At 38.5% G+C, this 72,089-nt stretch overlaps 1 protein-coding gene and 1 long non-coding RNA gene across 4 annotated transcripts; one reads left to right on the top strand and one right to left on the bottom strand.

The window, feature by feature from the left end:
• Window positions 1–41,132: 41,132 nt before the first annotated feature.
• THBS2 (thrombospondin 2) lies at window positions 41,133–71,430 on the bottom strand. 3 transcript variants are annotated; one of them, XM_068185139.1, is made up of 22 exons: window positions 71,292–71,430; window positions 70,141–70,215; window positions 68,659–69,215; window positions 67,078–67,162; window positions 62,881–63,074; window positions 61,968–62,108; window positions 61,644–61,740; window positions 60,757–60,927; window positions 59,737–59,913; window positions 58,821–58,994; window positions 58,250–58,377; window positions 57,999–58,151; window positions 56,729–56,947; window positions 53,540–53,647; window positions 51,602–51,761; window positions 50,055–50,173; window positions 49,381–49,615; window positions 46,325–46,552; window positions 45,568–45,839; window positions 44,484–44,581; window positions 42,105–42,244; window positions 41,133–41,432 (listed from the first exon to the last, which is right to left on the bottom strand). In XM_068185139.1, the coding sequence occupies exons 1-22, from the start codon at window positions 71,296–71,298 to the stop codon at window positions 41,425–41,427; spliced, it is 3,546 nt and encodes a 1,181-aa protein (XP_068041240.1). In that variant the 5' UTR covers window positions 71,299–71,430; the 3' UTR covers window positions 41,133–41,424. The 3 variants fall into 3 exon arrangements, with proteins under 3 accessions (XP_068041240.1, XP_068041239.1, XP_068041238.1); XM_068185138.1 differs by having other exon boundaries at window positions 70,141–70,212; window positions 71,292–71,357; XM_068185137.1 differs by lacking the exon at window positions 71,292–71,430 and adding an exon at window positions 70,995–71,016.
• On the top strand, window positions 44,762–48,710 carry LOC137471113 (uncharacterized). Its single transcript, XR_010997411.1, has 2 exons — window positions 44,762–45,041; window positions 48,562–48,710. It is a non-coding gene; the product is annotated as an uncharacterized lncRNA (long non-coding RNA).
• Window positions 71,431–72,089: the final 659 nt, after the last annotated feature.

The following is a 72,089-nucleotide window of genomic DNA, read 5'->3' as shown; positions in this document are numbered from 1 at the left end:
GGAACTGCTCATGATTAGAAAACAGGTTTCACCTTAAGAAAATTACTGACACATCTGAAAAACATCTCATAAAGACACTGGAGAAGAAGTTCCTATTTACATTAGGAGAAACAACACATCAAAGTCTCATATGGATAAAAGCCATTAACCACAGACTCTCAGAGAGCAAAGCAGGAAAAGGTGGGGAGATGCTAGGACTACTACACAGGCAGACAACTAAATATTGAAAATTTATATTAAGCAAGTGTCTGAATTAATTATATCAGGTATTCTATTATTTTTGGTTACTTAAAAGAAATTTCCATCTGAATTTCACTCTTTCTAACTGCTTTTGGTGCACATTGTTTTACTAAAACATTTTGAGATGGAAAATTAGAACATTTTGCTTATAAAAGGTCAAAATTTTCTGGCAACTTGAAATATAAGCTGATTATCAAAATTAACTTTTCTGCATATTTCTGTTTCAACTAATTTGTATTTTCTCCAGTCAAAAGCTATTTCATCAAAATATATGAGATAAATTTAAGGATTCTGAATATGAGCAATATTTGCCCAGCTGGTGACATTCCTGTGGTGGATAACAGAGAAAAACTAAATCCCAATCTGATGCTGCCAAATGTCTTAATAATGTAGAAAATACATCTGGATGGGTGGTACAGGCCACCAGTCCTTCAGGCACTTTCCCAGAGGACATTCTCTGGGGAAGGTGACAGGGGCTTCCCAGGCATCCCATTGTCGCTGTAGAGCAGGACGGGAACGAAAATTACTCCAAATCAAAGGCTAGAGAATGGACTGATTTATTTCAAATGTGCCACTCTATTTATAGAGAACATCGTGCAGACTAATTTCATTGGTCCTAGAGTAAAAACATCTCACACCATTGGTGTGCAGTGAATGACGCACTGTGGCAGAACATATCTATAAACAATGTGAACAACAAGATAGATTAGAGAATTATTTACATTCCTTTCCCAACTGTCTCCCAGGCTCTTGCCTTGTTAGAAAACCTTCTCTTTTTCTCTCTGACTGAACTGAGAATATCTACATCCCATGGCATCCCATTTGCACTGACTTTATCCTGGTGTGGTGAGCTGTACCCATGCCAGGTAAAAACAGGAAAAGCATGTTTCAAGTGTCTCAGGTTGTCAGACAGCAAAGTGCAGCCCCTGCCAGGTGCACATCTCTTTCTGGGTAGGGGGAAAATCAGGCCCCTGACTCTTACCCCTGTGTGGGCTTGGGCGAATCGCCAGCCAGCTCATGACTGGACTACAGGACTGTCTTGTCACCAAATGGGCATATTTCACAAAGACTTTTGTTGATTTATATTATCTGTCTTTTTATTCTTGTAGAAAAGGTGCCACAGAATACTAGTAAAAAGGTAATGCCCTTTGCTGTTTGTCACATGTGCTATAACCGAGTGTGCCTGTTCAGTGTGTTTATCATCACTGCAAAATTATAAAATTGGCTTTCCACAGAATGTAGCACATCTTTGAAAACAGCCAGCCCTGCAGATCTAGACAGAGATTAGGTGCATGTTTTGAGTCCACTGCAGAAAAAAAGTTGAGCCTGCACTACCTATATACATGTGTATATAATACGTTCCTAATTATTTTTACATTTATAGGTATTTTATATACAAAACCCCACAAGTCTGAAAGAGATGAAACCTGAAAAAAACACTAGGGGTCCCTCTTGGCAACGAAGCATTCAGCAGCGTTCAAAAGAACAGAGCCAATTCCTGAGACAAATTTAGCTTTTACTGGAAATGCCTTCTCTTGAGAAGGGGGAAAGAATGGAAAAAAAAGGAAAGATAATTTATGGCTTTCTGTTCAAAACCCTCCTGCACCAAATTCAGTTTTGCACTTTTTGTCACCTTCCAGCTCTGAAATGGAGACTGGCCTAAGCAGTGTAAGGGCTCATCTATCCTCTCCTGAACTTCCCTGCTGAATTTGAAGGCATCAGCACAAAATAACCCAAATATGGCTTTAACCTGGACCTCAGAGGGGGGTGGGGACCTGCCAAGACTGAACTCAGTGCTCAAGCTTCAATAACCCTGTAAGAATGCGGTTGAAAAAGGGAAAGGAGATTCATTTCTAATGAATGCAGCTTGAAATATATATTTCAAGATTTAAATGAATAGGTTTTTAGTTACAGTGTGGTGCAGAGAAGAGTAGATGTGGAACAACTGCTTACACAGACACAAAACAGCCTCTCATTCTCTCACACTCTCTGGGTCCCTTAGGATGCGATTGGACAGATGGATGCAAAAAATGCCTAGAAAGACAGACAGAGAAAAAAATCTTATGTAAAATAAATGTAATTAAATCCTCTGGCAATGAGGCCAAGAGCTTGTAATTGCATATTTGCTGGGCATGCTATTTACACCAGTTGCAGGTTTCCTGCTTTGAAAATATACCAAGGACATCTTTCTAGTTTTATTCTTACAGGGGCTAGTATTAACATCATTTTTATATAAAACAAGCTGGGCAAAAAATTGTCAAGTTTTTAAATTCATTTTAAATGCAGTAAATCTCATTGTTTGCAACAGATTGTTTTCAATGAAAACATTTGGCAGCTGATACTGTTGTGACAATTTTTTCCAGTACCCTTACTATTGCACTGTATCTGTTGTATCTTATGTTTCCCATATATTTTTTGTGACAAAGGAAACAACAAACAGCTCAGAAATCCAATACTGGATGGTTTTTACAGTCTATATTCATACCTGTACAGTGAAATCATAGAGTGTTTGCAAACATGACATGTATAGAAGACTATACAAAGTTACAAAGAATTTTCAAGAGTTCTTCATAGCATCACAGAATGGTTTGCGTTAGAAGAGAGCTTAATGGTCCTCTAGTTCCAAACCCCCTGCCATGGGCAGGGACACCTTCCACTAAACAAAGTTCCTCTAAGAACCATCCAGCATGGCCTGGAACACCTCTAGGGATGTGACAGCCTCAGCTTCTTTAGGAAACCTGTTCCACTTCTTCACCATCCTCACAGATAAGAATTTCTTCCTAACATCTAATCTAAACTTGCCCTCTTGTCCTATCACTTGAGGTAAATTAGATGCTTGCCATTTCCCACTGGATTTCAATGAGAATTGTGGACCTGGTTCTTTTCAGTATTTTAGGAAATCTCATTTGAGAGATGGCAGCCTACATTGAGATGATTTATGAGTTCCATTGCTGTTGCACTGTATCTAATTAAGCTTCCTAACGAGCACAAGGTCAGTGAAGTACCATATGTTTTGCTTAAGGTCTCTGAAATTTCACTAAATCCCAACTAAAAGACCCAGACTGCAAACTGTCAGCATTATCTCAAGTCTCCTGACCAATCTGGTATCTTTCTTTACTGTGACTGACACAGTCATAGATTGAGTGAAGCAAAGACACCTGAACTCCCTATGTGGCAGTATCAAAGGCTTGCATTTAGCACGGGTCTACCTAGAAAAGCACCTCATGGGAAAAAAAGAAAACTGAAATTGACAAATTTGGCCTTTCACCTGGGAATAGCAAACATCCAGCTGCCCAGCCTATAGCACTCATGCAGAGAACCTGTTTGTAGGACATCTCAAACTAGTCTCACGTGTGCTCTGTGTGGACACACCTTTCTATACATATGCAGCTTATGTAAGGAATTTGTACCCTATGCATCTGCTCAGTGGATGCACACAGTCCTTGTTCCTCCTTGGTACATTATGGATTATTCTAATAATTTGCCAGTAGATAAGAATGAACTCCCATGTCCATATCTATTTCTTGGCTCTATTCAATTTATGGTGAAGACTAAATGCACATACTTCTGTCCTGGAAATACCTAGAAATTGACAGATAATAAAGATGAATTAACAGCAATAGCAAACCCAAATGATCTCTAAAGTCACAAGGTAGGGCAGCAGGTAAACTAAGAAATACCAGCTGCAGAAGTAAGATCCCAGTCTCCTTTTTAAATCAGTAGGTCACACAACCCTTTACCTTGCCCTGTTTCCTTGGGTGAATGTGAAAATCATCCAGATTAATTTCCATCTCTTGTTATTCAAAGGTACAGTAACTAAGAAGGAGACCAGATAATCCTGTGCAATATTTGCCTGAACCTAGTTTCTTAAATGCCTTTCAAATTAAAAAAAAAAAAAAAAAAAAAAAAAAAAAAAAAAAAAAAAAAGAAAAAAAAAGTATACAGAAAAGAGTGGATATTCAAAAAAGTATTCCTTGGTGTCCTTCTATTCAGCTTCAAAATAGTTCCAGTGGGCTACAACATAGGAAATGACACATCATTAAACACATTATTTTGGAAAATAAGAGAAAGCCACTAAATTTGTCCTTCTGAAAGTAGCTCTTGGAACCAGAAGTACAGGTAGATGAATGTCTAATAACGAAACTGTGGATATGTTTCCACTTCAAGTAAAAACCGTTGAAAACATCCTCCAAGTGAATCTTGTGAAGTCAGGTGTACACATATAAACTGCTCCCAAGTACAAGAAACATTGTGAAATATAGAGGTGTTTATAAAACTGAAGTTCTCTGTGGTCCATTGGAATTGTTTATAAACAGCCTTAAAATTGGTAACATCTACAATGAAAATCCACTTGTTTATTAATATTTATTTAATTAAGATGAGGATTATTCACTGTCTGCCTGTACCTGGTGAATTTTTGTTTTAGTAGGCCTGAGTGAACACACTTGGATCCAGGAGTTGACTCATCAATGAAGATACAAGCTATGCCCAAAATATGGAGAAGCCCAGCTGGATATCAGCTACTGCATGGTCTGCCTGTCTTCCTTGGGTCTACCCTAAACAGTGTTATGGCTGGTGGGAGAAGTTTGGGATTAACACTTTTTGGAGCACTTTAAAGGACTCAAGCCCATATAAAACCAGATTTTGTTAACCCTGTTACTCACAGAGCAACATCTCAAGGTATGATTTTTTTTTCCTACAAGTAATTTCCAAGCACCTGACAGGCCACACAGCTGACTTGCTGGTGTCAGTGGGTGCTGCTAGATGACACTGAACACCACTAGCTGATACCCAGGCTGCAAGTTCATGAGACACAATAGGCCTGTGACCTGAGGCAGCCACTGAGTTGGTGTGTGGGTCATAGCCTGACAGAAATGGATACAATCTGCCTCACTCAGGAAAGGAGCAGCACTTTGGCACAACTGCTTTGATGACAGAGTCTATACCCTGGCTTTCACTTGGAGAAAAGTGTCAGGACCTGGCAGGGAGAAAAGTTGTCCCAGTACTTGTCTTAGGAAGCTGAACCTTGAACAACATGCTACACTCAAGCCCACCCTTTGTCTTGCCCAAGCAGATAATTTTTGGTTTTTTCCTAGTCAACACAGAGCAGAACCTCACAGCATGGGACATAACTTTATCTGGAAGTTTTTGAGGCTGCAGTCATGATCATGAGATACCATTTATCAAATGAGTCAACATCCGGAGTTATCACTTGGGCTCTGAGAAAACTTTAGCATTAAAAAGATTTATGCCAGAGAACATATGATTTGGTTTACCATATGCTGTTTTATCTGATAAAGATAAGTGCAGAACAGTTGCCAAAAGAAGAAAAGCAAAGAGAAAAAGCAATGCAACAAAACTGTTTTCATTTAGTTCACCTTTAAGAAGTTGGCTAAATATCTAGAAAGAATTCCCAGATATATTTATCCCAAGCCCTTTCTCATCACTACAGAGCCTTTGCAGGATTTGCCCAGGGTTCTTAGAGAACCTTTCCTCCATGTATATGTCAGGATTTCAAGTACTTCTAAACAGTTTCAAATTCTAAACAATTATTTGAATGATGAAGTAGTCTCCAATCTCATTTGTTCAAGGTCTAACTCATACAAAAAAAGAGTAAAATACAGCGAGATTTATAAACCAAGTTCTATGGGATATCACAGAGAAGATTTGGGAAGAAAAAGGTTAAAAATTAGATTTAGTTCAAGAGAACTTTCTAGAAAGATATAATTTTTTAAACAAACAGTAGATTGCAACTTCATTTAATGAAAAATTATGCCTGTACTACGTGTGTTCTGGTGAAACACAACTGAAAGGAGAAGCAATGCTCTCTTAGGACGGAAAAGCTATCATGGTTTCAGCAGAGGGTTTCCAAACTAAGAACAGCTGAACTGAGACTGCCTGTGCAAAGCCAGGACTGTAGCAATTAGTGAGCACTACAGATCACGTCAACAGCTAGCAGTAATAACGCTATTCAAAGATCTTATTTACAATCCCTGCATCCAATATGGTCCAGAGTTCTCTCAACAAAGAGAAGAGTTTTTTCAAGCAGCCACACTGAAAAGTAAATTTCTATTGTAATTGATTATTTTCCTTGGTTTTTGTTTCTAGTCCATTTTCTAGAGTTTTGTTTCATTTTATCTCACAGAATATGTCCTTCTAACAAGAAAAGCCAAGAATATGTCCCTCTAACAAGAATGAGAAATTTTACTCACTTGCTGTCAGTGGCATGTCTACAGTTTACAAGGACATGTGAAAGTCTGACTCTTGAATGTGCTCTGCCAACAAAAAATTAAGGCACTGGCATAGATGTAATCTGTCTGACATTCCTAAAATTTTCTGTGTGAAATGGTTTTCCCCATTTGCACATCAAACAGTATGCGACACCTAAATTTATGGTTGTTTTTTTCCTATATTGTTTTTTTATAGGGTTTGAACTGATTAACATGGGAAACATATCCACTAACTGATGTTAGCTTTAAGAAAATTTGGTAGAATTAGTTATTACTGAAACCTTACATTACAATTAGAGATCACAAGATCTCATATAATAAAATAGGAAAGTACAATGGTCCAGTCCTGGTTTATCTCACTGTAAAGAGTCAATGAAGTTCAGATTTACTGTGGGTCTAAATTGCCACAATTACTAGGTTTCCAAATCTGGGTAACAATTTGAGCTTTTCCATTTTTCTACATTATAATTTACCATCAGAAAATTTTCTATTACATTTTCTAAGGGATTAGAAGCTATAACATGTCATTAACCTGTATTACTGTGAAAACATGAAAATTTGTTTCAATAAATAACTGAATCACCTGTTTTAAAAAGCAAGTAATGGTAATATTAGAATATCAAAAAAGTGTGCAGGGAGCTATTGCAATATGAGTGCAAAGAGAGACAAGATACATAAATGTAACTGTCTGAAAAATGGGCAGCAATGACACAAAGGAATAAGATTACACTAAAATGCTTCAGAACTCTACAGAAGACAAACTTTATGGTGAATATTCCAATTTTTATGGTGAATATTCCAATTTTTTAACCACAGAGTCAACTATGAAATTTGGAAAATAGAACAGATGATAAAAGTGTGCACAACTGACAACAAAGCAAAGAATTTTATATTTGTCCAAGCAATTTATCAAATTAAGAAGTGAACATGTTTTTATACAGGTTTGTTTTTCTCATCACATACTTTTTAATTAGTAATAGTATCTGTGCTGGTTTTAACGTAAGTAGGAAATTAAACTCCAAACAAGCCACTCCCCTTCCCTGTCCCTCCCAGAAAGGGCAGTGACAAAAAATAAGAGATTCTGACAAAAAAGGGAGAGATCATGTGTTGAGGTAACAATTTACTAAAAGCACAGAGTAGTGGAACAAAAAAAAAAAAAAAAAAAAAAACCACAAACAAACGGTGTATTATCCACAAAAAGGTATTCACCACCAGGAGCTAAAGCAAGAAAAGCAAGCTGACAGACATTCCCTGCAGGTCGGGTCTGTGTAGTTTTCCCAGACAAAGGCAATATGGTAACCATTCCCTCACAGCAACACATGGTATTTGGGAAAGAAGGCAATATGCTGTGGTTCATGTTTCCCACCCCCCAGCCCAAAATAATGAAAAGCAGCGATAAACAAACCCCCCAGAAGCTACATAATCCAAGCAGGGGTTGTAGCACCACTCTGCCAAACTCAGTCCTGCACAGGTGCTCCTGCTGCCTCTGTGAACTTTCTGCCCTGCTGCTCTCCAGAGCACTCCTGCCCAGCTCAGCCGGACTCTGCTCAGCTCAGCTGGACCCAACTGGGTCAGGGTTGTCCCCACTGCTACCAGCAGCTTCCCTGCTGGGGCTGTCATTTCAGCACTACGTTCGATCGTGTTTTGGCCTCTTTCAGCGCTAAAGGTTTGCAGTCGCACTCCAGACAGAACGGAAAGGAGGACCAGCAGGATAGCAAAGGGATCACATCCGCAGTGGCTGATGCTGACACCTTCCCAGAGTGAGGCAAAATGGCCAACTTCCAGTAAAAGGCATCAGGCTTTTCCTTAGAAAACCACGCTCTCAGAGATAATGTAGGTGGTATGGAATAACAACACGGTCACAGCCACACAGCACTAAACTCTGCCCCACTCTGTGACCAGGACAGTGTCTCAGCTGCATGATAATCAAAAAAGGAATAATTAAAGCAACTTGATTCTACAGGACTGTATTTGTTTCTAAATAATATTAATAAATCCCTCTTCCCATTTTTTGCTTCATCCCCTCTGTTGCAGTTGAAGTTTTTCTCTGGGGTTAACTGGTTCCTTCATACATCCAACAGATTTCAAATGAATCAGTTCAAGAGATTTCAATGAATCAATCCTTCATATATCCAACATATTTAAAATTAATGAAATGACAGTAGCCTAAAAAGCATTGTCCCTGGCACTGCAAGGGACCATGACAATATGTACAGACTTTGTGAAAAAGAAAGTCCCTTTAATCCACTCTCCAGTAATCTCTCTGACCATTCTTCCCCTTGCTCAATTACATTATTAGTAGAGAGTTAGTGAAGAAGAGGGACCTAGCTCAGCTTCTATGCAAAGATATACACGTACAAACATGTCTACCCTTTTATCCTTTGTTCACTTTTATATAATCCCTGTAAATCCACAATGTAGTCTGGACTAAAGGAACTTTCTGTGATCTTTTTATCAGCTGTCGCTACTTTAACACTAATATAATCCCAAAGCACTAGGAAAAGATTCGTTTACTGGGGAGCTGGATGTGCTTGCCTAGAAGTGGCTCAGCATTGCCAGGATCGAGGAGTAATAAGGCTACTGCAATAAAGTTCGTGATCACCAGGAAGAGTAAACATATTTTCCTGGAGTAGTAGAATGTATTCATAGTTCAATTACAGTTACAAGCATTTTATATAATTTTTGAAAATTTATTCCCTGTTTACTTCTCTCTGTGTTGTATTTGTTAGAGTAAGGATTTCAGACACTGTAAGAATACCATTAACATCTGAAACACTGTACATTTACTGTTACATATCTGTACATTTACTTTTGACTGAATCATACTCACAATTCACCAGAGACAGAGGTTCTCTCAATTTAATCCTGTGTTGGATCTGTCTGGGATGGCGTTAATTTTCTCTGTAGCAGCCTGTAATGTGTTGTGCTTTGAATTTGTGACTAAAATAGAGATGATATTAGAGGAGCATTTGCTCAACGGTTCTTGTACAACATTAAAGATTTAGTCTTTCTAACTCTTCACCTCAGTGAGTAAATTTGGGATGCACAAGAAGCTGTGAGATGAAGCAGCCAGAAGAGATGATACTTACTGACGGAAGGGATGTTCCATGCCATATAACATCATGCTCAGTAATAAAACAAAGTGGGGGGAATTTGGCATAGTAGCCATTTCTTGTAGACTGGCTGGGCATCAACCTACTTGGACAAGGTGATGAATGATTTGCCAATTTGTTTTGTTTTCTGTCTTCTTCCTCTTTCCTTTGCTTACTTAACTACCTATCTCTATCTCAAGCCATGAGCTTTCTTAGTTTTGCTCTTCCTAAATTTCTCCTGTCCCATTAGGGAAGGACAGAGGCAGTAAGTGTTTGAACCGTGCTCAGTTGCCTAATTATAGTTAATCTGTAGCAGATCATTAAAATGTTCATCCCCTCTTACCTCAGCTACCAAGAGCCACGGCTCAGATACCAAAGCTCATTCCCTCTATAATCTATTGTGAGGCACAGGTAAGGACAGCCAAGAGCTGATTTGCTCTTTTTCAGTCTCTCTCCTCCCATTGACTGAAGAAGGAACTTGAAATGTACCTCAGGTGCTGACAATACTGAAACCAGAGGACGAACCTTGAGCTGGCATGGACAAACTGTTAGGTATCTGCTTCACTACCTGAGCAGGCTTTGGGTACCTAGCTTTGGATTGCCTACACAGAAATCTGTACACAGTAATGCTTATATGTCTTGATACATGATCTATGTTTCTTGGACAAGAATCTGAGTCCAAAACTCCATGAAGAACTGTCCCACCCTTCTTGGAGGGTTCGTGTAAAAAAACTGCCAGATTAAATCAGGTTAAAATCAAATGCTTGGGGAAAAAAAGCCCTTTTCTAACCTAGCATATCATCTCACCATGAATCCTTCTCTCCAGCTTTGCTCTTCAGTCCAGGACTTTTCATAGCCACAGCTTTTGCAGAAATTCCCTGGGGCTCTGGGTGGGACCCGTGATGCACACTGGCCACACAACTGCCCCAAGTCACACTGTGAGCGCACTGCCTGAACTGCCTGCTGTGCCAAGCACTGGCAGCTTGGACTCCATGTGTCCTCCCTCAGCTCTGTCTTTGCTGTCAGAAAAGAAGCAATTGCCCCATTTGTCCAGTGAATTGTGCATAAGCCTCTGTCTTCTATGTTAGTCCAAGGCTGTGTCATTTTAGGGAAGTATATTATCCTAAATATAATGTGATGTGAGTGAACAAAGGGAACAACCCATCCATGAGAATCAGACCTGCTGTGCATTTTTTCCTGAGCACAAGTAATACATTTGACATGCACGGGAGGCATTTAACTTCCGCTGCATGTGCAGCCCACATGAGATGGAGACATTCAAGGGGTTCAGCCAGCACTTCCAGGACCTGTGCAGTTGCACAGTGCTGAGCTGGCTGCACATGGCAATCCACCACAGCGTGCAGGAATGGCACTTCCAAACAAGGCACACAGCAGTCTGGAATCTTGGGACATATGACAGAGAGAATGCCTAACGTCTGCAGATGTAAAGACTGAAAAAACAGTCTGCCCTTCTAAAAAAGATTCAAGGTGAAAAAAATATGCCCAGGAAATCCTGGACACTTGGTAGGCATTCCCAAGCTGGCATGTGTGGTAGCACAACTCTCTTGCCAGCACTTCCCGTGTTAGACTGTTGAAATCTTAGAGAGGTTTGTCTACATGAGGCTCAAATACAGGAGTTACTGCAGTGCAAACAGTAATTTGATAAATGTTATGACAGGAACAATAGAAAGAGGTGTCTTGCCAAGCATAGTTCTGAGTTGCAAAGGGAAGTAATGGAAACATGAGGTAAAGTATTATTTTTGGATATTGAAGAGTGCATAGTATGGAATATTTTGGAATTAATTTCTATTTGTTTGGCGGCTTGTTTGATTGGGACAGATAGCATTTGGATTTTGTTTTGTGCTTTTTCTTCTTACCACACTTTTTACCTTTTTGACATGAAATATAATGAAAGGAATTAGTAGGAAAAATTATTTCCATACTCTCAGAGCTGTGCTTTGCCTCTTAATGTCCTTTTCTTTCCTCTTAAGGCTTTGTGACACACCTGTGTTAAAAACTGAGTGCTGAACATGGTAGATAAAACAGTCTCCTCTGACTGCACAAGACTGTTTCTTAGATATCACTGCTGACTCTTTGGATTGGAAGTGTGTGAATAAAAAGAAAATAGGGGACATACTGAACCTAAAGAAAAACAAACCTTGGACAAAATTGACTGATAAGAAGAAAAAAAAATTATTTACCCTGGAGGTTGTTGCTGTGCCTCTGATGCTCATCAGTAATTTTTCAGAGGGATAATCTTAAAACCATTCCTATAAGGGGCCCAAATGCTGCAGTAAAGTGAGTTAGTAGTGCAGCAGTAAAGACGAATTAGTAGTGATAGCTGCAGATCAGTTGCTAAAATTTGAACTCAGGTTCTAAAATGGATCATCATCAAAAGAATCATCTTCCCTGAAAAATAAAAATTGTTAGTATAGGTAGCTAATATTACATGAACATATCATGCACTTCTAGCCCACTTTTCTCTTTCAAATACCCAGAAAAGTGATACCATGAGCAGCTGTCTGCTTTTTTCATATGCAGGATATAGTTGAGCCTTTCAGATATTCTTCTTACCAGAGATAATGCTGGTAATATACGTGAATTAAAAAAAAAAATCTCCCCTCAGAATTACTATATCTGGCACTGCAGAAGAATTTATTTTTTACTTAGAACATAGATTGTGACCATATGCAGTGCTGTTCTTTTAACTGTTCCTGCTGTTTTCTTTCCTTTAGACAGTTCCCATAGTGGAGAGCTCCTGGAAATAATTTTGGAGTCAGAAATTCTTTCTGTGTAAAAAATTTGAGACTTCCTGCAGCTGTGGGATATGAGCCAGCAGACAGGAGATTTGGACTTACTTTCCACCTCCTTGCACAGTGCATGGTAGAAGAAAGGTCCATAATACCATCAAAGTTTACTGTGGAGGTTTTCCACATAAGAAACAAGGCAACAATGAGTGCTAAACACTAGAACAGAAAGAGAAATAAAAGTATCATCTGGTTGTTCAGGACAGGTATGTACGTAGGTTTTTCACACTGATTTTTATGAAGAGGAAACAGTACCAGATGTGGCACCTGGCCCACTTACTCCTCTTTCTGGCATGTCTTTTCCCCTTATCCTACACATAGCCTGGACCTGGACCACACATAAGGGCTTCACCAGATTGATGGTAGCACATGAGCATCTCGAGTCCTCATTCCAGAGAGAAGGGAAAACAGTTCCCAGAATGGCTCCTCCCAGAACAAACTCAGGGGAGCATGTTCTGGTCTGGAGATGGGAAAACATGCCAGAGGAGTCATAATGGGTTATCACTTTTGTTAGCAATATAGGAAAAAAAATATACTAGTTATGAGTGAAATTTGAGCTTTAGGGAAAGTCAAGAAGAGGTTGATGTTAGCTCCAGTGGCAACAGGATTTAGCTCTGTGTCCTTATTGCCAAATTTAAAAGGTTTTTTGGGCAGATTTATTAAAAGCATTACGAACACAGTTGAAGCGCTTCAGTCAAAATAATCTCTCATAGGGGTTTCAGACCACTTACTCACAAGTTTCTAAACTATTACTTTAATGGGTGAGAAACTTTCAAATCTCTAGTAAAACCTCCATTAGATGCCAAGGACAAACTGGCAAATCAGCACCATGCTATTATTTTTCATCCGGAAATCTTAGCTGAGGTTGTTAGTAGTTCAGGAGTCTCTCTATGTCCTGATGCTTTACCCATTATAGGTTTCCCTAAGACATATATTTTAAGTATCATTTAAAATGCAAATACAAACTGGACAAAGACAAGGCCAAGGGTAGTAGTATCCAAGCTGGGAATGTATGGCAAGCAAGTGTATGAGAAGGAGAGATTTTATGATTAAGAGGTGCAAAAGTACCCAGGTAAAAGGAAATCAAATCATTATTGCTGTTGGCAGGCATTGCAGTTCCATAATGGACTTTTGACTATGAACCTCAAATGCAGGTCTGTGGTTAAGTAAATAAAGACCAAATTTCAGTGGGTGGCTTGATAGGATTGGCAGCTGGACCTTTCCTTCCCTTTAATGAGACCTGCTCCAGCCATACTGCACCACAGGTCATTCTTGCTGCTGTTATGTCCCATGTCATCTGCCAAATGCTAGGACAACAAGAAGAAGATACAAGAAGAAGATACAAGAAGATGCAAACATAAATATTTAGTCTTCGCCTCATAACAAATTTCCAGTGTCTGGTAAAGGTTAAAATGCCTAGCCATATTCTTGTTCTATGTTTCTTGTTGTAGCTTTGCTTTGCACTAAGAAATATTTTTATCTATCTTGAAATTAACAAGTGGATTTAAGGGAAGGGAGGAGACAATGACCTAATGTGCCTAATAAGGGACAAACTTCCCATTTCCTCAAAGAAGGAGAAAACACAGTGAAAATTTAAAAAAATATCTTTCATTAAAGTACAGAAGCTTATCCATTCAGGAGAGAGTCTGCTGGGCCTCAGGAGCATGAGTGAATCACAGTATTTAATATTTAGCCCTAACCTAATCACTTTCCTAATGCAAGCTGTTAGTGCAATGCTTTCTGAAGTGAGGTAGTAGCAATCAACCTATTCAGCATCCAAGAACAGACTACCAGAATGTTCCAGTTGGTAGCTGTCTAACAGTTGCTGCACCTACTTAAAAGCATGTTCTTAAAAGCATGTACTACCTAAGCTCCTTGCTGGAGCTTAGGTAGGACAGTCAATAGTGATTTAGTCTATATAACCAAGAAGGCTTTATTCTGCTGCCCCCACACAGGCTTCTTCATTGGAGATGTGCTGAGGGATACAGTCATTGGAGAGGTGGATCCAAGGGATCCACACAGATCTGACAAATATGCTACAGGACCTGCAGAGGATTAATGCTTTCCTGGTGAATAGGTGGGGTGCCCTGGGGTATTAAATCCCCATGTACAAGCAGCTGTATGGATGTTGATGAAGTCTAGAAAATTATTCTATTAACTATTGCCAAGTATCTGCCATAGGGTCAAGTTAATTATTCAATGTGGGTTCCATTAATTTTAATGACTGGCCTGTCAGTGAGTGCTCAGATTTTAGTTCATATACAGAAGCCTGAATAAAGCCAGAGCTGAATCCCACCCTCACTGAGCATAGCACAGAACAGTTTACTCAGATCTTTCTTGATCTTAATCCTGTTGTATTGCAATGGAGACATGTATCTTCTTTCCTACTTAGAGCAAGATCCCAGTTTTTTAGCTCTGTGCTTTTAATCACTTAGGTATTGATTATTTGTTATAGGTAGTGAATATTTGTTTTCAGTTTAGAATGTCTAAAATCAGACCTAGCCTTAATTCCAAAAGCCATATTCAACCTCGCTACTTGGGAATTTTCAGATCTCTAAACAGCCACATCTGCTCTGAGCCTGTGTTCACAGACGGGTTCCAGCCTCTATGCCAGCATGCCACAGGCTGGATTCCTCTGGCCAGGACACGTACCCAGGCTGTGCGTGCAAGCTCAGCACTTCCCAGCTGAGAGACCGCTGGCTGCCATGACCAAAGCTCTGCTCCATTCCCTCTTGCTGTCTGAGCTACATCCTGACATTTCCTTGTATGTAATTAACTGTCTCAACTACAGTACTATCCAGCTGCAGGATTTTTACCCGATGAGTCATTTACCCCCCTGCCAAAAAGGCTTTGTTTTTTCCTTCTTTGTTTGTTTTGCTTTGCTTTGTTTCTGTGTAACAGACAGCCAAACACGTTAGCCTTTCTTCAGGGATTCCGTATTCTGGGCAGCTGTACCATATGCAAATCTTTCTTACAAGGAATTCTCAGGACAAAGCAACCTCAATTACACACGTTTTTACTTACTGGCTATAAAAGATCAACTTCCCAGCTTCTAGTAGTCCTGATAAGGCTGTTGATCATACAAGTCATATAGAGACCCTTGCACTCCTCTGCCACAGGCAATTTCTGCACCATTGTTTGAAAATCTCCCTAGCATAGACATTGATAATGCAAAGAGTTGGAAATCAAATGCATAGCTTTACAGAGAAGCATTCAGACAGATGATTCTGTTGGCAAAGGTGTGTTAGCAGTCTTGTTTTATTTAGATTTCAGCCTTTAGTTGCCTGGGAGGAACTAATTGTTTCTAAATCCCTGAAAGTGGCATGTGTGCATGAACAAAGCAGCTTAAGGTACTTCATTTTATTCTAGTTCTTTGAATGCTGGTAAACACAAGTGAGCAGGCAGACAGGCAGTGACTTGAAGCTTGTGGTGAAAGCAGATCTGAATGATGAGGGATCCATGACCGTTGTCTCCTCCATGGCATCTTTCACACAGTACAAAACCCACAGACAAAATTTGTCCAAAATTTGTCATCTCACTCCAAACTTATGAAATGCACAGTTACCTGAAGTAGAATATATTTCAGGGCAATATATGTGTAGGTGTTGCACTTTAATATGTAAACACTTGCTATAAACTTACGCAATACAAGTAACATTTAAAATCACCATTGGCTTTAGCCATTGTCAGGGATTTGGACACATATTGCAATCCTAGACAAATAGGGAGCTCGGAAAAAAAATTACAATGGATATGACCAAATTTTTGCAGCATTGAGAAGACAGAACTTCAATTACAAATAGCATTTTTTTTAACCTACAAACCCAAACATTTTAAAAACCCACATAGTGTGTCCTTGAATGCCTCTTGTATAGGAATTGAAAACAACAAAAGGAACTACACAGCAAAATGTGGTGCATGTCTGAATGTGGAAAATGCTCTTGTGAATCGGAAATGGGTAGGTTCAGACACAGACTTCCTTAGTTCTTTCACATGGCTGGAAGTCATGAAACTGTTTTCATGGCCAGTTATTAAGCCTTTCTCTATGGCTGAAATAATTAAAAGTTTTTAGCTCTGAGAACTTCATATACATAAGGAAAGAATATTTTTCAGAGTGGGGATTGGAGTATTTTAATTTTTTTTAAGGGCTGATGCAGAGATTCTGAAACAACAGATACATTCCCACTTTGAAAGATTAAACACGATCTATTCCTTGAAGCCAGATTTTTTCCCCCTACCAAACAAAAGATGACATAACAAAGCAGGGAACACATAGGCTCAATTGGATGATTTAATGCAGCACATAAATGAGGGTATGCCTGGGCACAGTAGCACATTTTCTGTTTAAGCAGACTTGACTAGAAAAATATTTTAAATTTTTCCCTGAATTCATCTTTTACTCTGAAGTACAGCTATGCAAAATTGACACTTTTCTACTCAAGGTACCTGCTCTTTCCCTGTATCAACATCTGATCTTCTAAATTCCGTGCTTAAAAATAGTTCCTCTTCTCTATTGCAGGCCACAGTGTACATTCTTTTCAGTAGGATTTTACATGAATTGTGATTCCAGAATCTTTATTGCTAACCCTGGAGCCAGAAGGAGCTCAGACGGTCTTTTAGATTTTGATATTAATTTTTCAGAGTTTTTAGTCAATTAAGAGACAACCTTCTAGCTGTAATTTGAGCAGATTTTTCATGGAACTTCTTAAAGATAATATATACATCCACAACTTAATGACACTCTTAGACAGAATATTCAAACTGTTCCAAATTTCTGCTTAATAATAAAATTTTTAAGCTTTCTGAAATGACTCTTCTGGTCTTTCACCTTTAATATCCATGCAGAAATTTTGTCAAGACTTAAATTACAATATTTCTGGTCAAATGAATATGAAATAGGCTGAAACCAGCAATGCACTGTCATGGTTTGACACTGGCGCAATGCCAGTGCCCCCATGAAAATGCACCTTCCTAAATAATTGCTGTGAGATGTGATCAGGAACAGAGCAAAGCAGGCCCAAGCTTGATAGCAAAGAGGAAAACTTTATTAAACTACTACTACTATAAAAACCAGACACTAAATCCTGGATGAAGACCTTCCAAAACACCCCTCCTCCTCCCACCTAATTTCCAAACAAACCCAACAGTGAGACACCACCCAGGATCCTGATCAAGTTGCCACCCTTCAGATAATCAAATACTCAGTCCTTCAAGGGAGACAGGAGTCTCTCCTGTGCAACAGACCCCCCCAGGAAACACAACTGCCACCCTTGTGTCTCCATGTCACATATGGCAACCGCCCAGAGAAAATCTTCCATGGTGACACTCTCCTTTCCATGTCACAGTGTTCTCACCACCGTGCATGGACAGACTGCTCATAGGGCTCCTTTAAGGATGCTTTGCCATGGACCAAAAGAGACAACACTTCAGTTTCTCATCTTGGGACTACAGTCCCCCCCATTTTCCCCTGGGGCTGAGGGTCCAAGAACAGAGGTCTTCTTCTTCTCTTCTTCTTCTCTGAAGACCAAGGGCCTTTCCACACCCTCTTCAACTTTCCTCTGTTCTCTACATTCTTCTGTTGGTAGTCACTGAAACAGGTCTCTTGGCTCACCAACGCACCCCCCTAAGTGCAGCTTCTGTCAGGAGAATTTGGTTCAGTCTATGGCTAACAAGAAAAGTCCAGCCACAAGCCACTCCATCATGTCCTTCCAACTCAACAATTTCCTCTTCCATCATCTCGGATCCCAGACTGTCTCTCTTCTACTTCAAATCAAGGAGAAGTAATATTTTACAAAGCCTTCATTTCCCAGGAAAGGGTTAAAAGTTCAGACTCTCTGGACGGCTGAAACCTCTGCCCAGCAGCCGATTCCCAAGGCCAAGGCTGGGTGCCTTCCCCCCCTCCCTTTCTCCTTCTCCTCCACCGGCAAAGTTACAGGTGCTGTCCGGACTCTCTGTCTCTTCCCTCCTGGGGGGTGACTACCAAGACATCTCCGCTTCTTTCCACCCTTCCATCCACAGGAGCTGGCTCGGTTCCAGTCCTTCTACCCCTCGGCTCACCTCAACCAGGCCGCATGGCTTCCCCTCCCCCACCCAGCCCCATGGCTGGGCAGGGGAGGTCTGCACAGCACCCTGACCAGAACCAAAGAGAGCTCCCCTGAGAGTTCTTGCTTTTAACCCCCTGTGTTCTCAGAGGCATGTCCATGCCTTCAGTGGTCACTCCAGGTGCCAATATCCAAACCTGACCACTGATTGGTTTTACCCAACTTCCTGGAAAAAATGCACTTCCGTGTCAAACCACGACATGCACTTATCCTTCTCTTAATTACGCTTGCTATGTTAGGAAGCTACAGATCAGATTGTAATATTCATAGAATTACTCACTAATGTTAGCAGCAGTCCAGAGAGACAGAAAATGGCAAAATGCTCTTATTTGGAATATTGTTAGTGTATGTACAAACCTGGTCATCCAGATTATAGTTTATTAGAACTAAGGTAGCATATGTAAATATTTCCAAAATGGCTAGTAAGTCCCCTATTAAGACCTCCCCAGGCTTTTCTTTCAACCAGCTCTAATGTTCAAGTCCAAAATATTTTTTAAATATTCAAATGCTCTCAGTGAAATCTGCTTTTTTTTTCATTCCTTACAAGGCCTCATTTACATGGCTTCCCTGCCACAGTTGATAATTCTCCATCTTAACGAAGTGCAGAAGTGCTTCTTACTGAGAAAATATTCTCGTGATAGATCTCTTCCTGATTCTTAATCTTTTCTTTAGAACAACAATAAAGAAAAGACACGTCACTTGATTTTTTTCCTTGAGCAGGTTGCTTCTTTATATTCCTAAGGTGAAATCAGTCCTGGTAGGACGGGATATACATCAGGTCTCCACACTTCTTAGTCATGTTTAAGTACTACTTGTACTTAGGAACATAAGTTACTCTAAGTTTTTGCACATGCCTTGTGCAGCTCACCAGAAGTAAGCAATGGTTAGGGATTGTAGATTATGATCCATGTCCTAATTCAGGCAAAAATTCCCAAAGTACATCCTCAGGGTTTTTTCCATCTCCTGAAATTCATGGTTCCTCCTTATGTCTGACCCAAGTACACCACAGTATTTCATGCTTCAGACAAGCTCTTTCTTCCACCTGGCTTACAGTTTGGCCTGACTCCATCTAAACGCAGTAGGGCATTCACTGCTAGTAAAATTCATTTGGCTAATATCAACCTTGCAAGGTGAAAGCCTGCTTTAACATGAATAGAATTGGAATTTCCTCACAGCTAATCTGATCACACAACTTAGCAGCACAGACTCTATAACCAAGGTAGAATACATCACTAGAGAATTTCCACTGGGTTGCCCACTTTGCAAATTACCTTTTGTGTGGTCCAGTAAAGGTGTCAATTCTGACCAAGTTTTAAAAAGTGAAAATGACCTAATGTTTTCATGGGCTTGACCTAAGCATAAACAGAAATATTTCTAACAAACAAACTCCAGGAGTGCACCAAAAATATATCATGGGGATAAGGTTCAGCAGAAAACCAGAGCATAAACATACACACTAGAGAAAGAAATGAGTTTTTAAAAAATTGAATATGTTGAATACTTACCAGCTGAGCCCTGCCACAGGAGTAAAGACCAAATGCTTTTGGAGCAATGGGCTAAGGCTAAAATCCATTTTGCTGTTGCTACTGTTCTAGTCATGATTGTTTGAGTTTTTTTTTTACCAAATCTCCTTATGCACATGAAAAAAAAATCATTTGACTCCTTTATTAAATTGCATATTTATAGTGAAGTAGATTGATCTACAGACTCATAGAGATGCAGAGATGATGAATCATACATTTTTGTTTGCTTGTTTTTCAAGTTTTTCAAAACTTGCCTGGATTGTTTTGGTGTTGCCTTGTATGACTGAGTGAGCTTGTATTTTCCCAAGTAGTTAATACGTTTTAATGTAAAAGAGAAAGACAATGTCACTGGAGTAACCAAGACAGCAGGACAAAAAAATGTAAAATCTTGTTCCCATACAACTCAAACTCTAGAGAGGAACTTTTTTTCAGTCATGTCAGCTTGAATTTCATGACAGCTTGAATTTTTAACTATATTCCAGTGATAACTTACTCACTATTTGAAGTTTATTTAAGCTGTTTTGTTTTGGTTTTCAGCTTCACCATGCAGCTAAAGCAGAAGGATGCTGAGGGCACTATTTTATTGCCTCTGCACTCTTCCATACTTTTACTTTCATTACCTTTAAGTATCAAGCAGTAATATTGTCTTGGTGTGAGGCATGCAGATGTTTTAGCCAGTAGTAATTATGAGTAGCAGTGGACTCATCTGGACATTTCTGACCACCTGACTCATAACCCAACGTGCCCTGGAGTTAGCTCACAGCATGAAACCAAAGCAAGACTTGAGTTCAACCCCAGTAGGCCTTCAAAGAAATAACACCTCTGGTCGAAAGGTAAAGGTAAACAAAAACATGGAAGAAGGACCAACAGGTCTGCCATTTTGGGGCAGGACACATTGCTGCATTTGGTCCAAGGATGGCAGACAGCATGCTCTGGTTCTTGGCTGTCCTGTGGTCTGAAATCTCATTGGCAGCAGCAGGTCATGGGGAGGACCAGTTCATTGCTTCTGGAGCATATCTGCTGGTTTCACTTTATTCATAGGCTCCAGGTTCACACACTCCAGGATGACTCTGCAGCAAGAACGACTACATGGATAGTGAGAGAGATCAGGAGATTCCCATGGAAAGCACACAGAGCTGAGGTCACTTAAGGCACTAAAGTCAGTCTGAGTTCATTTGCTAGGATTTTCACTTACACCTTAGAAACTTCAGCAGATACAGTCAGGAGGGAATAAAGTGATTTTATAAAACAATAGTTCCTCTCTTCTTCACTCACTGAAGGTATACAGATAAGAGTAACAACAGAACTAGTCATTCTTCTACTCTTGCCCTGTAGAGATTTGTATGGTAGAGAGAAGAACTGGACTGAGGTTTGGTTCCAGCACTAAACATTTTCAGAGGCATCTTTAGGAACTGATACGGTTCTGAAAAGATACTGTCTAACTAGTTAAATTTTTCCTTCTGTTCCTTGACAAGCTTACCTATCTGGCCAGAGAACATTCATTTACCATCATCACCCACCCTACTTTCACCTAATTCTGCCTTTGATTTATCTATTTTTTCCTTTTATACCCACCATTGCTCTAGATCACATTTGATGTACTAAGATATAAATAAACTCTAGTCCAATCCACCAGTGGATAAAAACTGGAATGACTAAACAAAAAATAATTTTGAAATAACAAATTTGTAAATCATCGTGTGGGTTATGCATTTCTACCCTTTCCTGAGCCGGCTCTCTCCATTAAAGGACTTTCCAAAGAAGACTCTCTCTTACCTCCTACTGACAGAATAGGACTTAATGATCACTGGAACCTCCAAGGACCACTGCATAGCAAAAAAAAAATAAGCAAAGCAATAATGAACAAAAGAGGAGAATGTGTCTATCAGACAGAGGAATTTAGTTCTTCTATCACTATTGCATAAATTTTATCACATTTGACCTAAGTTTCTCATTTGAGTTTTCATTGCCAAGGAAGCTTTTGTAGATCATATTGACCCAGACAAAACAATTACTGAATAGTCTGAACTATAAATATTCCTCTCTCTTTCTTTAACCTTGGCTGCATTTCTTTTTCCTTGACTTAAGAAATACTATTTCATTCTGAAAGGTTCAAGGGGAGTGAATAAAAAAAATTAGTAAATAAAATAAATATAAGATAGATAAATAACAAAACCCCACTATGGTTTATCTAACCCTCACTGGCCATGAGAAAAGAGTTCTGGGGTCTCACAAAGGTTATAGCCCTCATATAGATTTCCAAAGATTATGACATTTGAGACTATAGACTTAAGATGAATTAATAAATAGCATTGTACAATCCCCTCACAGAATGATGGTTTTGTGTGTTTATGAAACAACTTGGGAGGTTAATGGGTAGAAGTGCATACTACAGATTCTCCACATATTTTACGCTGCTTGAGACATGAATATAATGAAAAAAAGCTCTTATCATGTCCTGATAAATAGTAGCAGAGAGTTTTAAAGGAAGATAATGTATTGCTCCGACATCCCTCAGAAGTCCAGACATGCCACACTTTTTTACCCAGTGCTGAAGACTGGTTAAGTTATGACATACCTTCAGCTGGTAGCCATTCCTCCTCTTTCCACAGAGTTTTTTGAAACACTTCTGCGCTTCTTGATCCAGTTGTCAGTTGTCAGGGTGTCTTTTTGCCAAAAGCTCTCAATCTCAATCTATCTAGCTATACAAATCTCACTGTTCTTGGAAGCAAGTCTGATTTTATGACCAAGCTCTCCAAGAGCTGACTTCTGCACTAGTGCGCAAGAGGATAGCTCAGGTCAAACATTGGAGTCAGCAAGGTAATTTTTCATAAACAAAGGAGACCTAGGCTAAAGAATGTGGTAAATCAGACTAAGGAACTCTGGCAAAGAGAAACATTTTCCTGTCTGCATAGTAGAGTGTGCAGCTGAAACTGGGTTTGTGACCTCAAAAGTCACAAAAATCTTTTTTTTCTACCACGTGTTGCTGATGTGTTATTGCATGCCTTTTTAGAAACCGAATTAACCCATGCAAAATGTAGAACAAATTACACTAATTTCAATAATTACATGTCACAGTATAGGCTACTTAAAAAAAAAAACCTGGATGAAATTTATCAGAACAAGCAATAGGTAGTGTCTGAAAGAAATAATCAAGCTGACATATACAAGATGGAAAGCAACTACTAAAGAACGTGATGTGGGACTAACAGTAACCAGCGGAATCTGTCAGCATTGTTATACAGATGCAAAAAACCACCAGAGAAACAAACCCAAACAAAGCATGTCTGCATATTCAAATAAGAATCCAGCCTGCAAAATAAATGAAGTTGTTCTGCTTTCTGCTGCATTGTGCAGACACTGCTTAATGGGGGGCTATGTAAGGGGTAGGGCTCTGTATTTCAAGAGATGTGTGAACTAACTGGAGACAGTTGAAAAACTGACCAACTGTCTGGAAAATTTGAGTTAAAAGGAAAGATTTAACAAACTAAGATTGGCAGAAAACAGGGGAAGACATAAAAGTCCTAAATTGCTACTCAGAGTTTATAAAAAAAAAGTCTTTTACCTGATGGTAAATATCTATGAGACAATCAGAGTTAGTTCTGTCTTGTGTATGACAACACCTATTTTCTTACTTAAACATGGATTAGAAATGACCACTTAATTCTTGTCCATTACTCAAGTATGATTTATGTGCCTATACAATAATGAGAAAATCAATTTAATATTTCATCCTAATTGCAATTTCTTCTGTCCCTTTGTTTCTTTTCTAATGTCTGAACTTTAATCCCTATTATATTCATTTCAATAATATAAAAATGCACTAATTATGTGTGCCATTTTCTATGGGCACATCCTGTCATGTCAAGGTCACGAATGCATGAAACACCTACAAAGTCATCCATTGACCTGAAAATCATGTATGGTCATGCATCCATGTCTTTTGTAGAAATGTAAAGTTAATTCTACTTTCCATTCAAACTAGTTCTATTAAAAAAAAAAATCAATGCCCCATGTCTGCGCTTTTGGTTTTGAATATCTAATAAAATATGTAAAATGTTTCCTGGTTACTATTATCCATTTGTATTTAAATATCAAACAGCAGGTATTCAATGACACTTTTCACACAAGTTTCCCTGTTACCCGATTCTTCAGTCCCTGCAACCCCAATCCCATCCCCGCCTCCAGAGCTTTTTGGTTACAGGCTCATAATCTGAGGCCAGGCTATTTATCAGCTGGTGCTCATATTAGGCACCTTTCTTGCCACATAGAAACTATAAATAATGCTGAAACACCTTGCTAAGCCATAAGTATTATTGATAGGCAGGAACAATGTCACTGAAATTAGGTATGGCAGAGCTGTCCCAAGCCACAAATTTATAGAACCATATATTTCATATGCATTGATTTAATTGTATAAATACATATGTCTACAAAGTGAACTTTTTGAACTCCTCAGAACACAGTGAAACCACTGATCTGTACCTGCACCTGGTTGTTGTGGAATCCTTAGTTCACACACAAACTTTTCACAACCCTTTCAGCAGGTGTGATGGAGTACAGAATGGCTCCTCCTCCATCCAAACAGAACAGCAGGGCTGAGGTTTAATTTCTAAGAGTGTACCAGTAAGAGTAGAGGTGACTATCATGAAAATGGGGAAACTATTTTTATGACATTAAAAAAAAACCCCAACAACTTATGTTTCTCCAATACAGTATTTCTTGAAATAAAAAGATGAAGACTTCACCAGGACAGCCTGGGTCAATATCATAACTTGTCTGAGAAAGCCAAAGGTCATTTCCAGTGGGATGCCAGCAAAGCTGAAGCTACATTGCAACACAGCATGTCCTATTTTATTCCCAAATGAAGAAGCAGCAGAAATTCATGCAGTGTGATGGCTGTTGTCCTGCTGGAAGGCAAAGCTCCATATTGAAAGAGCACAGCAGAGAAAACAGCTCTAAGGAAAAGATACAAATTCTGACTCCAATTCCTGTGTGGGATTACACATTTGATTTTCTGGTTTCTGAAAAAGTGAGCATGAATGCAACTGTAACTAGTCTGTATGGCTGGCAGAAGCCTTTCACACAGTCTTTTCATCTCTGAACCACCTGGCATGGCAGGCCTGCACCTGTGCTTCACTAAAAGACCACCAAACCTGGTATGAACCACAAATAACTTCAAGTTTTGCAAAAGAGTCAGCCCTGACAAGTCTTTCATGCCAGAGAAGTTCAGAACATTTGGGTGCATCTGAATAACAATTTTTCAGGGTCCGGTGTGTCCTACCTCCTTCCTTCCCTCCCTCGTTTCTTCCTAGGGGTTTAGCTGGAGGGAGGCTGGGCGGTTGTACACTTTAAAATCACCACACTGTCAGAAAGACAGTAATCAAAGATTTGGACCACAAGCATTAGGAAAACAAGATAATGATGAATTTAGGAGTATGGGACTAGCTTTTAAAGAGTCTTACTTTTCTGAATAAATCTATCCCAACAGATTTTGAGGAGAGTAGCATTAAAAAAACCTATCCTTTTTATCTACCAGTAAAAATGAAAATAATATACTGTACACACAGTCATTTGTTATGGGATTTAAAACACTGATAGTAGTCTCATTATCAAAGTCCTGGCATCAGTAAACATTTGTTGTGTATTAGAAAGAATCCAAAACAGCTAATGCCAATATACATTCAGAAAGAGCAACCACCTCAAAGAATTCTCGTAGGCAACATTGCTTCTTTTTTTTTTTTTTTTTTTGACAAGTTTCAAGATTAGAATATCTGAATATCTGTAGCTCTTTTAGAATATCTTTAGAATGTCTGTAGCTCTTTTTTAGACTGCTTTGTGAGTGAGAACACATCTCATCCTTCCTGCAGAGCTTCTCTGTTTTTCAAGACTTCATCACCTTATGCTTGTACAGAGCAGAGCTGTTTAACTGTGGCAATAGGTGGTCTAATGAAATATTACTGTACCGTTTCTTCAAGGGCTCCTTTGGCTTCTTGTGTCATTTATTGTTCTCAGGATCACAGTGTTTACTTTGGACCCTTTTTCTGGAATTGCTCCATGATGCCTGATTGATTTGATGAATCACTGGGCTGCCACTGCCCCTTGACCCTGTTCAGGAACAGGAATGTTTCTCCAAGGCTGGCGGCCCATGCTCACTCCAGGCGCTGCTCCAGGTCTCTGAGGAGGAGCAGCTCCTTCACGACATATAGTCTGCTTGGAGGAGTCCTGTTGACATCACCAGCATTGGCTTCCCTTGCACACTGGTGGTAGGAGATGCAATTCAAGGAGATGTGAAAGGCACGGCACAGGAGGATGGGGGAAAGAATGGTCTTCTTCCAGTCACAGATCAAATGTATTTTTTCTTCACCAGAGCCAGAAGCAGATCACTTTAAAGTGACACTAGGGATTTGAGGCTGTTGGCCTGAGTGCAGCTGGGACTCCAGCTGAGCTGCTGTTGTTTGTTTAGGAACAATTGTTCTCAGTCAGGAACTTCGGAAAACAGCATATGTTTGGAGAGGCGGGATGATGCTGCCATTGCTGTGAAGTACCGAGCGTCCTTTTGCCCCCACTCTGACTGCAGTGAGAGCTGAGAGCTCTCAGCACTTTGTTGGCAGTGATCATCACCTCATGATTAGGTCCATGGACAATTAAGGCTTTCAGATATTCCCACACAGAAGTGATGAAGAGTTGCAAACATGAGGTTCTGATTCTCACTACTGTTATGAAGTATGACTGCTGAAACATTTATTTCCACTTTGAGTATTTGTCCATATGTGTACTCTACTGGTATGCACACCCAATATGGGGTTGCAATTTGAAATCTTTAGCCAGCAGGATCTGCTGGGGACATTCTTTCTTCTTCTATGCCCACCTGCTGTGATGCCAAACTGTAAGGGGCAGTTCATGTATAATAGCACAGTTTCTTCTCAGCATTCATGTTCTCCCAGGATTATCATTGGTACTATAGTCAATAGATGCAATAGTGTTAGTAACAGTGCTGATAAGTTAGCTGTTCCCTGAAAGATCTTTAATCAGATTTAGTTTGTAGACAGAAATCAAATGAGATTCCTTCTTTAGGATAAGCTGTTCCACACTGGGATTGCTGGATTGAAACAATGTCCATCTTCCAAGGTAAAATTACTTCTTACTTAAAGAAAGCACCTTTTTACCAAGAAGGACTTCAGAAACTGCAAGAAGTATTTAAGGAGAACTAGTCAGCATCTGTACCCATGTCCTTACTTAATTATCCATGTGGGGACTGGAATAACTGCTAAGCTTTTTTAACAGAGACCAGAGGCTTTGTTAAGTTCGATAATAGAAAGGAAATCAACATTATATACTTTTGCTTCTTTACGTTATGTCTATGCTGGTTCAGAAAGGAACTCAGAGCACTGAGTAGAATCACAGCAGCAAAGGACATCCAGATCTTGAAAGAACAAACCAGTCCTGCTCTCAAAGGGGCCAACCATTCCTCCAGTAAACCCATAGCAAGGGACAAATAATACAGACACGTGGAAAGGCAACAAACTGTCCAAACAGAAACTAGGTTGCACAGGATTTGGGCAGTACTGAGAGATGACCACAAAATAAACTTCTGAAAAATTAAACTTCATACTGGATATTTATAAACTGGAGAGTGGTTTCACAAGACACATGATGCAATCCTTCTGTTCTGCTTCTAATCAGATTTGGGGCATTTTTTAACAAGCATGTTAAAAAACCAGGACACCTGAAAACACTACAGTGGAAAACAGGAAAGGTGTTTTTGGCCTATAATGTGTTGCTTATGAGATTAAATTGATACTGGATTGCATGGGAGGAAGTGATATAGAAAAAATAGGTCTTCAAATATGTAAAAGGTTGCCACAGAGTTTGGAAGTGAAGTATTGCCTGTGTTCACTGTGGATAGGACAAGAAGTAATTGACTCAAAGAGCAGCTAGAAATACTTAATGAATTAGGGAAATTCTTCTGTCTCTAGCTGTGGTTAAGCATAATATCTAGGGAAGTTGTGAAATTCCTTCTCTGAAGAACAAACCAAGAAAATCATCTGTCAGGAATGGGTTAGACAGAGGCTGCTGTGTCTTGAGGAGGAAGCATGGATCTGGACCATGGATCTTTCCCATTCTACAGAAATGTTTTGATATAGTATAAGATTATTTTTCATTGAAATAGAAGCAGCAGACCCTTGAATTACATGATTTTTTTCCCTAAATATTTTCCTACTTTTTCCCCTGAATTCATACCTTTTACTTTTAACCATATTACCATAGACAATGTCAGTGTCCAATACCATGAAGGAAGATAATTAGTCTAAAAGATCTCACCTGCTAGAGGACAAACTAAACTCATTCCTCTCAGCTTTTCAAATCCTGCCTAAGATTTCCCATTAGATACTAATGCAAAAGAATAAAACCTGGCATTTGGGAAAATTGTGTTCTGTTCCTCTATGACCTTCTGTGGAAATCTGGGAAAACTCCCTTGACCTGCCTCTTACACAATTCTCCATCTGCCCTTCTCTCCTCTCATGACTTCCACACAGGCTTGAACATGTGTACCTTTAGTATATCTTGGGCACTTAACAGATTTTCCAGGACAGCAAAATGCATCTCAAACTGTGCTTATGCAGTACCTAGCAAGGCTTGACTAGTGCTAATACAGAACAAAGAAATTAAAATTTGCTTTTGTTTGCTTGCTTTAGTTCCACATGAATAGACCACTCATGAGGGTTCTGAGGTATTTCCAGGGACACATGCAACTCCATGGGCACTGGAACTAATGACTGGCTCCCAATCACTCTTTTAGCTGAATTTTCATTCTTCGGGAGCTTTATAAGACATCAAAGAGAAAGAGATTAGAGATCTGCTGATTATGAGGAAAGATTTCAGTCTTTTTGTAACTTACTAGTAAAAAAGAGAGAATCCACATGGAAGACAAAACTTAATCAATCCTATTGGTACAAAAATCATATGTACTTTATGATCTTCAAAATGTCTCTCATATTCAGCTCTGTCAAGTCAATTAAAAAACTTTCCAATGAGCTTAAAACTTCTGCTGGTAAGTCATTTACTAGCAGATGATAGACAGATGGAGAGAATGGTTGTGCCAGCATAATTTCTTTGAGAAACTAGGATTTGTAAGAACCCTACTCCAGTTGCTAGTTAATTTTTCACAGCAAGATCGATAAAAAGCATGTTCTGTATCCTTAATAGTTTACTTCTTTTGACTGTGTTTATTTTTTTCTGTTTTAAACTTTTCTTATTTCGACTACTCTCAAAGAAAATGATTTTCAGCCAGAGAAATAAAGAGATGGAAGTCCTTGGAAAGATGCATCATCACAATTCTCTCCTAGTGTGTAATTTTATGATGGAAAGCAGGTATCTTGGGACCACTCAGGTAGTTCTGTTAGTGGTTAAAGCCAGTTCTATTTCTAGACATCTACTGGTCTAAGTAGGACTGTACTCACTTCCTGCATCTGTGTAAGAGTAGTCAGGACCCTGTCTTCCTTCAAGATCTGTGTAATTTGATAGTCTGCATGTGGTACTAAATACAGGTTAAATAGAAGATAACTGTACAGCCTCACACATATCACTGTCTTAAACTCAGATTTAAGTTCACCACTGATTACAGATTTTCCTGCTCAGTCTAATTTGCTGTTGAAGCTTTGCCATTAACAATGAAGCACGAGCTCTGTATGAGCTCCTTTATTTTTCCATCATTTTTTTTAGGGTCACAGAGTGGCTGAAGTGGGAATGGACTGCTTGAAAATGTCTAGCCCAACCCCCTGCTCCAAGCAGAGCCAGCTGGAACAGTTACTCAAAACTGATTTTTGGTTTAGTGATGAGGTTTCTTATATCCAAGCAATGGCCTATATATCACAGCAGCATTACTAAATTTTTAGGAGATTACTTATATCTATTCCAATATTGTTAATAACTCTAAAATTAGCAATGTCAGGTGAATGCAGCTGCTAGGATCCAGAATCACAAGCATTTGGATTTTTCTATCTGATCAGAGATTTTTGCTTAAGCTCAGAAATAAGTCATTAATGAGTCATTCTATTCAAAAGCCTTAGTGCAGGGATGTGAGTCAAACACAAGGTCAACTTGGATGAAGTCACTCCAGTGAACACAGGCAGTGTTCCTGAATCTACATAGTCAAACAAACACTTGCTCTCGTCTGCCAGGATAAAATTAAGTGCACCTTGAAAATAATGATTTTATTTATATCCCTGTAGGAGTTTGTAAGATAATTTTTTTCACTTAAAGGCTGTACCAGAAAGATATGGAATAATTATGATTTTATATTCACTTTTGAGTAGATCACAACTGGAATGGTGTTTTCTCTCTGCATCCAAAATAACTGTTTTTTAAGTCTTCTTTTGGCTTGGACTTGAGTTTTTCAGCTTTACTTATCCTATCTTATGCATCTAAATTAAAAACCAAAAAAATCGTTCCAAGAAAAGACTGTTTTCCTATGCTAACTGAAAAGAATGAAAAGAATGTATAAAAAATTAAGCCAGGTGTAGATATCTACTCAGATGGTTAAATGCCATTTCTGGCTGGGTTTGGTAGTTGGTTTTCTTGCCTTCTCCCCTTTCTTCCCCCTCTCCCCCCCCCCCCATTTATTTACCATAACATCTTCTGTTTCACACATCTGGAAATAAATTTTTACTTACAGCTATATCTGCAAATGGGGCATTGTGGAACACAGATGAAATGGAATGGCTAATCCTTTATGACCAGCATTCCTTTGGGAAACTTGATTTAACAGTTGCCCTCAGCTCAATGTTAACAATCTCAAATAATTTCTGTTTTCATCTTTAAGAGCCCTCAATATTTCCTAGCTATGAACATGGATCAGTGGCCTTCATACTGTTTTGAAAGTATTAAGAAAACAGAAAAAGAGAAAAATGTCCTAAGCAAAAGGAATATAAGTAAAGATTGCCATCTCTGTAAACTCACTCTGAGGAAGATGACGTCTGTTTTTTATGTATACATCAAACTCTTCCTCTTGCTTTTGCACAAGTGAAGCAAGAATTTGGCTTTCTGGTTTTATAGTTATTTAATAAAAAATGTGCAGCAACAAAGAAAGCCTAGCAGCTGTCTGGTGATGCACACACCACCGCAGCTCCCCAGGATATCCTGCCAGGCATCTTAGGTGGTTCAGATAATGGCTGATAGTCTCTGCAGACTACACCATACATTTCTGCAAGTTCTGAGATGACCTGAGCAGAGTAGTTTTCTTCCTCTGCCCACCTCTTTTGTGGGTTTGTCAGTTGCTATAAAATTTTGTGCAATTTTATTGCTGCTGCTTTTCCTGTATTCATTCCTCTAAGCCACATCTGGAATGTTACATGTCTGCATCTGACAGACTTCTGCTGGCTTTTCAATAGCTTCAGCAAAGTGATATTGGCATAAATACTGTAAAAACGTGGAGGCCCCTTTGCAGCACAAATCATCACAATATGTCTCCATCTGCCACTGAGTTTGAAAGTTTAGTACTGATATTTTTTGTCTATGACTATTTTGAGTCAGCAGCTATGCTGTTGTTAACAGGAATTGTGCAGTAAGTACATTTTTCATTGTGAATTGCATGCTAAGCCCTGTGCACATGAGCATTTACTTTGAATATGTCTAAATATGTGAATATTTATGTGAATATGAATATGTCTATTTGTACAGACATAGTCACAAGTGCTTTTTGACTGACTCACAGGGTGAGTAAAGTGAGTAAAGTTAGTATCCTTGCCTCAGTAATCAACAGAAAACCTATATTAATAGACTTTATTAATTGAGTTTCCCAAGGTTTTGTGCCTCAGGATTAAACCACACAAATTCAGATGCACTCCCCCTGCTCCTCACCATGCATTATCTTAGTCTCACCACAAGGGTCGGACTTTTCCCTTCCTCCATGGCAGCATCTCTGGTACTCATGAAGCTCCATAACACTTTCTAAATAAGAAAAAAAGTTCTCTCTGACAGTTAAACAATTCTCTTTATAGTACACAAAATGTGTTTCATTTAGTGGGAAAATAAGCAGGATTATTTTTTTGCCATTTATGCCCTGAAGTGAAATATCATCAATAGAAAGAAAGGGAATGAAAAAGAACTTTAAATAGATAAGGTAACAGATATATTGGCATTCACAGTTCTGTATTAGACAAATTTTACAAAAAATCCCCTTGGCTTAATATACTTCAGGAAATTAAACTGAAGAAAATTTAGGAATCCCTAAAAGCTCCCATCAGGAACTGCTATTTGATGCTGTTGGACCTGGCAAGTAGCAGTAGCAATTCCTACCATCGGCCTTTTTGTCCTAATTTTTTTTTTTTCCCCTTCTCAGAACCTGATGGACTGTAATGCTGACTGACTCCCACCACCTTGGCATTGCTATGCACTTCTGAGATTTGTGGCAGGTAAAAAGGGGAGGATTTTCCGTCTTTCCTCTAGGTTACCCTAAGAGAAATGGAACAACTTCTCATGCAATAGGGATGTCACATACATAAATCTGTGTCTCAGCCCCAGATGATGAGATAGAAAAATATGGTTATGGTAGGAAATTAAAATGCTCTGAGATGGCTTCCTTTTGAATTAATAACTTTTTCACAGTTTCAGTTTTATTTTACATTTCAAATGCAAAATTTTTGCAACATAAGTGTCAAGCTTTTTGCTAAAAAATGATTTATGTATCTCAAAAATTTTGAACATGTCAATGGAAAACTGGCAGTCATGATAAGGCAAATTGCCAACATTGTCTCATCCCACAAGGACACATCTATGCAGATTATTGAATGAACAGTAGAAGAGGTAAAGATACTTCCATTTATTACCTTATTAATCACAGTGAAATGTTTACAGTTTCTTGCAAAAATTAATCTTTCTTCTTGAGAAATACCAGTTTTGTTTCTTGAATTGTTTAGATGTCACAGCCCAAAGGTTTTCCAAGCCATTTCTCAGTGTTAAAACTTTACTAGAATATTGCAGGAAGGGGCACAAAAATGTGCATTGATAATGTCTTTTCCATATCCATATGGAAATGCAGCATAAAAATTGGACAGAAGAGTGAACTTCCTTTTATAGGAAGACCATATGTGCCAACACACACATTAATTTCTTTTGGAACTATAGAAATTAATGCAACCATTTTACAAATAATCTTTTCTTTCTGAAAGGACTACAAAAACTACAGGGGCTCCACTTCATTTTGGGAATTGTGCATGACCTAAGAAGTTGATATGAAGTAACAGCCGATAGGAAATAGGTTGTGATTTACCAACTGCATTGGTAAATCACAATATTTATTGCTCTGTCAGGAGAAACAACAGAGGGAAGAAAGTAAGTATAAAATTAGGGAGCTAAACAATGCACACTTTTTGAGAAATAGGACCCACCACATGATGAACTTTTCCTGGACAGGAATGAAAATGCACAAGCAATGATCCTTCCAGTATTATAACACTACAGTGGTTTGCACTGGAATTTCTCTAAGAACTATTTCAAATCATTCCATGCTCTGGGACATACAGGAACACTATGAAATCCCACTTCGTAGAAGGAAAAAAAAAGCAGCACTGGCACAAATGTTCCAGAAATAAGCAAGTAAGACTGTTTCATTTTAGTCTGTATGCATCATTAAGAAAATAAATAAATGTTAAGTGCAGTATTCAGGTGCTAAATCTGGAACTAGATTTTACACAGATTCATTGGCATAGGGCTAGGGGAACGTATTTTTAGTACAGGCAACACAGAAGCCATGGAACTGATCTGCAAACCTCAGTGGGTGAAGTAACTATCCATGGCCTTGGCACATATTCCCCCCTTCTCTGTAGAAGACTGTACCCAGGACAGATGTAAGCAGGACTTCTAACCTTGGTACTTTCTTAAGCTGTCATGACAGGTCAAGTGGATTTGTGCCACAGATGCCAGGTTCTGATTCCAGTAACTCAGTTGTACTGTATCTTTCATCAGAAGGCTGTTAATGACTTCTGGAAGAGAACTGGAAGAGAAGAGTTCTTCCCCTCCACAGAAGAGTCAAATGGTTCTGGGTAGAACATTCCTGCCTAGGGCATGTGATTTCCATAAAAACCAGACTTCATATCTTCCATGCAGTTAAGAATGGTTGCTAATAACAAAAATCATCTCCTCATTTTTTATGTTACTGTAGATGGAAACGGGAAAAAAAAAAGCAACCCTAAGAACTGAAAAGATTACATGAAAGGCCCTTCAATCACTGCAAAAAAGGTGGATATTATCCACGCATCTTCAAATACAATATAGTAAATATTTCACCCCCACTTTGAAAATATTCCATAGATATTATTTGTCTTAATAATAAACTCAGATAATATATTGAGTACCAGGGTAATTTTTTTTAAATTAGGCATTTGCTCCAAAACATTTTACTGTCAAAACTGCAGAAATGCTTGAAAGTTCGGACCTTACCACTGTAATCTGCCAGTGTAACAGTCTCAACCTGCCAAATATAACAAGTTAGCAGGAAAGAGTTCTTTTCATCTCTGCCTCTAGCATAGTGCCCCATGGTTGACTGAATAACTAGAAGGTAAACAAGAGAATATGGAAGCATTCAGTTAAGATTGCCTATCTTAATTTCTCTTAAAAAGACATCAATTCATTTTTAGAGGAAATTCTGAACAGGAAATAGCAGGAGCTGATTTTTTTTTTTTCATATTGTTGTCATAATGACTTGTGCCTTCTTGTTTAAAACAGATGGTCTTGTGATAAAGTCATTGCCCTAGTGTTCAGAGCGTCTCTGTTTCTTTTCTGCTCAGGCACAGCTTACCTTTTCCTTATGTTTAGGAGCAGGAGGATATTATCATGTCACACCACAGGGATGGTTGATGCTAGGCATGAAGAACAACAGGTTTCTTGATTGTCCAGTGGTGGACAATACAGCTTCCATGCAGAGTTGAGAAATCTTCCTATCTATAACCATGAATGGCTTATTTCATCCCATTTAATGAATAATACTGATTTAATGTGTATTTCAAATTTGGACACCAGTCTTTGGTGAAGACATCAAATAAGCTGACCCAAAAAGATAATTTATAATTGTTTACCATTTTAATATTGTTAAATAAACAAAGAAAACTATAAAGTTTTCAATAAAAAGTAATTAATTAAATCCTATGGAGGGATTTGGAACTGAAAAAAAAAGATAATTGTCTCAGTGTTCTCTGTATAAAATTGAGTTTGCTTCCTTCTCAAATAAGTGGGAGCTTTACATTGATATATAACATATCTGAAAGCAAAGTGACTCTTTATTTCTGTCTTAAAAAAAAAAATCTTAAAAGGAAGAATTTCCAAGAAGAAAAAACCAAAAAAATAATGTGGTCTATTGCCATTTTACTGCCTGCATATGCTCCATTTCTCTGAAAATTGTGCAGATCTTAATCTGAGCATTTAACAATGTACTGGTTTCCTTCCCTCTCCTTTGCAAGCATTGGAACTTTTTAAATAGAGAACTGTTGTTCTCTAGAACAGTGATTGACAATGTATTTGGAACTTAATCTCACTTGAGAAGGCAATTGATCTTCCAGTTGTCACTAGTTTCAGCTCGAAACACTGTCCGTATTTCTTCAGCATCCAGGGTGAGCTACTGCATATAGTTAAACCCACTGGATTACATCCACATCCAGATGGGTGGTCCTTTTCTTCTGGCTGCAAAAACCTAGACACTGAACGGAATCTTTAAAAACCAGGACAGATTAATTTACTTGGGCTCCAGCTCTAAAATACTGTAAACTCAAAAGTACTCCAGTCTCACTAGCAAGGAGTGCCTTAACAATGTCTTTCCAGTGGAGGTTATTGCTATTTGCAAGAGGGCAGAAGCAGCAACTCCGGGAAGTACACTGGATTGAATGATCAGTCGAAGACTGCCTTGCATGAAACTAAAACCATTCTTTTTCTTCACACATATGAAAAAAAAAGCATTGATCAAAAATTATCCTTTTCAGTTGCTAACAGTGCCTGCAGCTTGCTATCCTTTCATTTGTTTTCTTTTCCATCAACATTATTTAAAGAGAAAAAATCAGCTCATAAAGTGGGTGTCAAGACGTTACTGAATGACTGACTGACAGACATTACTGACTGCCAGAAGTTACTGAATGACTGTGTAATCTCAATGACTAAAATAATTTTCTAAATTACCAGTTACCTTATTACAGTTGTTGCTAAGATTTGAAGTGTGATTTGTAATGCAACCCTCCAGCTTCCAGAAGCTGGTGCATTTAGCAGTGCTGAAAAGTGTTCAGAAATTACAGCAGGGGTCTGAAAAGAAATTCACTTTCTTCTAAAAGAGAAACACCAAACACTTCTAGCTCTAAATATATCAAGAAAAACAGGTAATGATCAGTAATAATTGACAAGAGGAAAGGTTTTAAGAAATCTGACCAACTCATCTGCCTGATTCCAGCTGTGGCCAGTAGCAGCTGGCTAGGGAAGGCATTAAGAACAAGCCAAGCGCATAATGATACTTAACCTTTGCAAAATATGTAGATTTTTCTCTGTGTGTGCACATGTGCATATATATAACATATCTGCACAAGAGCTGAAATGATAGATTTGAAGAAGGCCATAAACATGGGGAGCATCCTGTATCTACAACAAAACATCAACACAACAGCTGATCTTTTCAGCAAGCAGAGAAAATTCTTCTACCTTTGATGTACCACATGAACCCATTACAGACACTTGCACCAAGTAGTAAAAGCAAAGTAGGATATTGTTTTTCTAACACACAGCTGTATGATGAAATATATACTATTAATTCCTTTCCAAAGTCTGGGAGAAATCAAGCCTGTCAATGAAATTAAATAGCAACAGACCTGAAATTGGTAAAAAGGAAATTTATACTGCGCAGATTGTATAATCAATCTCCAGAGCTCTCAATAGGAGGAGAATTTGGATTAAAAATATTTATATGAATAACAACAGTATTTGCAGTTATGTTAGTGCAAAATAAACCATGCAGGCACAAAAGCAGACCCACCCATTTACTGCCTGGGGCTAAGAATAATGTTTTCCTTCTAGGAGTGCTAATGTACGGATTTTAATGATAAATGCTTGACACCTTCCTCTAGTGAATTTGATACAGGCACCTTTCAAGAAGTAGGATAATAGATTAGAAGAACCTTTGGTTTAATCAGCATCAGGTTTCTTTTCCTTCAATGTCCCCCTTCCTGATCTACAAGGGTGGTCTTCTCCACAATGGAAACTATGCTGTGCCAAGTTATTACATAGTTGGTTTTTTTTTTTTTTTTTTCAAAAGGCTTTAGAGAGCAGATGTTCCCATGCAAGCATTAGAATTCTTGCTCTGTGGATGTCTGCAGCACAAACCGAACACTGACTCTCATCCAGCTATCACTGAAGCAAAACTCCCACTGAGCTGACCAAGATGAGGTTTTGGCCCACTGACCATGATAATCTGTGCAGCTCCTGTCCCATTGTGTAGCTAGCAGGGAGTACACACGTATGTTAGTATTCATGATGTATTATTTGGTCTGCCTGATGTGCAAATCACAGGTATAATCCTTGGGTGGAATTACTGCCTTTCTTTCTGGAAGAAAACATGACAAATCTGCTTCTCTTATAATGGACAAATCCTTAAATACTGTGAGCTCATCTTAACTTTTCAGAATCCAGTGGTTTATCTGAAGTTTACCCAAAACCCCCACGTTTCAGAAGAGGTCAAGAAGTCTCATCAGGACTTAATTTTAGGAAGGTTTCAGGATTTCAGGATTTCCTGGTTTTCTGGCTGGCCCAAAACCAGTTAGATACACACAAGATATAACAAGTATTTTAAAGGTGAGGAAATTTTACTAGGTGGGAACATGATGCCCAGGGAAGTGAAAAAAAATCTGCCTGGTATTTAGTGGCAGAATCCTCACCTGCTCTACTCAGCTTCCCCTTGTGAGAAAAAACAGCCTCTCCACAGGAATTTCAGACCTTCTTCCATACCCATCTCTTTTTGGGAACCATATGTGCAGACTTTGTATAATTTTTAAATATGTATTTTTACCAGATTATGCAAATACTTTTGAGCATATTCAAAAGTCTTAGAAAAGGTAGTTAGAGCAATGGACACAGGTTAGGGGATGCCACTGCTGTAGGTGAAACTGCTCATTCACAGCAATTTTGCTTTTTTTGGTCCTTCCCTTCTGTTTTTCAGAGAGACCCTGTAGACACTTTAGCAGCAGCTAAAGTGCTGCTGTTATGTTTTCACACAATTCCAGTCATTTTATTTTCCTGTCTTTAGTTTTGTGGGGGGTTGTTTGGTGCATGAAAAGATTTTTTTCCCCACAGAACCATGAATAATTGCTCATATTCAAAACTCTCATGAAGATCCATACCAAAGAATTTACAAAACTCTTGAGAAGTAGACAAAAAGTTCTTGATAACACTCTATTAGCTGAATAAGATCAGTCATTGATATCCTTGCAGCTGGCTACAAGACTGAACATTTGTATTTTTTAAAGGACTCACCAATAAATGTACTGAAGGCTACATGGCTGTCTTGTGTAGTTTCAAGTACTCTCATGGGAATCAAAAGCCAAGGAAATCAAATAGCTGGGGTATTTGTAAGGCCAAGAAAAGTTAGAAGTTGTGTTCACAACTCAAAACTGGCATTTTGACATGCTCGGCATTATTTTTCCTAACGCAATTCAAATTCCCCTCCCTGTGAATTGTTTATATTCATAGGAAAGATGTCTCATGCTAAGAATTAGTTTATTGTATTTTATTATCTTTGGTTTGTGATGAGGCACTGGTTCTTGAAATTCTCCAGCAGGAAGGCAATCCCCACTCACACCAACGAATCCCAATGACTCAGATGGGACTCAGAGAAGCAGCAGTTGCAAAATAAGATGTATTTGTTCAAACACATGGGCCAAGACACGATACAGAAAAGCAGGACCAAAATTTCTCATTCACAATGCTATAAATAAAATCTATGATTGTTTGCCAGATAAAGACTTCATGGGGAATGATGTATTGTCAGAGATACTAGGAAACCTGCTGTTTACAAACTTAGAAGACAGTCAGTGATTTTTCAGCAAAGCAACAGATTTCTTGGTTTGCTTGAAATGAATTGGTTTACAGCAAGGGAAGAGGCTTAGCTAAGGGCTTAGTGGAATGGAATGTTTTCTTTAAAGAAAAGCTGTAACTATAAAAAAGGTAAAGAGATTTTGGATTATAAAACCTTTTTACAGTTTATTTCCTATTATTAATTTCTTAATATATATATATATATATATATATATATATATAAATGAGGATCTGACTAAATGAATCAGGACACCAATTGATAAATGTCTGTCCTTGTAAACAAATAAATAATTATTTACAATCTTTGGCAAAACAAAATGAAATTTCATCAGTCTCACTCTCTCACACACACTTGCAAGGAAAAAAAAAGAAAAAGAAATTTAAAAACCCATCATAAATAATTTACACAGAATAGGAAAATTATGATACAGTCCAAATATTAACATCTTCATCCCTAAATTGATGTCTCTGTCTGACAAAACAAAAAATCCTACACAGCCGTTACTCATTATATTTAATGAAGTCATCCTCCCTTCCCCTTGGAAATTGGGGATGTCATTTGAAACACTAAAAGAAACTGAAATATTTAAAAACCTCATGAAGAGGACTTGTGAAAACAACAAAAAAATCCAAAACAAAAAAACCAGCAACAAAACAACCTGAAATAAAATTTAAAAAAATTGATAATATGAATACTATAAAATGTGCAATAAAGCCAGCAACTGTTGATTCCTTTCTAATGAATATAGCCACAAAATCTATTTCAAAGGAGAAAAAGTTGATTCGACATTTAGCTCACGGTGCCCTAGAAGAAGGCAGAGGTACTGTATTCTTCCATCAGGTATCCCATCTATGAAGAAAATTACACCAGCCTGTGTTCTTTTTATGAACAAAGCTCATAAATCTTAAACAAAACAAAAATGTTAAACATGTCTATACTATTGTTTATCTGAGTAACTGTTGTATCTGTTTGGAATAAACACTGGTACCCCTTCAGCATTATTTAAGTTCTATATACAGCAGACATAGGTAACAATACAAAAATATTAAAATTAGGGTAACTGGATATATATTAAGGTTCCATTTGTAAATTCATTATTATTCATTTAACTTTGAAGTATACATGACTATAATCCATGGAACTTAAGTGTATATCACCTATACTTAAGTGTAGGCCATGCTTTGACAATATCTACATATTGTGATATGCTTTCATAAATAGCTTTAAAATACCATTATTTGTGAATTTATTGATGGATTATTATTATTTGTGTATTATTGATGGATTATATGCTTTAAAATAAATTATCAGAGATGGCAGCATGGTGTGATAATCACAATAAATACTAACAAAATATTTATAAATGGAACCTTAAATTCATATGTTACCAAATTAAGTAATGGCAGCTTTGCCACCTTTTCAAAAACCCACATCAGTATTCAGGATGTCAAAGTGCTTTTTGCAGCAGAGGTGGAAAAGTGGTTCAGGTTCATTTTGCTTCACATAGTCACGGTATATTCTTTATTACAAGGCAATGCAGAATATGATGAAAACAGGGCAACTGGAAATAATTTTTTGAAAGTCAGACAATAGTGATAGCTTCAGATGTTTAAATGAATCACTCTTCCTTTTCACATGAGAGTTTCTAGTTCAATTCTGTTTGGCCTAAATAAAGCCCCTACTAAATGCGTTAGGTTGCAAATTTGACAGTTCTACCACTAATAATTTTAAAGAGTGTTACTAAGAGCATCCTTATCAACTAAGCACCTTTTTGAATCAATAAATGTTTATAATTGATCTTTAATATCCAAAGTAATTTTCACTGTTGGTGTGGCCCTCCATTACTTTGCTAAAATTAGACCCAGAAGCTCTGTGTTACTGAAGTCCAGTCTTGATCAGAGCTAGGAAGTGTCAACCATACACCCAAAAAATTAAGACACATTTTTCCTCACTTAAACATAACAACTGATAATCATCATCCCCCCCTCTTTTTTCCATATATATATAAATACATTAAGTAATTACATTTTTATATGTAAACGTCATTCTTTAAAAAAGACAAGTAAACAAACAAACACATTTTGCTAAGTTTTCACTCTACAAAAATGTTCTAATGTATCAATCTGCTTTTGCTTCAGTGGTGGGTCCGACGTTCACGTTTAGGTTTCATTAGTCCTGGCTCTGAGAAGGCACTTGGGTGGAAGGGTGGCTGAAACACTCCTGGCAGCTGGGAGGATCCTGGAGAGTGGAGCTTGACGAAAAAGGACAGGAGGTACACAAAAATTGAAACTGGGAGTACCAGGGTGTACTGAGGTGTCTGGGTTGCATAGCATCTACAGTACTTTGCTGGTAATGCAGCAACCATTGCTCAAGCATCTGAAAGAAAAGGGAAAAATATATTAATTGTGATTGGGGTTTTTTTGGTTAGGAAGTTAATCAAACAAGAACTCCACCATGATACACTTAAAAGATGCAGCACAACGCCTTCTGTTCTTAATTTTCCTACAAACGGGAGGATATTTATATAAAAACACATGTGCCTACATATAGAAAGAGACAAGCATGTGTATGTGCAGCTGTGCATCTAGCTGCACAAAATCATATACAAGAAAACCTAGAAAAGCATTATCTGTATTTCAAAACATTTCAGACAAGCATTACAGACAGACATGCTAATTAAAGGTATCTGCTCTCTTTTCCATGCCTCTTGAAAGAGGGGTGATCCAGAAGTATCTCCCTGCCTGCAGGACATACTGAAATAGCCTACAGAGGACAGTGGATATACAGAGAGAATTCTAAGCAAGTCTTTCTTAGAAATTTCTACCTCATTTTTTCCAGGTGGATATTATTAAACATCTGGGGTTTATTATTCAAATTGAGATTATTCTAGGGGCAAGGGGCATTCATGGCATTTCACCAAAGGTTTACGCCATGCTACGATATTATGGATTGCTTTTCATTTAGAGGATACTTTTCATTTAGATACTTTGTGCTTGTTCCACAAGTTATGAAAGGCTTAAGCCTCTTCCAGACATTTTTGTAACTAACCTCTGCATTCATATTTGAGGTCAGAGAAATAGACCATCTCTTGAGAGAAGACAAAAAGACCTAATCGTCCACCAGCAAAAGTTGTGTCATAGATTGGTCCAGAATCCACCATGACTTGTTTCCCTTCATAAACCAGAACTCTGTAAAGAAGAACATAAATTAAACAAGGAGGATAATACAGCATCCAGTGTAAGAGCTGGTAACAGTCTCTAAAAACTGTAACAGAAATAATTTTAACAAGGCACCAGAAAACCCAACCTCATTGTAGGGATCACTTCTCATCTCTATCTCACACCCACGTGGCTGGCAGCCATAACACATTAATCAGGAGCAGTGGGACTGCTCCTTTAGTGTTTTCATGCACACCATCTGCAAAAGATTTCCCAGTTCTTTATTTAGAGCAGTCATGTCTCCTGGAATGAACTATGTCATGTACTAGCATTCACTGATAAGCCCCTGTCCCAGTGAACTCAGGGATTAGCACACGACCTTGTCACATCACTGAACAAAGCTGTCTTTGCAGCTGTGTGAACAGCTGATTTATTTATCTTTAGGTGCAAGGGCCAACATCAGAAATTGGAAGAACCATCCCTTTAGTCAAACAAAGCATTAATTGGAGACACGCTGAATCTCAATTTCAGACATTTAAGAGCTTAAAGAAAGCTGGAAGGATTTGGACAAAAAGAGCTAGACTAATAATATACTGGAAAAGAAGAACTTGGTTTCTTTGGTTCTTGGAGGTCTTTTTTAGTATTTCAGGCATCGACCCTGGAGACAAAAGACCTCGAAAGCCAGAACTTCATTTTCTTTCGTTATCAGAGAGACTGCATTTCCACAAACTTGGATCCTCTGCTTCTCCTGGGAGACCTTGAGATAGTCTAGATTTTTAGGCTCTCAGTCTCCTTGGCCAAATGAGAAATTACTCTATAGTTTGTTAATTAGACTAGTCTTTGGAGTCAGGGATTATTGTCCTGCTTCAATTGACAATGCATTAGTTATACACAGCAAGATGGCTTCACATGAGGATGACAACCCTTGAGCAGCTTCCTAGAACTCAGTGGTTAGGTAGGGGCAGTTTTCTGTTTTAGACAGAAATGCATGTCCAGCACTTCTAATAAAGTTCTTTGTTTCCTGAAAAGTGCACAAAGACAAGTATGAAACTTGATCAGTAGTTAATGGATGGTGAAAAGAAGAGTATAAAAAATGACAGATTTTCATGTTCATGTAATCCTATTTAATATAAATCTCAAAATATCAAGAACCCAAAACATATGGAAAGAGTTTAATAATTTGTTCAAACCACCAGAAAAATTACATAGCTCTTATCATGTTCATATGGAATTGATATTTCTGTATAAATAAGTTGTTTCATGGCTTCATTAGTGAAAAAAATAATTCATTTTCTATCAGAACACCCTAAAGTATGAAGGAATTTAATGCCCCAAACCACAGAATTTGCCATGCTAGATTAATATAATGTGATACCAGTGGTAACATCTTTTGTCTGACACTATGTAGATTGCGTAAAGGAATTTACAGGTAAGCAGCAACATGAATGAAAAAAATATCAAGTTTCTTTTTGACCTATATCAGTCAATGCTTAGCACTGCAATACACTGAAGCATAAAGAAACTTCTTTACAAAAAAATACGTAACTTAGTCTATCCTGATTTGTCTACACTTTGTCTTTCGCAGATGAATGAAAACCTCCTGCACATAAGCACAAGCAAGACCTTTGGAGGTAAGGTCTGACTCTACCCCATGAAAAATATCCTTTACAGTTCCAGTAGTTAGTAGAAGATAAAACTGACATGAGCAGTTAATACTCAGTCTTTGAAACATCAGCTAAACAGCTGGGCTCTACAGAAAGTCATTTGCCACAGCTCCTTGTGTGCATTACAGATGTGCTCATGGCCACTTCTGCAGTGCCTTGTGTAAGCCACTACAGGAGACAGGATGCTGAAGTAGACAGGCCCTTGGCCTACTTCCCTGAGGCAATGCTCATGTTTATAATTACTTTCATTCACTGAAATCCCACAGGCTGGGGAGCAATCTCACGTTCTAATCTTGCTTTGAGTTTTGCTCAGGAATTTTTGGTCTCCTTACAGAAAAGCTATTGAGAAAGAGGCCTATTTTTTTTTTCTTTTATTTAAGGGTATTTCGCTGATGTAAATATTGAACCATCCAGACTAAATTAAATACATCTGAAAAGGAAAATAAATTATTCTGAAGATAATAAAATGTTCCCAAAATGTTGGACAAACTGTCACAGAAGTAACATAATTATCAGAAACAATGAAACTGATAACATAGCTTTTAAATCAATAGAGACACAAGCATTGCTACTAGAAAATGTAGAGGTACAGAAATATTTCTTACTTTATTAATCCTGTTTTAGGCCTATGAATCAAGTGCCACCTGTAAGCAGTATAATCTTTCCAGCCAATGTTCTTGGGATCATGCCACAAAGTACGCACCTACAGTAGGAATACAAATGCCTTATTAGAAACACAGAGTGCCCCAGTAACTCTACATCCACCACAACATCTGCCAAAGCTTACTTTCTGAAGAGTATGAAACTGAAAATAGTTTAACATTTGACTGTATCATCAACAGACTTCTTTTATGGGGTGAGAGTAATGGAAATTTCTGTCTTAAACTGTCAATCAATTATTCACCGGCAGTTTCATAGCTAGAGTCACTGAAGACCATTATGGCATTTAACCTTGACTTCCCTTATGACATCACAGAATTGGCTGAATTGGAAGAGACCCACAAGGATCATCAAATCCAACTCCTGGCCATGCAAAAGACCATCCCCAAGGATCACATCATGTGTCCAAGAGTATTGTCCAAATGCTTCTGGAACTCTTCAGGTTTGCACATGCACACAACCAGGCTGACAGAGTTGATGCTGAATGAGTGCCTCCAGTGAGGGTCAGGAACTGCAGCTTGCACAGATGTTACTGCCTGTGGCTGCTCCTTAAAAATTTCCACTCAGTAACAGTCCTGTCAATTCCTATCTACATGTGAAGCCATACTAACCTAATTTCCAAAATGCACAAGTTTCTTCATGGTTGGACCCTATTTGGAACAGCAGCAGTTTTTCTCTCTTTTTTCAATGTCTTTTCTCCTTTTCTGTCAATGTACTCTAAACCACGTATAATTCAAACAAGCTGGAACACCAAATAAGCAAGTGCCAACACAGAAGTAACAAAGGATTTGTGCATAACTGAGACATCTCTCTCATCTTTCTTTTGATCACACCTCAGCTTCCCTTTTATGTGATTGTCTTTGAAATACAACACATGTGTTACTATTGACACTACTAATTGGGGAACTGAAGAAAAACTGATAAACATCTGCAAAAATTGAGGTATGAAAGGAAATTCTGTTTGAAACATGTCCCTTATTTTTAAAATATTAGTCATGCACTGTTGGCCTAAACTTTTAAATCTCTCACCTGTCCAGGGGTGTTTCCTGTGTGCCAGAGAGCATTTCGTAAGTGCTCACCAGTACCAGTTGTTGAATTCACTACTTTAAGTGACACACCAGAATAGCCATAAGCCCTGGTGGGTTTGTCCTCCCAATAGGTCTGAGTGACCTGCTTCCACATCAGAACGTAAAACCGACTGCTGGACTGGTAGCCAAACACAAAGCCGGCGTAGTCATCATCACGGTCTGTGTTAACATAGAATGTCCCGCTGAAGTCAACAGAGCTGAACTCATCGTAGCCTGGAAGAAGACAGGAGAGACAAATCATTGAGTTACAATGCTGGGTCCAGTTACACACACCCAAGAGTCCCAGCTACATCCTGAATTTTGGCAGGAGACATAAGTGTTATTTCTCAGTTTCCCCACCTGTAGAAGTGGAGGTAATTACACTTGCCTGCATGAAGACTTCTGGAGAGAAATAAGTTGCTTACAAGGGGCATTGAAGACAGGAGGCATTATACTTACAAAACTTTTTCAATAGTATATTTTATGTATGTTACAGTCACTGATGAGATGAATGGACAAAAAATGCAGGCAGAATTGAGCTGTTTTATACTTTGGGCATATACACTGCATCCATCATTAGTCCAACATTTGCAGCACCAAAAAAGTGCATTTATGTACCTTTTTTCCTACCTTTTCTACCATTTTATTGACCTTTTTTTTCTTTCCTTATCACAGAATCACTTGTTACTTTTCCAAAGATGATGACATCTGATACTCACCTACAGCTATTCCAGGATCAGAGTTAGCAGTCTGCACCAGTTCCTTGCCTTGGTGGCGAATAACCCAGTTGGGATCAATCTGAGCCGTTCCCTTGGGGTCCAGAGGGACCATCTGGAACTTTCTGAAATCAGTTTCACTAATGGCATTGTTTTCAGGACACACATCATAGATATCTGGAACATTGTCATTGTCAAAGTCATCTTTGCAAATATCACCTCTGCCATCACCTGTAAGCAATGTGAATAAGCAGAGAAAATTGTTAGCAATTTACCCAGCCCCACTTTATACACCGCTTTGGAATCAGGGTGGGAAAAGTTGGAGGTTTGCTGCGTCGATGTAATTCACTAATGCTTGCATTACATTTTCAGTTTGATTTGTTCCAGATGTGGATACAACGCCATGTTTTAATATGTGCTGTGCAAATCAATTCAAAGAACAGCACTAAAGTCTTAATCTTCCACACATCACTAAATATTACACATTACTAAATATTTATATATTGTTGATCATATTAAACTATTTTTCAGACTCTTATCACTGTCTTAAGATTCTCTCTGCAACAATCCATCTAAGATACCACAGATTGCAGATGTGTCACCTCTATGTCAAAAGAAGGGGGGGAGAGTGTTGCAGTAAAATATGCATGCTTAGCCACTCTTTCACTTGTAGGTAGAGCAATTTGACTTATAAATAACATAGTGCTTCAGAAAAATGCATGAGAAAAGAAGGCAGCACTGCATTCAACAGGACTAGCCTCAGAAGAGTGAAAAAATTAAGTTTTATTATATGGATTGTAGGAAGTTTTTTAGAGAACAAAATGTACAGCTCATCTATAGCTGTACTTCTGCTCATCACTTTTACTACACTAAATATTTTAGAAAAACTAAAAATTATTTTCTTTCTTAGTTTACCTATAATATTAATGGACACCAGGAGACGTGACTTGCCTCATAAAGCAAGAAGTGAAAGGAGGCATTTATAAAAAAAGCTCATTGCCAATGACTATTATTCCATGGCATACAATAGCACAAAGATCTGAAAATAATGTAGAAAAGCTGGGCTAGATAAGTATAGAATCAAATTCCCAAATGGCTCCAACTTTTACAACAGAAACCACTGGATATTACATCGGGTACTAATGCAAAACCAGTGCTGCCAACTAATTTGTTTCTATCCTTACATAGCAGAGCATCTTTTTTTTTGGGTTTCCTGCCCCCCCAGTGTTTATGACTGCTCTAATAACATGGGAATTAACACAGTGGGAAATAGCAATGACCCAACTCAGTCAATACTGACCTACTACTAGATGTTTCACAGAAAAATGGAAAGCTATGTTACCATGACTAACCAACACGGAATTACCCAAGTATGGAGCTTTCAGACAAAAAGCAGAACAAGTTTTAGGCAGCAGCCAAAAAGAAAAGAATAATTAGAGAAAATTGAAACATCTAGTATCTCAGGGCTCTCTGCAACTCAGATATGTGGTAAAATGGTCCCATTTTCCACCCTGGATATCTGCCATAGACAAATCCAAATCCTGTGTTCCTCCACCTGTTTGTCTTAGCACTCATTGGAGAAAAGGGAATTATTTTCCTATTTTGTTTCCTTTGCCAAATCAAAGAGATAATTCACAGAAGAATCTAATTATTCACTAAAAGTCCAGCTGATGCTCATTTGGTAATGAGTTGCTGCTGACAACATTCATTCCCTGTCAAGGAAAGTTAGAAAGTGTTTGTTTATCCACTCACATCCAACAGCTCTCTCCAGGGCCTCATCTTTATGTGCTAAAATTCACATCTTCAAGAACATGGGAGCAATTTTTGGCTTTGTTTACCCTTTTTCCAAAATTTCTGTTGGACCTGCTGCTAATGACAGTGATGAGCTGGCTAAACTGATAAAATATCTACTTTTTCTGAATCATTCATCCATACATCAATGTAGTTTCCTTTACAAGAACCAGGTAATGGATGACTTAAACTATCTCAGCTTTCGATCACCCTTATTCTGGATTTATGAAATTAAGGGGCTTTTCCAGGGACTGGCAAATACAAAGATATTCTGGACACATATAGGACTGAAAGGTTATTTAAATTAAGAGCTACTACTACCAACCAGAAACTTCTTACTGACAGCAGTTGTCCTAGCAGGAAATCAGACAAGGCTCAGCATTTTATCTTTCTAAATGTACATAAAAACATATTGTGTAGGTAATAAATTCTGCTTTCAATTTCTACAGCACAGCCATGTAACGGTTCCAGCAAGTTGTATAACTTGGAACAGAAACTGCTTATCTGCATTTGTTGCAAGGGTCATTATTGTAAACATATTTGGTGTTTTTTAAAGGATCATAAATATTTTCAAAATTAAAATTATAATTGTGAAACTCTCTCTATTTAATTATTTAAATAATGCCAAGCACAGAGAAGTACTGTTTGAGGTGACCAACATCATTTTACAAAAAAAAAAAAAAGGAAAAATGGGCAATTACATATCCATTTTTTAAACTGTGGCATGTATATTCTCAAGACATATTTAAAGCAGTCCATAAAGAAAATTTGAGAAAAGCTGCTCAGGAGTCAATTAAAAAAAAAAAGACAGACTTAAGAAATCCTGAAGAAATAGTCTGTTTTTCAAAATAAAACAGAGCAATGAAACTTTTTTTTTCCATTTTAATTTTCAGATGGAAAGTGAAACAGCTCACTTTTCATTTTTTAAGGCATTTGTAATTCAAACTATTTGAAATATTTTCTGACACTTTTAATATTTCAATTAAATGTGAAAATAAGAATATTAACAAAAGCATGGATTTTTTTTAATTGTTAAAGGTTTTCTCCTATAATTATGTATGTGCATGTTTGAACTCCTGTCAAAGACGTTTCTTAGTGCTCTAACCCTTGACCAAACTGACTAGTTCAGTTCCACTGAATTCCATGGTGTCTCAAATGTCAAAAGCAGCTCCGGTTTGATGTGAAGTCTCTCTTCTCCAAATGTTAATACTCCAAGATCAAAATCAGATACTAAGAACTAGATGAAAGTCATATGAGCTTCCTCTTACCATCTGAGTCCTCCTGCTCAGGGTTGTATCTGAGGCGGCAGTTGTCCCTGTCATCTGGGACACCATCATTGTCATCATCAGGATCACAGGCATCTCCTTTACCATCCTGATCGTGGTCAGCCTGGTTAGCGTTGGGGATGTAAGGGCAGTTGTCCTGGTTGTTCTGGTGGCCATCTTCATCTATGTCCTCATTATTGTCACACTGGTCACCAACAAGGTCATTATCTGCATCAGTCTACCCCAAAAAAGAATTGTACAGAGTCATACTATTATTTTTACTGAATAAAAAAGTACAGCATGGTACTTAACTGTTCAACACTTCTCTTCAAGGGCTTCTGTAGTGACAAATATCACAATGACAACCAGGCTAAAAGCACAAGCCTAACTTCAAGCTAGTATGGCAACTTATTCTTCTATCAGTGGGTAAGATCTGGTCCCCAGGATACTTGCAGGGCAGGGTTTTACTTGCAGATGGATTAAAGTAATCTTCACTGTACTTCCCCTTCATCTGATACAAAGGGATCTCACAATATGAGATGTGAAAGTGAGCAATATAGATCCACCTTTTCAGCTGTTCAATACAGGGACTGATAGCGATTCCTATCCTATTCCTGTGGTCTTTTCTCTGCCCTTGTTTTGATGTTACCATTAAGGAAACTGTATTCATCATTTACCTGGTCTGGATTATGCATCAATGGACAATTATCACACTGATCACCAACTCCATCACCATCTGTATCACTCTGGTCTGTGTTGTAGACGTAAGGGCAATTATCTCGTTCATTAAAAATGTCTAGGGGAAAAAAAACCAACAAAATATTGAAAAAATCAAAATGATACAACATACAACACATAGACTGCAGGAATCACCAGTGAGGAAGGAAGGCTCTTAGGGGGCTCATAATCTTTCTGATTTCTACAACATCATTGCTACAAATACTTAAAACTAATATTAGAAAAAAAGTTATGGTATCAATTCCATTTTTCTTATTATGACAAAGTTTTCTGTATGTACTTTCCTATGGAAGAATAAGGGCTGATTATGTCTTAAGAATTTACTCCTTTTCACTGAATAACAGGTAAAGGGGTGGGGTATTTTTTTTAATAATTTGTTTTGGATTTTATTCCCCCACTCCAAGAAATGGCATAGAATGCACAGCTACCTCAGGTTCAAACTTCTGAACTTTTGTATAGAAACAACTGTATTAATATTCAGCTGCCTCAGCATTAAATAATTTTACCAGAACATGTGCATCATTAATTGTATAGCACGTCAAATTTTCAAAAGAAACTGTTCCTCCTCAGGAAACTTCATTATAAAACCTACAGTCTGCTTCAAAATTGGAAGATGAAAAAAACGCATTGGTATATCTGTCTGGGAAAGATACATGGACCCTTCCCTGTATTACATGGTCCCTGTATATTTGAATAATCTTTCAGCCAATAACATATGATTGCATTTTTCTTCAAATGCAGAATTACCACAAGTACTAGTATGAACCTGATGATCAGGAGGATGAGAGAACTTCCAAATGTTCAGAAGCTAGAGTCAGATAAACATCCAAATGTTTAAAACCCAAAGCTAGATTTCTTCAACTTCCAGTATTTCTGTATCCTCATACATTTGAAATGACACACAGATATGGTTTTTGAAAAATATTTAAGTGTTTTTCTCCCATCTTAATGCAGATCATATGGGGGTTATAAAGGAATGTACTGGTGGAGGAAATAAGCACTTCTAACAATATTTTAAGACATGCAAAAAAATGTGTATTTGGATTACTATGAGTTTTGCATACTTCTACATTCATAGAAAAGCAGATAACTTTACTATGGATATTGTCTTAACTGTGTCAATGTTCTGATGTTCTTTTCCCTCCCTAAAAGGAAAAGTCAAGAGAAGTGTTATATTAGACCCTGATTACTTTGGAACACAGATGAAAGAAAGCTGGCTTTTTTCTTTTTTAAAGAGTACACTGATAAAGACTCACTGTGATTTATTCTTTAGTAATATTAATTGTAGTCATTTAGGGACTATATGGACAACCATGCTACACAGGGCAAATGAACTTCAGCCTTCTGTCTTCTACATTTTTGAGCTGCTAGACCCAATTTTATTCCAAGTAAAAAAAAAAAAAAAAACAAGTAGCCCATCTTACTGGACGTAAAGCAAAGTGCACTTGTGGAACAGCACCTAATTCTAAAAATTGGTAAATCATACCATCTCCATCAATGTCCACAGCACATGAGTCACCCTCCCCATTGTTGTCTGTGTCAATCTGAGCAGGGTTGTGCACATAGGGGCAATTGTCACAGCGGTCACCAACTTCATCCTTGTCATAATCAAACTGGCGAGGGTTGAACAGAAGAGGGCAATTGTCCTAGTAAGAAAAAAAAATAGATTTCACAATATAAATCACAATTCATGAGAGCATACTATAAAGTGGTAACTCCTGTTTATCTTGGACAGAATTCAAAAGTCAAATATTGATCCATTTTTTTTTAATGGACAAGCTATACCTACACTGAAGGTCTTGGTGGTAACAGGATGGCATCTGGACAGCCTGGCTCACTGTCTGTTTTGTACAAAACATGTGAATTGTGTTCCATATCTCACAGGGAGAGCAACAGGCATTTTTAACTGGATCTGTACTCAGACATGTAAATAAAGGTGTCTCATTGGTACATGTACTTAAAAAATCAGAATATGTTGCAAAATCAGGTCAACTTCAGATGCATTTTATAACTTTCAAAAAACAAAAAAGAAACAACTAGAATTGTTACTCTGACTTTTTTGGAACAAACTAGTGTCAGTATTTTCAAGTTTATATCACATATTTTGATTTTTCAATTTACACAAGTATTGACTTTTTATTGGTTGTGCTCTACTGAACAAGATAATAAAATGTAAAAAGTTTTTAAAAATGGTAAAATTAAATACTCTCATTTACCAAAGATCTTTTTACCTGAGACCTTTTAATGGAATTTTGAAAATTTCCTATCACTTTAATTTAAAAATCTGCCAGAAGAATAATTCTTACATTTCACACATTCCCAAATTGCATATGGACTTTCTCACATGCACAAGAAAGTACCCAGTGTGAAATGCAAAGAAGAAAGGAAGAAAATCAAAACAGTGGGAGTGAGGGCTACATCAGTGGCATGGAAACTGAAGGGAGGTCATAAGGAAAAAAAAAAATCTTTAAACTTCTTTTTCCTCTGCTAAATAGAAAAAACCCACATTTTATAGGAAATAGTTTTTAGCACAATACTTTAAATTCCCCAGAAATACATTTCATATAATCAGGGACAACATATAGAGGCAAGTCAAAATCTCATGCTGTTCATAAAACAGTTACTAGCTACAATTTAAAAAATACACCTACTAAATAATATTTCTTTATCAAATGATTATTTGGGTTTTTTAAATTTTTTTCAAATAGAGACCAAATGAACACAGCTCTTACCCAACTTTAACCATCTGAAGCTCTAGAGCATCTAGGTTACCTCTGAAGGGAACAAAAAGGAACAGTAAAATTCTAATACCAATTCACTTATCCTAAACATGTTCTGAAAAGCCAGGGTGAAGCAAAGTCTCAAAGTGCCTCTATCTTTCTGTTGATTGTACAAGGCAACAGTTTTAGACTAAGTGGCTATCTTTTAGGCTCCGCAGGTAAATGAATTTGTCTTCTGGGCAGATCTGAAGGAAAGTATAAACCAGGCTAGGTTTTTCCTCCCATCATTTTCCTTGATACTGGCTGTGTTTATAGTTGTTTTAGAAACAAAGTTACAATGAATAAAACTAACATCATATATATAATATTTACCAGCTTTTCAAATACAGTAGACTTGCCATTCTCCCATTACAATATAAAAAAATCCAATACCATTTGTCATTAAACTGTTTTCATGTACATAACTGAACTCAAAACCAAAACAGAGAACATAATTCCTAGGGTTCCCCAGCCTGCTTTGCTCTGCACAGTACTACTCTCCTTTGACTGAACACAGCTTTACTCTGCACTACACATCATTCAGGGAATGAAGTGCAGAATAACTCAGTTGAAACTCTGAATAATAAAGTTCACATCTATTGTAATGGTTTTCCTTAAAATCAGATGTTTAGGTCAAGCATACTGCAAACAGATACACATCTTACTTTGTCATCTTCGACACCATCATTGTCATCATCCTCATCACAGGCATCTCCTTTGCCATCTTTATCAAAGTCTTCTTGGCCAGAGTTAGGCAGAAGGGGGCAGTTATCCTGGCCAAAAGAAATAATAAATACATTATGTCTACATTATGTCAGGATAGCTTGCCTGGGCAGAAGAGTAGATATGGTGCACCAGAGACTATAAAACAAGAGCAATCAGCAAAGTACTTTTTAAAGTGCCTGTTTTTTTGTTGGCAAATGTAGTACTCATTTGCTGCTTTCATATTGTAAAGTAAGTAAAATGCAGCTGCAAAATCATTCTATTTCCCAGTTGCTATTAGTGTGACATTTCTAGTAAATTTTAGAGGGAACTAGCAAAGAACAAATACACCACATGCACAGACATGCACTTTTACACCAAATTTTTGTAGACAATTCATGAGATGTATTTGAAGATTAGATAAAAAATCACCAGGTTTTGTTGCCAGAAAAATAAAAAACCAAGCCAAGAGAAGGTCTTCAGAATCAGCTGTTCATATGGAAACTTACTACACAGCAATGGAAAGTACTACACATCAATGAAGGGGAACACTCAGAAAGGATTTTGAAAAAAGTGTCTTTATACTGTTCTGCAAAAAAAGTACCTTTGCACTCCTGTGGCTTTAAAAATAAAAGTCGAACAGATCTCTTTATTTTGTATCAAAGCTTTGTAAATAATTATTTTATATAAACAATTCTTTAGTTACACTGAAAAATAAGTAAAATAGCTTGCCAAACTTTTAATATGCCTTTTTTTTAAAAATACTAAAATCAGCTAAAATGGATTGCAATTCTACCACTTAATATGAATAAACACATCTATGAAAACACTGTTATTCTCATTTTTACTCACATTCCAGACCTACCTCACCCAAAACTGAATCTGACAAAAAGTGCACAAATATCTCTTTTGTAATACATACTCTAAAAAATGAGAATTATAGTAAGATGTTTTCAATCTCAGTGGTTCTAATAGTACAGACAATTTAAGAAAAAGTGTACTGGAAAAATTGTGATAAATATCAAATCCCCAACATTTTTATCAAATACATGTGAAGAGTCTTGACTGTCCACCTCAACACTGGTTACCAGTAATACAAACAAAAAATTTTGAAATAATGAAAGAAAATAGTCACAAGAGTAAGTTAATTTTCAATCATTATCAGCTCAAGGAAGGAAGTTTTTTAAAATCAAATTACTCAACTAGGATATTTTATAAAGAATACAAGGGCCTGCAAATTTGTGGTATTTTTAAGGTTTGGTTTTTTTGGTTTTTTTTTTTTTTTGGCAGGTGGAGAGGTCCTCTTAAATGAAGCACTTGTGTCTATTAGATCAAAACATATTACACAAAACATTAAACAATCTTTGGAAACCAGTTTTTTCTGAATGGGTTCAGCACGTTGTATTTAACCAAAACTAATGCTTTGTGTTACATCAAGAGTGAACATGTGCAAATTCTGATGACAGGAACTGAAAGAAATATATATGAAGTGCAACAGCTAAGTTCGCTGAATCTACAATGAACAGACATCAATTATAGTGAGGAAGACCAACATTTGAAGTCCAAATCTCCATCCATATCTGAAACTCTTTGGCTGATAGAGCCCAGATGCACATGAGTGACTTATTCTCTCAAACAGTCTGATTTCAAACTTTCCTAGAATCTTGGTCTGTATTTGTTTTAACCACTATAGTAGTCTAGAGCTCAGTCATTTTTGTATTTCTTTCTTCTTTTTTTTAAGCAGAAGTTTTTTGCTAGAACTTCAAGAAGATTTATAGGCAGATCACTTTAACATGGAGAAGGAGAAGCAAAAATGTTTCAGATCTGGGAAAAGAAACCCTCAGAAACCTCAGAAGAGAAAATCTTGCCCTTACAACCATGAGTGATTAGCAAAATACTTGAGTGTCTGCCTAGTGAACATACACAGGTAATCCAGTGCTGCCAGCGGCCCCACAGGTAGGTGTTTAAAACTGAACACCTGCACATGCCTCCTACTCTGACAGAACTCCTCCATCCCACTTGCTTAATTTGCTGCTGCAAACAGTGTATTGCCCCTCTGTATTGTGCCTGTCATTCAGCCATCAGCAAGGCCACCACTCAGAACTAGGATCCAGGGAATTGCCTGTCAGGGGGTGCCCCTTTAGCTATTTGGGCCATTGTTAAATTGGTGGGACAACTTTCAGCCTGGTTTCATACAGCATCAGGGTAAGACCTACAAGGAAGCTCACCATTTTTGAGCAATTCCCACTGGAAGGAAGCTCAGGCCATGAAACCAAGAAGGACTTACTCTGTTCTTCAGATGAGCACAGAACCAGGTCCCAGAGAACATACCACATGGACACACCCTACTAAACTGACATGCCACCATTTTTAGGCACCCTGATGCTGATTTTTCTCGTTGGTGTAGTAATGTTTCATTGTTCACTACAACCGCACAGCAAGATTGGATAGGTCCCATTTGCCATGTGTAGAGCCAATGGTGGCACGCAGGTCAGGTGATTCCCCCTGAGAGGGTAAGAGCTGGGATTTCACATCTCTGAAGGGTGAGAGAGGCTGAATCTTTCATCCTGTTCCTGTGAGCCTTTGCAATAAAGAGAACTCCTCTAATTAGTCATATTCATTAGGCTCCTATTGCTAAAAATTATCTCAGGCTGTGAATCCAGTTGTCACAGCGTGTGGTCTGCTTAACTCTTTAAAAATGAGGGTAGTTCAAGACAGCATTTTGAACTCTAGCCCTTACATAGCTGTCAGTGTCTTTTTACAAGCCCTGCAGGTAGGATTTCACACACTGCTGGGCCCTGAGATCCCTGTTCGGTTCTCACTAGCTCTGTGCTTCACACCCATGCTTTAGGTAACTCCTGCTCAGTGTGCTAACTCCATTCACAAGCATCCCAATTGGCCATGTGTTCTGAGTAGGAAGAAATCCAAGGCAGAGGACTCTGGATTTAATTTTGAGAATTCCTTACTGTATTTTGCCAGATTAAGTGAATACACATTTCACAGCATCTCCTAGAAAATGAGCATGCTGTAACAGTCAAAGCTTACTGAAAGCAATGACCAGCTTCATGAATTAAAACGGTTAATCACAACTATTTAGGAAAAAGTGAAAATGTTGTTAACACACAGCATTTTTATCAACCTTTTTCACCTACCTTCACACAGTGGTACGTTGCATTAGCAGCACAGACCAAGTTATTATTAGGCCAGCCATCCAAATCTGAATCCTCGCCACAGATGCGTCCATCGCCAGCATAACCTGTCCTACATTCACATTTGTACATTGGATCACTGAAATGGCCCAGATAGATGCACTCTGCAGACTTGTGGCAGCTGTGTGTCTTGTCCTTGCACGGATTCTCAGGTTCACAGACCTATAAATGATGGAGCATATTCACTGAAACGTGATAATCACAGCCAGCTGTGTGTGCCTCAGCTTCATCAAAATCAGACCAGTTATTTAGAGGTCTGAAGACAGGAACTTTGTTTTGAGATTGTGGTTAGTAAATTATACTGCTCTCACAGTTCACAACTCCAACAATATGTACAATGAAAATAATTAAAACAAACCACAGGAAAAATTGGACATTATTTAAAAAGCAATAAAAGTGTTTAACAATTTCGAACTGTATTTGCCTTCTTCCAGATATCATTAAACACCAGAAATTAACTGTAAAAGAAAGGAGATTGTACTCACCTCTTTTCTTTAGAGCTTTGCCTGACAGTATAAAAGGACTATCTTATTTTCTTAAAACAAAGAGACCCTAAGGAATTCTTGTGTTCACCTCACGTAGGTTTTTGTTACCTCTTCCTTATCACTGTATTTGTCATTGACAGTATTTGAGAATCTTACACAGATGGTTCACATGTAGAAATCACAAGCTGAGCTAACCACAGATTGATTCAATAGCAACAAAGAGAAGAAGGGAAACCATTGCTTCCACTTTAACATTTTTTTCTTTTCTAGGAAACTGTAGTCTTCAACCTCACTTCTACTTCCTGCTGTCCTTCACCACAGATAAGCTTTGGCCCAGTGGAATTTTGGGAGTGAGAATTTCAGACATGTGTCTGATAACACTGATATTAACAGCATCATATTTATGAAAAAATAATTCCTAATTCTTCAGTTTCCACTCTCAAGAACAGGCATGTTAACCTCAGAGAAAGGAATGCAAAGCAGGGAAATGTTTGCTCCTGGAATTTTAGGCTCATTTGGTACAACTGTGAAGATGCCTAAAAAAATCAAACCCTTAAAAAACCCAATCCCAAATTCAGTGTTTTGTTACTTAGAACAAAAATACTCTGAAACAACAGTTATTTCAAGCTATTTTTGTTTGGTACCCAAGTTTATCTTATGCCATCATTCAAAGATATTTCAGATGATTAATTACTCAAAGCCATCAAATTCCCTTCAATATCACTTACTTGCTTTTCTGTCTTGGCAACTTCGAGCCCTACTCCATAGGGCTGACTTCCTTTATAGCGTGGAGGACACGGCAAGCAGTGGAAACCCGGATTTGTGTTCACACAGCGATGGACCTGATTCACTTTAAAGCAAACATCTGACACAGCTATACACTGCAGGTAAAGAAAGAAAAAAAAGGAGCAATCAATTAGATGGCTGTGTAATTCCCAAATAATGAATTTCCTGATGTTAATGGAAACAAAGCCAATACCTCATCAAGATCCTCACAGAAGGTACCATTGCCAAGGTATCCTGCTGGGCATGCCCCACATGACCAAGACCCATCTGGGTAACTGTTACATTCTGCTCCAGGAAAGCAAGGATTTGACAAACACCCATCTGACAAAGACACACAAAACTGAAAATTAAGTAAGGAGCATAAAAGGCATGTAAAACTTCATTTAAGAAACGGGTATTCTCTGATCATTAGCTTAAATCACATTTGATACAATGGACTCTTATGAAACCCCTAAAGTTGGGGTTATTAAGTGCATTTATGACTAATTACTATTGACTCAATATGAAAAAATTACAGATTGCTACACCCAGTTGAATACATTACAGCATATTCAATCCCTATTTAAGAAAGGCATACTTCTTCAAGAAAGTTGTTATTGAAAATATATTAAAAAATCCCACTAAATAGCACTCAAAATAGTTAAATGTCCTCTACTGAAACAAAGGTGTAATTAGCAGATTCCTGTAGTGTGACTTCATAATTACCCATTAAAGAGATAACAGCAATAATAGTTACTCAGACTGAGTAAAGAGTGAACACCAACCAATTGGGCAATCCTTCTTATTGCACATATCATGTTGCTTGGTATCTCCCACACATGGCTTTCCTCCATACTGTGGCTCTGGACTGTTACAGAGGCGAGACCTCTCACGAATTCCTCCTCCACAGGTGACAGTGCAGGCAGACCACGGAGACCAAGGACCCCACTGGCCATTCACTAATATATGTAAAAGAGCAGACAATCACAGGCAATAAAGTGGACACATCTGGTGCCAATGACAACAACCCTTCATCAGATCCCTGACTAGAGACAGTTCCTCGCTATGTATGTAGAAAGGTGATGGAAGATATTTGCACTGAGATAGCAATATTTCAGAAACAAACCAATGAAAAATACCCAACTGATTCATAGGCATTTTTTTGGCCAATAATTCAAAAGAGCATGCCATGTCCTTTAGATATGCAAAGAGAAAAAAAGGAGGAAAATCTATATTAAAGGAAAGTGAAAGTGTATGGAATGAAAGGTCTGCAAAAAAGGTTTAAAAGTGTAGACAAATAAGAAAGAATTATAATAGCAATTAATTGTGTTGAATGTGTAAAAAATGTATGCACAAATATCAAAGAAATCTGACTATTGGGGGATTCTATGTCTATTCCTAACAAGTACAGAGGGCTTCCTTTTAGAAAGGAAGTGTTTATTTTTGATATGCAGAGACACATCACTAAAATGGAAATTTCTCAGACTCTTAATATTTAAAGCCAAATTAAAATTTGCAAGGTTTACAAAACCTCTGACTGCATTGTTGCCTTCATTTTCAAAATACCCTTGTGTGTTATTTCCCTCGTAAGATAAAATTGTGTTTTCCATCATTGAAATTCACTGTCATTTAGATCTGAATAAAGAGAAGAAATCCAGTTTGAATATTATTATGTTACTTTTGATTCAAAACCACAGATACCTGGACATGGAACCTTCTCACACTTCTCCGTTTCACGCCCATTTCCCACACAGTTTTTTCCACCCATCTGGGGAATAGGAGAATTGCAGAGGCGGATGCGGGTGATATTTCCCACTCCACAGGTAACTGAACAGGAAGACCAGGGAGACCAGTGACTCCAGCCACCATCCTGACGTACTGTCAGAGAAAACAGCACAAGTCAAGCCAACAGCCCACCTGCAGAAGTAATACAAACTCACTTGTGAGGTTAGCTCTCTAATGAGCCTCTCACTACATCTGATTAATGTCCCATCTCTTTCACACCATTTCACTTACAAAGCCCAGCATGCCAGCTCAGGTACTCAAGAGCAGCTTTCTTAGGAATTTCAGTAACCAACATATTAACTAACAATTATATTAAATAACAATTATATAAAATATTTTACTTAAAAATAAGCTTTTCCAATTAAACAAACACTTGTTCAAAATGCACATTTGCACATCTAGCAGCCTTAGCTGCTAGATATTGCCTTAGGTACAATATTAGCCTGGATATCATAGGTACTTGCAATAGCATTAACTACTATATTTCTGGAATATCATCCTTGTAAGTGCCTTAAAAATAAAAGTAGTTTGATATTTATCAGAAATCTTCCATGATTACTGTATTCCTAAACACAGCTAAGTTAATGGAATGGCCCAACAATCATTGGATAGCAGATGTAAACACAGCCTTGAATATCATGTTTACAAACTAAGTGTAATATCCAAACTGAGTTCAAAAAAAAGACTCTAGTTCATAATGTTAAAGAAAGGATCACTCATCATTTTTTTTAACATAGCTAAGCCCAGAATGTACATACCTATTAAATTGTCAGGAAAGGGAGAAATATTTGAAAGGGGAAAATTGGCAAAGAATCTAATGACAGCTACTTTAATTGTGCATATAGGATTTCTCAAGTACATACTGTCCTGACTAAACTTGGTTTTGCTTTGAGATGTCAAAAGAAGCTTTTAAAAAGGAAGAAATGCATTACTTACTGCGATGATCACATTTCTTAAAGCTGCACATCCTCGTTTGGATGTGTGGGCCTGTACAAGCACTCCTGGTGACATCACACGACCTTCCTCGCATCTGTGTCCCAGAGCCACAGGTAACTGAGCACTTTGTCCAGTCTGACCACGGTGACCAGCCCTCCTCACTGTCATCAGCTGCAGATCAAGAGGTAAGAAAAAGTGCTTAGCTTTGAAAGTTGCTCTATTGTCCTTCTTAGAAGACAATCTCTTCTCTTTTTCTGCAGAATATGTACTTTAACATTTAGAACTCTCCTTTTCTAAGTTTGCTTTCCCAAGCTGCCACTGACATTATGGAATTATGGTATAATATAATGAGGGGTTAGTTGAGATAAGAATCCTGGATCTTCATGAACTTGTGTGAAGTGTGTTTGCACACTGATCTTTGAAGGAAGAACATCTTGTCTCTAGAATGAACCGAGCCAAAACCTGAGTGCAAATTGCCTTTGGCTTCAGAATATAGGTCAGTGTGATATGTGGCCCCACCTTTGAAAGCTGCATCATGGTTAACATGATCAAGAGCACATTGTAAGAATATGCCCTATGCTCTGAATGGAAAAAAAATGTGAAACATGACTGGGGAGAAGCATACTTTTAACATTTTATGCCCAAGATAGCTAAGCAGGTTATCACCTTAATTCTAAGTAACCAATATAATCAATGAAGACAGACCAAATCCTTCAGAGGGTAACTTCAAGCACCCAAGTTATTTTGTATGATCTCTGTATACATACAGTTCTGTATTTGATCTTACCTGCCTTAACATCTTACTTGTTTTGAGCTTTCAAAAACACTAGTAGTGATTTTAAATAATGCCAAAGACTATATATCTTTCTCCTCAGCTAAATACTCACAATGAGAGCAGACTGGACAGCATTCACCTTCAACAAAAACTGGATCAGCACAGGAAACTGCTGGGCAGGTGATTTGATTGCACACAATTTTGGAATCCTAAAGGCAAAGAAATCAATTTACTGATTTATGCTCACAGAGAGGTACATGAAAGTAGGCATCTGGGGAAGTTATGTGGAAATGCTTTGATTTGTTCTATCATGGACATGGGGAGTCCTGTTTATAAATGTCATTAAGTCCAGCCAAGCTCTAAGTAAATATGACCTGATGCGGACAGTTGAGCTGGAACTCCATTTCTGCAGAGAAGAGCATTTCCAAAACCTTACCTGGCAAATGCACTTGGTGCAGCTATCCACAATCCAGCTTTCATTATCTGCAAAGACACGGCCATCCTGCCAGCAAACCGGTTGGTTCTTCATTGTTTTGTTAGGCCCAATCAGTTCCCACATAATCTGGTTCTCTTCAGACTAGAAGATGAATTTAATGAAAACAAACTGTGTATTTCAAAAGCAAACTGTTTTAAATAGACAACACTGAGATACAACCGGACAAAATTCTTCCATCAAAAAATTTATTTTTACGTTCATAAGGAAGATGATCTGAAGTATTGCAGTCCTGCATAGCAATTCTTCTAGCAATGGTACAAACAGTGACACAATACTAAGGGAAATCTGCTCTTAGTCATTTTGCTTTCCTCTACTACAGCTTAACTTTAGGTGAGAAGATTTTAGTCCTGACACATATGCCATACAAAGAAAATTTCTTTAGAAATAATTAGCTGATTCAGAATAAGAAGAGGGACAGACTTCAGCAAAGCATCACCATCATACTTCAATTATAAAAATCCCATACATTTACTCGCTGTTTAGGTACCCCATGTAGCCACTTACTGAGGTATTAATAAACGGTGTAAACTTGGTAAAAAGGTTTTAACAGTATGCAAGCAAGGTTGGAATTGCTAGCTTTCAATTTCCAAACCTTCAGAAGGATTTCCCCTGTGTATGAGTGCATGTGTGTTTGTGTGCTTTTTTAAACCAAGCCTTGATTAAAGTGTTATACTCAAGAACTACCAAACTAGTCTCAATGAAAAGAGGACAGATTTTATATTACGTAGCTATACTAACAGGTGTGATCATATGCAATACAGAAATCTCTGTTAAGTACCCCAGCATAAAATAAGGAAGGAAATAGCACTGCACAGCAGACCTCTGTCAGTTCTCCAGACTTGCAGGTACCTACCACTTTTTGGAGGTTGTCAGCCAAGTTGTTCACCACAATGCGCAGGCCGGTGAGCTCTGTGAACATGGATCCCAGCTCTTCACAGGAGCGGTCACAGAACTCGGCTTTCTCCGGTTTCTCACCCACGTACTCGGTTGTGACAGCAGGACTCAAGTGAAGGATTTCAGTGCTCTCGTTGATGGTGTTGACTTCAGCTGGTATCAAGAGAATGAAAGAGAAGAGCAGCATATACAAAGCTCTTCCACAGATTACAGATTCTGTTGAAATCACAGATTGGCACCCATAGGTAGAGTTTAAACACATTTATTTTGGCACAGCTTCATGCTTATTATACCCATGAATAAAAGAGGGGGTTAGATGTCAGCTGGCTCCAATTATGGGCTTTCCCTTTTCAAAATTAAGAGCCAAGCTGTGTCTCACATGACCCTCACTTTAAAATTGTTGGCACTGCAACACATTCATTTATGAAGAAGGCTAACAAAAGGACACAGTATCAAAAAAGCAAACCTATTTTATCCTCTCAAACATAAAAGGTTTCAGATCTTTTCGTGATCTATCACATTTCCTCAAGGCAGAGAAAAAGGCAGGGAAAAAGTTTCCTTGCAGAAAGTAACTGTCCTTGTTCTTCCATAAATTCCATGGTTGGATCAAATCTGGACCATTATTCAATGCATACCAGATTGGGCTGCTCTATATTGCATTGCCAGTGTTAAGCTCAGAGAAGCTGTTATAAAAACAGTTTCATTCTGAAGTGAAATGGAGGTCAAGCTAAGATCAGACAGATTATTTAAATTTGTCACTCCAAACACTCCTCCAAAAGGCAGATTGTAATTAAAACAGAACTTTGTATGCATTAGACAGGGAGAACTGCACATGTTTTAATATAATTTTAAAAGACATCCCTGTCTACAGTAAAGTACTGAAAAATAACATAATGCATGATTTTAATTAATAAAAAGGCACATGGATAACTAAATAAAATAGTCTATGTTCTCTTAAGCATTTGAATCTCCATCAGGTAAATGTCTTATGGATTCCACGGTCAATTTCTCTAATGACTCCATGAGAAACTCAAAGTTGGTATCAGCTATACAGCAATCCACACTTCCCTATCCCTTAAGACTTCTTTACCAGATTTAGTGATGTTGGAATAGCTCAGCATAACCAAAGAGAGAAGACAAGCAAAGGATATAGCAATATAAAAAGAAGACATAAGGACAGGGACATGTGACATAAAACATATATGTCAAATCCCCAATACCATTCAGTGTTGACAAATCACCAAAGGTGGTAAATCTTCAGAAATGTTAAGAGCTTGATTTGATGCTTTACATACAATGTAAAGTGTTATATATATAAAAAAAGAAATGAAAACAGGAGCAAAGTATAGTTCACTCATTTTTAAGGCTAAAAATAAAAGAACAAAGAACCAACCCACAATATGACATTAAGTGATTACTTCTCAACCAAACTTAAAATTATTGGCTTGATGTGCTTTTAAGTTAGCTATGAAACATCTGCCACTAGCCAAGGTCTATAAAAAATTGCTCTCAATTTTCCGAAGTTGAAGCAATTGTCCAGCTTCATTTACAGTATGGGAGAAAACCACATAGGAGATCAGAACTCTGTGTCATAACAGTTTATTTCAGCTGCTTTTTGATTCCCTGGAAAGAATGCAATTTTCCTACCACATTGGAACACTAGATTTCTCAGATCCCCCCACAGCACTTCTCAGATCATTAATTTCATATTTTTCAAGCCAACATGGAGTGTGCCTTGACCGGAACATTCTGAGGACATTAATAAAGTTGCAATCTCAGCAGGAAACATAAACCAAAACTATGTTAGAAGAACTAAATCCTCACTTCCTACTGGTACTTGGCAGTGACTGAAAGAAGATGCCTGGGGATCACTGGGAAATCAGTTCTCTGCTGCTGGCTTCCTGCTAATTTCCTAAGGACCAGATGATTAAAATGAGAAACCAGAAGAGCAAAATGTGCATCCTCTCACATATGCAAATATCATTCTATTGCTATAACTCAGGAAGGGATTTTATTGATGTTCCTATTTAGGTGTGCTTTTGTCATCTTTCCTATCCAGTGCAGTGTATACATCCTGCCTAAAAGATTAGCAGCCACCAAACTACAGACATACTTTCCTACTCTCAACCAAACAGCAATCCCAAGCCACCACTTGACCATATGTCACATTCCCAAATTAGGTTTAAAGATACATTAGGAAAACACAGTCCTGTCTTCTTTTGTGTCCTTGGAGCTGAGGGACCTTCATTGGTAACATCAGCCTTGCTGTCATGGGACATTAACACATAAATATTTCATCTCAGTGCCTGTACTTCAGCTCAACGAGTCTGCCATCAAAATGGGAAAATATCTTGTGGTCAGTAACATCATTTGTGGCTTTTCAACTGTGGTAATTGTCATTAGCAGCATTCCCCAAATTTCAATACTGGGCCTAGTATTGTTTAAACCATCCATCAGTGACTTGGATAAAGGGACAGATGCCTCTTCAGCAAGTTCACAGATGACACAAAGCCGGGAGGAGTGACCAATACCCCAGAGGGCTGTGCAGACCTTCAGAAGGCCCTCAACAGGCTGGAGAGACGGGCAGAGAAGAACCATTCCATCCCTCTCCTTATCCTCAGCCATATCTGGAGTGCTGTGTCCAATTCTAGGCTCCTCAGTACAAGAAAGATATGGAGCTCCTGGACTGGGCTCAACCACAGACTACAAAGTTAATTAAGGGACTGGAGCCTCCTTCTTATGAGGAAAGTCTGAGGGAGCTGGGCCTATTCAGCCTCAAGGAGAGACAACTGAAAGGGGACCTCATCAAGGTGTATAAATATCTAAAGGGGATGGAGCCAGGCTCTGTTCAGTGGTGCCAAGCAATAGGACAAGAGGCAATGGACATGAAGTGATGCACAGGAAGTTCCACCTGGATATGAGGAAGAACTTCTTTACTGTGTGGGAGACCAAGCACTGGAACAGCTGCCCAGAGAGACTGTGGAGTCTCTCTCACTGGAGATGTTCAAGAATCATCTTGACACAACCCTGTGCCACATGCTCTTGGATGACCCTCCTTGAGCATGGAGGTTACACTGATGATGCCCTGTGGTCCTTTTCAACCTGACCCATTCCATAAGTATGTAATAAATCTGGACAGGCAATGTCAGACCCTGACATGCACATAAAAACCTCTCAAGTAATTTTGATGGCCTCACTGTGCTATTAGTTATTTTCTGTTACGGCACAAGAAATTTCCATCTTGTGTTCTCTTGGTGTTGCAAAGTAAAAGCAGAAATACTGTGAATTGATTTATTTGCTAAATAATTCCCAGTAAGGATAAAACAAAAAACTCAAATATGTATAATTTATAGAACTGAAAATTTGGCAATTGACAGATGGGATACAAATACATTAAGAAAATATTATTTGTTGGTTATCAGCAGCTAACAGCTGTACAAGAATTCCTCCCAAGGTATGTATTAGCATGAAGAATTTAATTATTCCTTTAAGCTCCTATTGGTTTCCTCTTCATAGTAGAGGTACAGTAACATTCCATTTCTACTTGGTGATATTTCAAAACATATGAAGAAGTCAAGATTTGCTATCGTTTAATTTCTGGGTCATGTCAGCCCGTAACATACATGACTTCCATGCCTCTTCCTTTGAGTTCTTATTTTCCTGAGGCTGTTTTGATTAACAATACTTTAGGAGTCAAACCCAAAGCCTCTTTTAGTCAAAGGTATTGCCAAGGAATTCAGTGTCTTTAAGAATGGTAGAATAGTTTGTGGGCCCATTGACAGTCAGCAGCAGAATTCAGATGCAACACTATTTGCCTTGTGTGCAAAGAATTGCAGAAAACTCATGTAACAAAATATGTATTTTTCCTACCTATGCTTTTTTCCCTTTCATTTCTACTAATTTATTGCACTTTTTTTCCCAGCTTACAAACAGAGGTTCTGAGTTATAAACTTAAATAACTGAACCAAAACAATAGGCTAGAGAGTAGAAATGACATCATATAAACATAAAAGTTCCCATTACCACCAAAAAACAACTTATTCTCCTTTTCATTTCAAAGGGATCAGTTGCCTAGTTCTAGGATAATATTTCACAACTGACATTTCTAATTTTCAGATTCAACTGAACAGTATTAACAAGATAACAAAAGCCTTACTTGACTGGCTTCTCTGGCATCCTTTCTTACGCAGAACATCCTCTATTGAAGTATCAAAGATTAACTGAATATTTTGCAAAAGACCCTGTAATAATAATTTTAAAAAGCAATTAAAAGCAGTAAAATCAAATTTTGAGTAGCTAATAACTGATCTGCCTCAATTCCATGCTACTGACTGTATTCAGACATAAGCAAATACATAAAAAACAATCTACAAGGCATTAAATCTGACACACAGAAAAAAAAAAGTGGTTATAGCTTTGTTATATACAATTTCAGTATTATAAGCCATAAAGCTAGGTAAATTCTGAAACATGTAAGAATAAAAGCTATTAATCTGCAACAAGCTCAAATCTCCATTTTCATAATGAATTTTAGATTTGTCATAGAGTCAAAGCCAACTTTTCTGCACCATCACACTTCCATCCTTGGCCAGTCATTCCCATGCACCATAGTTCACAGCCTCCTCAATTGTGCTGACCCTACTCTGAGACAACACTCTAAAACTCTAAAACCAGACTGGTATCTACTTCACTTGGGAAAAAAAACTCTCAAAGAAAAAAAAAATAATTAAAAACCAGACTGTTTCAGCGAGCCACTTAACAGTACAGCTTCAGAACCAGTTGTATGAGCACTACTGATGGAGTCACATAATCATGGAGGCAGGAATGGAGAGGCTGTGGACAAGAACTTCTGAAGTCCCTGCTAAAACTGGTCATCCCATGGAGACAAACTCCAGCATGTCAGGCTCTGGCTGAAAACTAGATGGTACAACATGATGAGAAAGAAAGGGCTTTTTGAAATTTTTGGAGCCATGAGTTTAAGTTGTGACTATGGAGGCATCTGTGACTGAAAAGAAGCCAGCCTTAAAGCAGTTGGGCCAGATCACATCACTAGATTATGAGGCAGAAGGTTGCTTTCATTTGATAGGAAAACCAAAAAGCTTGTAATTGCTTCATCTCAAATGTTTTCCACAAAAAGAAAAAGAATCTAATTTACAGGACTGATCAAAATTTTTTGTTGTATTTCTTTTCTCAAGTTTTCCCTCTTTTTAAAATTTAAATTGAAAAGAAACATTCAAAATGGCAAAACAGGATGTTCTGTTACAGGATGGACCAACCACATGCTTCAGCTCCATTAAGAATTTTTTTTTCTTCTTCTTTAAAATAAAAAATAAAAATATTGACATGTTCTCATGATTTTAATAGATTAATTCAATGTAAAAACAGTACTTCAAGAAATCTGTAAAAAATTCTACAAATCACCACAAAAACCCAACACCTCTAGAAGGCTTACATCTGGAAGAGAAAAGGGATGGTTGCACAGGAAAGACAAAAATTGGTTTTGCACACTTTTTATGGATTTTGCTTTGCCCTTGCTTTCATGAACCCCAAAATCACACAACACAGATCCAGCTATTAATAAAAGCACACTCTGAAGAAAATCTGCTTGGGAACACCTGTGACCCCATCAAATCCCAGAGGCATTGGGACAACAAAACTGTGCCCACTGCACCTTCCCAAATTACTTGCAGTTACCTTCTTACCACACCAGAGATCCAAGCTTCTGCAGGTCACCTACCCTGAAATGATTCTCCCGAGTAGACCCTTTTGCCACGTACAGCCTGCTGCTCTCTGCTTTCAGCTGCTCATAGAAAGGCTCCTCCAGGATGAAGCTGTCAATAAGGTCACAGCCAACATAGAGGTTGTAGTTCTCCCCTGTTATCTGCACGGTGAGGTTCTTCCACTGGGAGTCAGCAAGGTCCACGTCTTCCAGGGAAATCACATTCTGGAAGCCATCCACCCAATAGATAAGGTCCAGGGTGTTGGCCCGGCCATTGGAAATGATCTCAAACTGCCTCTCACTGATGCCGGGACCCTCTAAAGCAAGGATAGTGCCTCTAGATTGCCTGTCCTGCCTCAGGGTGGCTGAGAGGATAAAGCCCTCATTCTGCCGTATAAGTTTTAGGATCTTTTTTAGTTTCTCTGGTTTACATGGAGGTATATGGTCAAACCGAATGAAACGATATGCTGGCATAGTGGGGTCTGGGCCCCGGAACACCTTTGCTCCAATTGTCTTTCGGTTTATGTTACTGACTTGAAGTAAATCAAAGGTAGTTTCTTCTTCCTTGTCACCATCTGAAAAAGTTAACAGCGTGTGACAATGTGTCTACAAAAAGTCTTACAAGAAACAGCACTGTTCAGTACACTTAGAAACTGCAATTCTGTGACAGTCATTAGGGACCAGCAGAGTAAACCCAGCACTTTCCGACCACCACAAATGGAACTGTTCCTACAAGAAGGCAAGTGAATCATATTTTCTACCTGACATTTTAATATACATAACAATTCTCTCCTTCTGTGCATAGAAATACTTTTCATTATACATTTATACATATGGCTTCATATTTTATAGCACTATATAGTACATACTTTTGCATATATATGCATTCTGTAGGCCATGTGTAAGCCTACATGTGGATGCATGTAGCAATTTAGTCACTAAATATTTTTTTATTTATGAATGGATAATGAATTTGAGGCAATATCTATATTTTTATTACCAGATAATGGATAATCAAATATGAGAATCCATGTGCCTATACAAGGACCAAAAAAAAAAAAAGAGATTTGCTTTTTTAAAAACTGTAACCAAGAAATCTGATGTAAATGAGGGTCTGGCATTGTGCCAATTTGTATTCTACTTATATTTGGTTTGTAGATGTCTATTTTTGTATCTCTTTCTTTTTAAAAATGTTCCTCTCACTCAGTGATTATGTTACTTTCTGTTTATGTTACATTTCCACCACACAGAAAAGTGTAACATCAATTATTTCTGGGATTATATACATTTTAATCAATAACTTCTAAAGAAAGCAATTTTGAGATATATTAAGAAATCATCATTTAGCACTGGCACAGTGTAGCTACCAAAAATACCCCAGGCACTTCTAAAACAATCCTTTATGATTACTTTGCCCACTGTAGTTCAGGTAAGCCAACACTTTACAACTTTTAACTTTGCGACTTAGTCTGTGTTCAGTTAAGAAGTGTCTGAACTTACCCTGAGCACTTGAGAAAACCCACAGGGTTATCAAGACAGTAAGCCACATCAACCCTCTCCTCTTCAGCATAACTCCTATGAATAAACCAAAAAGTAGTAAGTTTTAGGGAAATTATATTTATCAACTATAAACAGTACAATTTTCCTTATGAAATGCCATAAACATCAACTATAAATATAAAATCAGAATTTTTATTTTGACTGATTATTGTAACACTTATTCTGGCTCTATTCTTGATGGCAGAAGTAAAATGTGACATCAGGTGAAGGGAAGATGAATTATGAAAATGGAAATGTCCTTAATAAAAAGGAAAGGCCTACAGAAAATATACATTATTATTTTCCTAATGAAATTTCAGTGCCTGGCACAGAGATTATATGACACTACAGGAGATACAGCTTATTGCTAGCACATCTTTACTCTGGAGCACAATATTAAACCAAAAATCCTTGTAGGATAATGGGATCTAAACTGGATGATGGTTCTGAGTAATAGGGGCACTTTTCAGTACCTTTTTCAGTGCCATGATAGGAACACTCTCTTCCATATATATATAAATATAAACAATCGTCTGTACCCAACCACAGCTGGATAAAGTGACTCTTAACGTGATGCCGGGTTTGCCCTGTAGCACTGTGCAGTTATAAACCACATAATTGCATCTCCATCTGTGTCTCAGCTCACAATGAATGGAGCAGAAGCATTCCCCGGAATGCGTAGAAATCCAGTTCTCTGGGTACAGCCAAATAACTTCAGCACTGCCAACTCCACACATTACTGCAAGGATTCAGGGATGCCTGCCGCCAGTGCTTTCTGTCTACATTTTCTTTATTTTACACGGAATTCCTATTACCTGGCATCTCCAGGGTACCACCGCTACGGCCAACTACCGGCAGCCGCCAGGGTGCCTCTCTCACCTCTCGAACCCAGCGGCTCCCGGCGGGACAGACCCTGCCTGGCACGACACACCCGCCTGGCCCGTGGCTGCTCCCCTCACCCCGCACCCCGAGTTCCCGCGGGGTCGGCAGCGGAGCGGGGCGACTGCCCACGGCGAGCTCCGAGCAGGCGGCGGCAGAGCGGGCTGGGAGCCTCCTCCGCCCGCAGAGCGGGCTTCGCGGCGGGCACGGCACCTCCCCGCCCTGCGCCTCACCTGGCATCGGGGAGCCGACGGCGCGCTGGGGCTCTGCGGTGCGAGGCCGGTCGGGAGGGGAGCGTGATGAGATGCGCCGCTGCCGACGGCGTCGCAAGTCCCTCCACGGCAGCGCGCCCCGCGCCTTTATGGGCTGCGGGCCGGGCCCCGCTGTCAATCAGCGGCGCCGGGGCGCGCCCCCGGCTCGCCCCTCCGCGGCGGTGACATAAACCCCCGCCGCCCCCTCCCCACCTCGCCTACCTGCGGGGCCACCGCCGGCCCGGGCCCGCCCCCGGCGGGCGGTGCGGGGGGCGGGCAGGACGGCAGGGGCCTCCCTCAGGGCCGCCCGGCGCGGCGCGGCGCCGCGGCCCCTGCCGTCGGTGTGGCGGGGGCCGTGCGCGGCGGAGCCCCCGGGAGGCGGCGCCAGGCCCCGCGGCGGGGCAGGAGCGCGGCCGGGACCCGCTGTCGGGGCGAGCCGAGCCCCATTCCCGCGGGCGAGAAGTGCGTCCTCGGTCCCTCCGGCCGGCCCGGCTCTCCGGGCGACACTTGTCGCTTGAATGCTCGGTGCTCCTGCCGCCACCGCGGCAAAATCCGGCCTTCTCGAGGGCTCATTTTTATCCTTTTTATTTTTAAATTGTACAACAGCCCAAAGCCGAGACTTGCCCCATCCCCCGGTCAGTTGGCAGAGTGCTCGCTGGATGTCGGCCAGCTGCTCCTCAAGTGAGCCCAAGCACCTCGGTCTCGCTCTTCTGCGCAAGAAGCACCGTCCCCTTTCATTCCATGGAAGGCGTTGAGGGCTTACTGAGGAGTGCTCCTTGA

Source organism: Anomalospiza imberbis, chromosome 3, assembly GCF_031753505.1.
Source record: "Anomalospiza imberbis isolate Cuckoo-Finch-1a 21T00152 chromosome 3, ASM3175350v1, whole genome shotgun sequence".
In the NCBI taxonomy this organism is placed as follows: domain Eukaryota; kingdom Metazoa; phylum Chordata; class Aves; order Passeriformes; family Viduidae; genus Anomalospiza; species Anomalospiza imberbis.
Note: the sequence above shows the minus strand (reverse complement) of the source record. Positions and strands in the feature narration are given on the sequence as shown.

Excerpts from the sequence above, each read along its gene's own strand:
- THBS2 (XM_068185139.1), bottom strand. Across the intron at positions 51,762-53,539 it reads ATGGTGTCGAAGATGACAAA|GACAATTGCCCTCTTCTGTT; the intron begins GTAAGATGTGTA and ends TTTTCTTACTAG. Across the intron at positions 50,174-51,601 it reads TGTGGACATTGATGGAGATG|ACATTTTTAATGAACGAGAT; the intron begins GTATGATTTACC and ends TTTTTCCCCTAG.